Here is a 72089-nt window from a genome sequence, read left to right as displayed (position 1 = left end):
TCTGCAATGCCACTAGCAATCTGTTTTTGACCAGGCAATAGTTGCGATAACTGAGAACGCAAGTCTGCCACCTCCAGAGTGAAAGACACATCAGGGCTAGAACGCGTTGCCCGCTTCCTAGAGAGGGGCTTGTTTCTAGACGAGTTAGATGATGCTGATATTTTAGGAGGAACATGATTTTTTGAACATCCCCACCCTGGATAAGACGACGGAAGCAGAAGACAGAATTCGAGCGAAGATCAATCAAACACAAACTCTGTAGTAAGGAAATAAGCAGGAAGCAACGATCATCAGACCGAACGCGGCGAGCGTTTTGCACGAAGAACTGCACGAAGAAAAAGCTCCGATTAGACATCTTGCTGAGATGCTGCCGTCCTGCCCATTGAAGCGGTATGCCAACGTGGTCCAATTTACAGCTCGAAGAACAGCTGTCATATGCCACGGGCCGATGGTGATTTGACGGAGCAGACACATTGGAAGCCGTCAGATGACCAAGCGAGCACACCAGATATATCACCAAAAAGGGTGACATGGTAGTCAGTTTCAAATTATTTTAAAGGAAAGAAACGGTACAGTATAACTCATTCCTGAGGCCATGCAGACGCCAATGGCGTCGACGCATCAAAAGCAAGGTGTCATGGCATGAGATGAAGGAGCACTGATCCATGGTACACGAGGTACGCCTCAGTTCGCAGGTCGAGTCAACGTTTCGACAGGTGGACGTGTAAACCATCGTCTTCCTCTCGTTCTACATGGCATATGATGGTGATACGTTGACAGCATTCCAAATGTGGCATTGGCAAGACGATCAAATTAGGAACGCCATATGTGACGGGTGCGGAGCCTAATTTGTCATGAAGTCAGTCATATTGTTTGATGACCTATCGCAGTGCACTGGGAAATAAGGTGTACCTATTGCTGAAACCGATGAACCCAGGACCTATAGCGACCAAGCCTGTATACATTTTTTTTCGTAACCTATACTCTGCAAAATGATTAGGTGACGATCAATATTAGACAATACTATCTCTTAATGCATGACCTGAGCAAGTCGATACCATGACCAGTGATTAGGGATGTAGAGGGTCGAATGCGAAATGCAAATGGGCATAACAACACCACGGGGTGGTTCAAACGACTTTAGGAATGATCACACGCTAAAGCAATGAAAACGGGACTTCAGTTCAGGTTAACGGGTCTCCAGAGAGAGGCGTTTCTTTCAAACCGATTTAGAGAGCCCTAGGAAGAGACGCAGTGCTCATTTCTTATAGCAACTAGAGACCAAGTGTCTATTTCGGGCAAACAGCAATTGGGTAGAATTGAATAAGAGTATAGACAGCACAGATGAGATTAAAGAACTAGGAGCCTGTCTAGACGGATGCCAAATTATTTGCAGATTGAACAGCACCTCCTAATGTAAACTAGGAGCTGTCTCGAAGCGCGGACGCATAGAACCCTCCATAACAATCACCACCGCGAGATCTTGAGTTCCAAGCATGCGCCACGGTATAAGTGCATAAACTCCCAATATTGTGAGATGAATCAACTATCTCGTTCTTCAAAAGCAATTTTGATGCGATTGAATTAGAAGTTTTATACAAAAGAGAATGTTGCCGCCAGTAAAATACGCTTATTTCCAAGAGGAAGATGACGTCACGAAAATGTTCAATCCTTGTCTGGTTAGATGAAGGGGCATATCTAATTCGGAAATGAGAACTGCTCGTGTCAATGCACCCTTATTGTTTTCAGGTTGCTGTGTCTGCGCATTTTTCTGGAACACAAGAGCGGTTGAAGTGTGTCGTCACGTGTAGGATATACATGTAATGTTCTGGAAGTGTAAGAATTAAATAATGACGCAAAAACATACGTAAACACTTCAAAAGGTTTTTGTTTAATCGATTATCAACAATCACGTGATTATATGTCGTACTGAATTTTTCTGTTCGCCGTTGAATTCAACGCGCCAATTTGCCGCCCGATGGCAGTTTTTTCGAATCGGAAGCAGTGAGATATTTTTTCAGAGGATTCTTTATATTGAGAAGTTCTTTTCTTCCCTTCTTTACCTTATTTGGTTCTTGAGTCTGTCAAGGTGCATACTTCCCCTTGCCTTTCCCGAAGAAAAAAAAAATTGCATTCAAAGTCTAGACGCGTGTTATCAAAGTACGGCTTCTACAGGAGAGCCAGATTTCGAAATTGGCACTGCTCTATCTCACATCCAGAACTAGAAAGCCGAACCTATTCACCAACGCATGTCTCCTTGATTTAATTTGCTTTGGTGCCAAATGCCCCAAAGCGCCTCAGACAATGAGAGATATCGCAGCGGAGGGCTCCAGAACTTTCCACTACGTAGACATTATTTGTTTGCTCTGTCGTTGCATAGCACAAGAACGTCTTTGCATTTCACCCCCATCACGACCGCTGCAGCATCCTTCGAACCTATGTATTCCGATTCAGTAGATGAATGCATTACCAATAAGCCACGGCTGTAGCAGCATCTGGCTTCTAGGTCTTTAACGTTGCCATAATATTCATGAACTTTATTCTTAAATGACGGTTTAAATCATCAAGGGACAGAAAATACGAATAAGCATTTCCACTTCTCATCTAACGATTCAAAAATCCCACAAGAGGATGGATATCTGGTCAGAAAATTACAATACTTGAAATGTATTCCTTTAGTGCCATATATTTAAAAGAGAGCCACATGCAGCGTGACTTAAGCAATTTAGTCAAAGCATTTGCACCAAATATCGCTTTGTAACATGAGCTTTCCGAATTCTTTCCTATATGTTTTTTTTTGTTATGTCTAAATAATGCTTCGTCTTGGGTCTTTCCGTTTTCATATGATGTTCTGCTTGGCAGTTTTTCGCGAATGTTCCTTTGTTGTTTTCCTATTTTGTTTCTGATTGTCTTTCTCGTAATCGATTGTTAGCCTCTGCTGGTATTTGCTCAACTCCGGAAATCTCTTGACAAGTACTTAGCTGCAGCTGTGTTGGTTATCATGTCGCTTTGGAATGCTTGTTCCCTTCCCAAAAACGCCTGCCAACATGGAACCTACTCCTGATTCTGCAGCTCGTCATGTACCTCGCATTGTACTTTTCCTTGCCGCTAGTGCCGTCACCTTTCTCTGTCAGGTTTAGTTTATATCACTGCAAAAAGCATGGAAATACAGAACGGTGTCTTGTAGCTGAATATTTAATGGTTGGTTGGTTTGTGGGGTTTAACGTCCCAAAGCAACTCAGGCTATGAGAGACGCCGTAGTGGAGGACTCCGGTAATTTCGACCACCTGGGGTTCTTTAACGTGCACTGACATCGCACAGCACACGGGCGCCTTGCTTTTCGCCTCCACCGAAAAGCTGCCGCCGAGGCCGGGATTCGATCCCGCGTCCTTGGGAACAGTAGTCGAGCGCCGTAACCACTGCGCCACCCCGGCGGGGGATATTTAATGAACGAGACTATACAGTTCTACTGTCTAGACATGCCCATGCGGGAACAAGCATAAAAAAATTACAAACAGTAACGTGTTGTCACCAATGATGTAGATTCTGAAAGGACGCTTCTCATTAAACCAACTGAGAAAAACTAGTTTCCCGCAAAGAATCTCAGTATGTAACTCATCCTCCCTCACAATTGTTTGAACGAGAAGCTGCCTTCCTCTAGCAGCATTATCACTAACGACACGTTCCTGTTAGCGATATTTCGTGCTTTCCCATCCTTGCTTTCCCACATGAGCATATCTAGAAAGTTTAAACGTACTTATTTCTGTCACTTAAGATTTCAGTTGGGAGACATCGCTGTGTCGGTCTGTTATTCTCGGTTGTTCTTGTTTTTCGCGCTAGTTTCTGACTTAATAAAACCATCCCAACGAGCCCAGTTCTCCGTGCTCATTGACTTCTCTTTTAGGTTTCGGCAACGCAGGTTTTATATTCATAAAAATTAATCCCCAAGGAACTATTCTTCATTCCGTGCCATGCTCATCTCTTCCGTCGCTCGATTAATTTTGCTCGTGGAAAATAAAAGCCCATACAAACCCTGCCAGCTACGATGATGCGGCCGAAAGGCAAGGAGGAAGTCACCTTGTCGAAACGTCAGCTTGACAACTGAGGTCTGGGGAAGCGCAAAAAATATTATAGTCTGTTTCCTTTAGAGGTTTTTCTATCAATTGCGCTCTTGGATTGTACCCTCATGCGTCTCATGGTGTTTAAAACATGGTGCACCTCAGAAAGGACGTTTCACAGTTTCTCAATTTGTTCCAGGATATTTTTGGTCGCTCTGGGCCAAAACGCGGCATTATAAGTACCCTGTTTTTGCTTTTAAAATGTTCTCTTCCATATTTTACAAGTGCGCGTGGCCACCTTTACTCCCCCAGTCACTATGGCGTCCGAAAACGTCGCATTTGTTTGTAAACACGATGTTAGTCATATGCCAAGCGCGCTCTGGGTTTAGTGCATATAAGTCCAAAGTACTGTAATAACGCTGACAAGAAGGAAATGTTCAGACCCACTGGTTATAGCGTTTAGGTACAAATGAACAGAGTGTAAAAGAAAAATTTGTCTTCCCCCGGAAAATGTAATTAACGATGAAATAATAAAAAACAGCGCATATATAACTTTTCTGGAAAGAAGAAGGTTTTGAGGCGGTTGAAACAACTTAGGCTTGAGAGTATATATACTCCGGTAGCACAGGATGTGGGGCCCCAGTAGGTCCGATGTAGGCAAGTGGGGCTGGGGCAACCATCATAAAACCTGCATCGGTCCCCGATGTTGCAAAAGTGGGCAAGCCCCATTTGGGCTTGTCCCTGTTCCTCCTGCATGGGTCCCATAGCGGCATTGTTCGGGCTAATGCAGATCACATTCCTGCATCCAGACCACAAGGATCCCTTGTCGGATATGTGAGGGCAATTCAACCTAAATGTGGGCTTTTTATGGGAAAGCCCTCAGAGAAACGAAATAAGGCCGCCCCCATTAAATCTTTGTGGGACCACCATGGGCCGTAGTGGGGCAAGAAAACGGACATACCCATATGCTGCCCCAATCGGCCCCTTGTAGGTTACTTGAGGGCAGGTGAAATATGAATAAGAGCTCAATTTGGGCAAGCCCTCGTGAAGCCCAAATCAGTCAGCCTTATCTAAACCGCTTTAGGTTCCACATAGGCTCTAATGGGGCTGGAAGGCGGGAGGGCCTGCATGATACCAAAATCGGTCCCTTGTGGGACATTTGAAGGCACGTGCAACAGCAAGTGGGCTTTAGGTTCAAAACCAACACCCAGCCCAATTGGGGCTGCCCACACAAAACCGCTGTAGGTCCCACATCGGCCGCAATGGGGCTAGAAGGCGTGCGTGCAATTCCGCAATCATCCTTTCCAACCTTTATTTGTATTACATGTTGCCCTAAATTACTATTATAGATGATTAGTATAACAGTTATTGCCATATTTAGTCGATTAGAAATTTACATGGCTTTAGTTCTCGCTGCTCATGCAAATTGCGCTACAAATGCTAAAACAAACCGATTGCTAACTGTTCCCCCTTATCTGGTTGCTGTGGACAGCCTCCAATTCTAAGCACAATATTACTGTTCAGAACACACATCTCCGTAGCCTGAACAAGATGTACATGAAGTCATTTAGGCTAGATGAATGTTATGAATTATTCTAAAATTTAATATTGTGGCTGCTTAGAAAGTGCAGACTCGTATAAAATCATTACATAATTATGTGCATAAATATTGATTGGGAAAATTTTGACTAGGGATTTCCATCAATTTCCTGCGTCGAACCCTCATGAGAATAATGTGGGCAAGCCGAAGTGCGGCTTGCGCTATAGTACCAGCACCGGTCCTAAGTGATAATCTGAGGGGCTAACCGAAATAAAAAAAAATATTCATCCAGAGCGGCTGCCCAAACCTGTCCAAAGTAGGACCATCGGGGGGAGTTGGCGGGATGTGCCCTTTTGGCAATGCCGGAAAAATGTGGGTAGCCTCGCAAGGGCTGCCTGCATCGGTCCCTAGTGGGGCCCATCGGGGCTTTGTCGACAGCCCCCTTCAGGCCTATGTCGGCCCCTCTTGGAGCACCCACATTGAGCCCACCGGGGCTGTCCTGCATTGCCTACATCGGACCCACCGGGGCCCACCATTCATAGCCCACTTTGTGCAACCTGGGTAAATATATATATATATATATATATATATATATATATATATATATATAAAGAGAGAGCGAGAGAGAGAAAAAAGACTAGAAAAATAGAACAGTTAACTAGGCGATGCCCAGTAGGCTACCCTACGCGTGGGGAAGGGAACAATGGAAAAAAATGAAAGTAAGAGCGGCAAGGAAAGGAGTCTGTCACATGCCTAAAGATCTATAGTTCAATAACCGTATGAGCTAGCAATTCAACGAGGAAAGAGAAGCCGGATGAATGTTTTGGTTAAGTAAAACTATTTCAAACCTTTTACCTTTCTCTGTTACTGTTTTTTTACTAAAACCAATCGAATAAAATACCCCTTTTTTCACCAGTCTGGCCGCTCCATCAATAGTATGGCCAGCCATTTATTGTGGAGAAAAAAGCTCCGGTTTCTTTTATGCGACCAACGTTCTTTAAAAATGAAAGACTCATATCAGCTAATTAGTCAAGTCAACTCTGTGTTTGTTTTCTCATCACCGTGCCTATGAAATTTCTTCGGCCATCCGTACTCATCACAAGAAGACTGCCTAAATCACAATGATCAAAATAAATTCACTTGTACTGATCTAAACCCTCATATGCGGCTTCAAATCCAAGCTATCCGGTTTAAACGGTTCGACTATTGTTGCAAAGAGCGCGTTTGTTATCTTCGTCGCTACTTCTCTGCGCTGTTCCTTTTTGTGTGGGATTAGTATAACAACAAGAATCCAATTTAAAGACGCTCAACTTGTGACTGTTGAGAGGCCACAGGATGAGGATAATGGAACTAGAGACTTAGAGGCTGGCCTCCCACATAAAGCAGCTAGATGCGACTAGTGTGACTAATTGACGCCTGCATGGTCGAATCCAATATTCACATGTTTTCCGGTACTGCGACACCAGCAGTTCGTGTCTAGGCAATCCCCCGCTGGGTGACGGATCATTAGGGTTTCCTCCAACGACACGTCGACTCGTATGGGACTTTTCAGACTACTAACCCCCAGAAGTAACCTTGTCCACCCCTGCTAGTCGCCAGATGTCATTTGTTGAACTACGGCCCCTATCTATATTAGCACAGCACTGGCTATATGTATAAATATGTGCAAGGCGCGCAGAAATTTTGTATATTGATATATTGTGATGCATAAAGACACACGTGAACCACCACTCAAAATAAAGATGCATAAAAGGATTTTATCCTGCTCATTTGTGGACGTTATACTCCTTAATCGGTTGCATCAAGCAATAGATGTATTGTAGTTAGGGTGCAACTAGAGAACGTCTGAAATGATTCCGGTCATGCCTGGGTATTAAATTATAGGTAGAAAGTGCAAATTGATTCACCTAGGATTCAAAACAATATGTCGACAATGATGAAATGCCTCATTAGAGGGAAATTTTCTGCTTCATTTACTGTGCAATAAACAACTATAGTTAGGAAAAAATATATAATTCAAATTAGGAAAGATAAAAGTAACATATCGGGTGTCAAAGGCGCTATGGCTGCTCTCAAATCGCATATCTCGTACATCTACATTTCGCAAATTTGAATAAAATTTATAGAACTAAGCAAACATTTGACAGCCAGAACAATGTTTTCGCAAAGGCCACTCGCTCAGCGTCCAGGCTGCCTTTTCTTCCGCCGTTCAATCTTGGCTGCGCCGAAGATTAGCAAGATCTGCACTGGGCTTGCGGAGTAAACAGATTTGAACAGGCGACATTTGTCTTTTCCGCAATCAACCTCGTCGGTAGCACGTGATCATGACTAACGCAAATGGTGTGTCCTGTCGCAGCAGCCGATAGCGGGCAGCTGACGAGATGGTGGGTGTGTGGAGCCGGGGCCTATCGGCTATCCCCCTGAGGGCACGTGACGAAGGCGCGGTCCCGAGATACGGCAATCAGGAATACAAGGCTGGACATGATGACCGCTATAAGATTCGAAAGCACGACGCTGAGCAGAAACGTCTCTCTGCCGAGGAAGCCAGCGGGTGTTGCTGTTCAGAGCAGTGGACCTCTAAGAAAAAGGTGAGCCTCAACGCAATGAACATCATTTCACTTGGAAACGTGCACTCAGTACTGGCTGCAAAGCGCTATATAAAGATTTTTTATTATGGGTTCAGTGCATTGTACAGCGAGGGGTACTGCACTCTGAACAATAGTTGTAAGAAAAATATTTAAACATGTCTCATGCTTTCAAAGCTTATTAGGTTCTCTTGTTTTGGCGTGCCGAATTGTCTCGTAACTGACAGCTAACAAAACTGCATCCAACGTTTTCAGTTTCACAGGCAGATCTCTATGACAACAACATTTTCGTGAGATTACAACATAGCTTACACCACTTTAGATTGCCATATTCTTTTATATTGACCTACCGTAAAAATTATGAAATCGTGTTTTGTACCTTGTAAACTTTCACACATATAACGTCTCAACCCTTAGAAGAGTTTATGCGAGCCGCAACCACACACAAAGCCCGAATAGCTTTCGTTTGAATAAGAACATCATCCGGCTGAGCTAATTACTTTCGCTACAAAATACAATCAATTTAACAACGAAAACAGAAGTGCGGCCTGTTTACCAAAACCGTGACTACTTGAGCAAATACATTCTTGGCAGGACCACAACGTGCATTGGCTGAACATTGAAACTGCCGGCATATCTATCTGTTTTGCTTAGATAAACAGCTCCTTTGTTTCTAGACAAATGTGTCCCGGAGAAATTCGAGGTATAGGCAGTACCACTGATTTCTGTATTGGTATCATAAGCAGTTTGTTAACGAGCAATGACTGCTTACGCATAGTTGATAAATACAGGCGCAGGTCCCAAAGCCAAAAACTGAAGAAGGGAGCTCCTTTTATAAGCATGCAAAAAATGATGGCATACAAATAACAGCGGATACAAGTAAACCTATTACGCAATGTAAATATAAAACTCGCTGAAATACAAGACAGCGTGAATATAATCGCAACATTACCGAAAATAATATTACATATATCAAAAAAGCTTTTTAAAGTTGTATCATAAAACGTAGACTCTCGTGCCGCGAGTTTGCCTGTGAGGCATAGTGTCCACTCAGTCCTGTTCAACATTTCAGGGATAAGTTGAATTAATATTGTAGGACAGGAGTATTTACAAAGCGTCCTATGAAAACATTGTTCAGTACGTCTCTTGAAACGTGAAATCTACCATTTTTATTTCGTCAATTATCCCAATCTTCCTTTAATAGGTATGTAAAGGCCCATGAAAGAATCGTTATCAATATCGCATGCTCCTTTCCGTTATTCTTACTCTTGTCGTATGCTGACTAAAGCTTCATACTGCAAGAAAACTCCATCTGCCGTAGAAAAAGTGATAAGCTTACATCGATGAAACACTAAGAGACATGCTTCGCTTCCGCGCAGACTGCCGCATATGTCCTAAAGTAAGTGCAGTCGCTATCTAAGAGCTAAATTCCCGCAGCTCCTATGACGACAGAAAGTAAGAAAATTCCCATAAAGAAAGCTGTTAGGCAAGGAGACAAGATCTCCCGAGTATTATACACAGCTTGCTTAGAGGAAGTGTTCAGACTTCAAATGGGAGCAGTTAGGGATAAGGGTAGATGGAGAATATCTCAATAATTTGCGATTTGATGATGACATTGCCTTGCTAAGTAACTCGGGGGATCAACTGTAAATAATGATTGATGACCTAGACAGGGAAACTAGAAAGGTAGGCTTAGAAATCAATATGCACAAGACTGAGGTAATGTTCAACAGCCTCGGGACGGAACAGCAGTTTACGTTAGGTAGCGAAGCACTGGAAGTAGTAGGCGAATATGTCTACATGGGACAGGTAGTCACTGCAGATTCGGACCATGAAAAAGAAATAACAAGAAGAATAAGATTGAGATGGAGCGCATTTGGTAAACACTCGCAGATTATGACCAGCAGCTTACCGGCATCGCTCAAGAGGAAAGTATGCAATATTTGGCTCTTACCTTTACTCACCTGTGGGGCTGAAACGTGGAGGCTAACCAAGAGAGTTCTACTTAAGTTTAGGACAACTCAGACGGCTATGGAACAAAAAATGGTAGGGGTTACATTAAGAGATAGGAAGCGTGCAGAGTGGGTCAGAGAAATAACTCACGTTACTGACATTCTAGTGGAAATTAAGAAGAAGAAATGGGCATAGGCAGCACATGTAGTCCGAAGAGAGGATGACCGATGATCGCTGAGGGTAACAAACTGGAATGCAAGGGAAGGAAAGCGTAGCAGGGGGCGGCAGAAAGTTAGGTGGGCCGACGAGGTTAAGAAGTTCGCAGGGGTAAGGTGGATGCAGTTAGATCAGAGCCGGGTTAATTGGAGAAATATGAAAGAGGCCTACGCCCTGCAGAGGGTATAGTCTGGCTGATTATGATGATGATATGACGATTTCCCTTGCACATTCTCCAGTTTCCTTTCATTTGCAGTGGAGCAGGTTGTGCTCAAAAAACTTTCCGCGCTCACTGTCAGTTGAAAACGAGTCACAAACGTATGCGCGTTTGGATGTTGAACGGAAAGGCTCGGCACATTTACCATCCGAGTGTGGCGAAGCACTATTGATTACTGCTCTGTATTTGGATTCAACACAGCCTCAGAGTTCTTCGCTGCGATTTGTAACGTTGATGGCTAATTTAATTTAAACCAAATAAAAAATTATCTTGGAGAAAACAGCAAAAGTAACTGGGAACCTGTTTAAATTTATCTCATTCTGAAGTATCACAAGCGGCTGTTTAAACCATTTATTAAGTATATAAACAGAGGATGTAGCAACAACCAAATGAGTAAAATTGATGCTTAGGAAGGGATTCAATTGTTTTAGTTGTTCATTAACCATATATAAAGGCTCAGGTAGCATTTACTGGTTTCTTTTATGTTTTAGCAGTGAAACTCTTTATGCATTGAGTAAGGATCCTCCGGAGCTATTTCGGTGTATACACGGACTTTTTTAGAACGATTTCTTTAGTATATTATCAGCAGCCATGAATAAGATGTAAGAATTGTTGGGCAGAGCTGGGTACTACTCTTCAGTCCAGGCTTGCTAAACACACGTGAGTCGGAGAGAACAGCAATCAAAACATGGCGCTTTAATGCGCACGTGAATGATACAGAGAGAGCTCTGGAAAACCGTGTATCGTTCTGTGGACTACCATAGCAGATGCGTTGGCGTCAATGCAAAAAGCAAAAATGAGGACTTCGCACTACTTTTATTTCCCTTCCCACGTGCCGCAAAAAAGCGATGTGGTGGCCTAAAAAACTTCACGCTGGCGATAGGCGCTGCTTGCGCTTTGATTCGTCTCACATTGCCGGTGCAGAAACGAATGTGAATTCTCAGCGAGGTGCTGACGAAGGATACCTATATCTACAGTAGGTGGAACATCGCACCACCCCGACAATGCTGTCGTGCTCGTTCCATGTAAGACCCTTTGAGACGCGAAAGTCGCAGTTGTCGCTATAGGTAAAAAGTGTGCCGACGTTTTGAGTGCCTCAAATTTCAAAGGATATTAATATTAACTTAGTGCAACCGTACTCTGAGAGCTTAGGTGAATTCCTTAGCGCTTTTTAGTGCAGAACAAAAACTTTCAGGACGCCATGGACTGTAACTCTTTGAAGCTCGCCGACATATTTTCTAATTTATACCGGATGAGAACCGAACATAGCACCTAAATCATGCCCATTTGATTCAGCCGTACGACGAATGTACCCAAGAGTACTCCCGTGTACCAAAGTATCCGTGTATTTGTATCCTTTCTTCATTGCAGTAATAAATAAAAAAGTAATACTCAAGAAATCGACAAAAACAAGAGTTGTCTTTTATTTTATACATATACATCGCTAAGCTTATAAAGCAAAACATCGTTTTTTTCTCCCTTCCTATAGGATAGCGTTCTATTGTTCTTTCTTATTTTTAGCCCCAGGGTAATATCTGTAATTAATGGTACATTTGCAGCGAATGCAATACCATATTATCGACGTTTACTACCCGAAGAACTAATCAATGTTCATTAAGTTTTTCTTTTCAATTAATACTGCTTTTTTATCGACATAACATCGAGAGCCCATCAGCGTATTGTGCAACCCGCAGTCGTTGCCCCGATTCATGAATTGCGCGATGCCTGTACTTCACTTTGAACTATGTCAATGGGACATTTTCATTCGCAGCAAACCGCAAGAACTAGGATGCGGCACGCGCTGCTAATGACGTTGATGGTAGGCCTGGCATCCTGTAACCAGACCTGGCATCGGCCGCGGAGCGTTTCCGAAGATTACTGGAAGGAGCGCTTCCACAAAGCAGCCATCAAGCTGCGCAAGATGGCCAAGGTAAACTTCAAAGAGATCACAATTTATCTGTCCTAATTTTTGCTATTGTAATCCAGTGCAAAATGGATGCCAAGAAGCGTCTGATAAGGCGTTGTGCAGGCATTGCTGCATGATTACCTACTCCACTTCGCAGAATTCGTCGTATTTAGCAATAAAAAAATCACGTTTCCGCCTGGTACCGTAATAGATAGTAGGTGAAGCGGGATTGCAAAGTTTAAAGCCATTCTAAACCTCGTGTTTAATATCGTGGGACAATACCTTATGTATCGTTCCCGTGAACGTGTAAACCACATGATAAACATCCACAAGATGAATAGAAGGCATAATCACGCTCGAATAACGCACGCTGTTTCTTTCAAATCTTTAAAAATGACGGCCTCTTGGCGTACCGTGTCTAAGAGTAGAGACGTCTTCAGCTGGTTAACGCTTAAGTTCTAGCACTTGCTATTTGTAGTGTTACAAAACTGTGCAGGGGTTTTGCAGTGCTGCCTCATGTTGAGTTTCCATCAGGTGCACAAAATGCAGCCCAGGGAGCAATGTGGTATCGGTCACAAAGGAGCCTTTGGGTGTCCCATAAAATCTACGCTGTAACTACACCCGAAACTAAGGCATTGAGCAGCGCAAGCAAAGCACCAAATTGCGTGTGTTGTCAGTGAAAGCAGCTACTTCGCGGTAGGAATAATGATCTAAAAAAAAGGGCCGACGTCACGATACCCTCATTGTGGGCGCTCTACTAGGCGAAGCAGGGGAAACGTCTCTAAGATTTTCAGAAATCGGTGGAGCGAAGAACAAAAGTTGAAAGCTAAAACACAAACAATTAATTCTGGTGTCCCGCGACTGCGGTTCTTCAAAGCAAATTTAAAACATTTCAACTGTGGTTGTTTTCAGAAGTAGCGTCTCGCTTTTTCTACGTTTAATTTGGTTGCAGTAGGAATAAGGAGCTTACCTACTACCCCTTTAGAAGGCCGTTTGGGGATAATGTAATCAATAAATAAGCAGGTGAATTTGACGTGCCTAGGTATGTTTAGTATACCTCGTGCCTCTATGAGATAAACAAACTCAATGTAGGGAGATATACTCTACGTAATATTCTGAAGGAGAAATTTGTTCTACAGTGAAAAATAACCAAACACATTGTAGTGAACCGGAGAAGTAATATCGAGCTCAAATTTTGTGCCCGAAATCAGGTTGATTACCAGCCTCAAGAAAAACGAATTTCTCTGTAGATATCTCAGCCCGATGAGATCGTTTCAGCGTTGTGAAGCATGCTTGACGTGTCGTTTTTGTTTTCAAGGCAAGCCGGCCAACAAAGGTTTTTTCAGCGTCGTCTGAAAGGTTCAAAAGGCACAAAAAATTTGAAAAGTCTGTGAATATTTTGTTTACTTTCTCTGCGTAATTATTGAATAAATTTTATTTTTGGGGCAACCGAAACAAAGGGACTTAGTAAATGCCAGTTTTAAATTATTGCAATCAAAACACTTGACACTGAAGCACTTTAGGACAACCCTGTCTCCTTTACCTAGTGCGAGATCACGTTTTAACCGTATTAACACTAGCATAGTACTTTGCGTCACCTGTCTTTGAGAAGCAATAGAAAGGCAGCTGATACAGGGTTTGAGATGTTTGCACAGGGCAGCCTCCTTTAAAGATGGCATATGGGCCTGTGATCTTGTTGCGTTATCAACCTATAGACGCATCAGGAGCTTCCTTGCTTAGTTGCCAGCCACTTAGCGAAGCCTCAGGTACATGTCCAGGCTTTTAATTATCGTTCGCATGTAACGTCGCAATGGGGGGCCATAAAGATATTGACCTCTTTCAAAGGCCTGGAACTGCACTCAAACAGCACTGAAAAATTATTTTGAAGAAACATAATTTTTGAAAGCTTGAGCAACCTAAACGTTTACGAGATATATCCGTTGTATGGACATTATGTGGCAATATTGTGACATATATACCCTGCATCGCTGGACGTTAAAGAGGATAACGATCAGAAACAGTGACACAGAAGACGACAAAGTGGTAGCAACGTTTAGTGCTAGAAGACGGTTAACGCTGTTGTGATTCTGTGCTTTGTGTGCTGCGTCAACATGGACTAATCTTCGTGCACTAACCGTGCCACGTATCATCGTGGTGGAGGTGACCAAAGATCCCCGTGTGCACACATAAATCCATTTAAGCAGCCGAAAGCTGGATTTGCGCAGTGGCCGCCACCTACCTGGGATCACAACGTCAACAACGGCCACTATGACCACTGAGGCAGCTCCTACCACCGCAATAACATCGGCGCAACCACCCGTCCTCACAAAAATCCGCCACCCTCCGATCTTCAATGGCGAAGACAAGACAGACGTGGATGACTGGCTGGATGAATATGAGCGATGTAGCCGGAACAACCATTGGGACGCGACCATCATGCTGGCCAATCTGATATTCTATTTGGCGGGAACCGCTCGCACATGGTTTCAAAATCACGAGCATGAGCTGGTGACCTGGGAAATTTGCAAGCAAAAGCTTCACGACTTGTTCGGGAAACCCATTGGACGGGCTCTCGCAGCCAAAACTGAACTTTCGTCTCGCGCCCAATCCACCACGGAGTCCTACCTGGCCTACATCCAAGACGTGCTCTCGCTGTGTCGCAAGGCGAACAGCTCCATGCTGGAAAGTGAAAAGGTAGGGCACATCCTCAAGGGCATCGCAGATAAAGCGTTCAACATCCTCTTCTGCATGGATTGCTCTACCGTCAAGTCGGGGCTTCAAGTCTGCCGAAGATTCGAGCAGGCTAAACAACGACGCCTGGTGCATCGCTTTGAGCGCCTTCCGAACACGGCAGCCACATCATCCTGCGATGATCTGGCTCCTCTGCAACAGCCTTCTCAGTCCGCAACAATGACTCGGATCGTCAGGCGAAGACTCGAGGCATTAGATCCTGCACCATTCCCATCTCCAGTGCCTGACACCGTGCCCATGATACAGGCTGTTGTCCGACAGGAACTTGCCAACGTCGGTCTTTCCTCCAACGCCGTACCGCCCTCGTCACCATCGCATCCTGTTCCTGTAGTGGCTGCTACAACCACTAGCCAAGCTCCCCCACGTCGCTGCATTAATCGCAGTCCTGCAGAGTGGCGCACCTCAGATGACAGGCCAATTTGTTTTATTTGCTGTCGAGCAGGCCACACTTCCCGTTATTGCCGCAGTCGCGCCTTCCCCACACCTCGTTCTTATTACAACGCTGACCATCGGTACTACTACGGACCTCGACGCTTCCCTGCCCAACCTAAACAGCTCTGCCCTGCATATGATGGACCTGGACACTTCCCTGCTCACCCAGATGAACCTCACACCGAAGCCGTCTCAAGTGTCCGTAACCCCAGCCAATCTCCATCTCCACGGTCTCGTCGATCTCGTTCACCGCTGCCTCGTCGCAACTCCTCCCCATCATACGCCGGCGCCCACTCGGGAAACTAGCGAGTGCAGCGCCCGGGAGTGACGCTGCATTACCGACCCGGACTGTCAACTCGGAACTGACCCTCGCACCCAGACGTAACCTCATTGACATTTTTGTGGACGGAGTCTCAGTTTCTGCCCTTATTGACACTGGCGCCCACATTTCCGTCCTCAGTTCCTCGCTCCGTCAACGCCTCAACAAAGTCCTCACACCCGCTTCCTCATCTACCGTTCGTGTTGCTGATGGCAATGCAGCTACTGTGAATGGTATGTGTACTGCAAGAGTTACCATTGCCGACCGCCATATCCCTGTCCTATTTACAGTCCTCACCAGTTGTCCTCACGACTTTATATTAGGACTCGACTTTTTAACTGCGCATTCCGCGCTCATTGACTGTTCTTCTGGACTGCTTCATCTGGACCTGCGACTCTGTCCTGACCAACAGGCCTCTGATACTTCAACGCTCCGTCTCCGCTTCTCTACATTTACTCGTCTGCCACCAGAAGCTGCAGTGTATGTGCTCATGACGCCTTTCCCCTCCGTTCCTGATGGCGACTACGTTGTTTGCCCCATAACCGACGTGACACTGCAGCGTAGAATCGCTCTCCCTCATAACATCGTGCACGTAGAAAATAACAACGCTTATATTCCAGTCCTGAACTTCGGCCTTTTTGTGCACGTTCTTCCTGAGGGAATTACTCTCGCCGAACTGACCCCACTGTCTGACGTCACAGTTGGCGCTCTTTTGCCTGACCCTACTGCTAAAGTGTCGACACCACCTACACCGTCCCCATCTCCGGAGGCTCGCATATCAGGAATGGTTGCACATAATTTGCGCCCTGACCGTGCTACAGCACTTACGAGTCTTCTGAATTCGTACAGCGATATTTTCGATTTTGGTGACCGCCCCTTAGAACAAACGTCCCTCGTTACACATCGTATCGACACCGGAGACGCCCGCCCAATTCACAGAAGACCTTATCGAGTCGCTATTTCAGATCGACGCGTCATACAAGATGAAGTGGACAAGATGTTAGCAAAAAACATTATTGAGCCTTCGAGCAGTCCCTGGGCGTCGCTGTCGTGCTTGTTAAAAAGGACAATACCTGGAGGTTCTGCGTTGATTACCGACACCTCAACAAAATTACAAAGAAAGACGTTTACCCGCTCCCCAGGATAGATGATGCCCTCGACTGCTTGCACGGTGCCAGCTATTTCTCTTCCATTGATCTTCGTTCCGGTTATTGGCAGATCGCAGTCGACGACCGGGACCGGGAGAAGACCGCCTTCGTAACTCCCGATGGCCTGTATCAATTCAAGGTGATGCCTTTCGGCTTGTGTAATGCGCCCGCAACATTCGAGCGCATGATGGACTCTCTCCTGCGCGGCTTGAAATGGACGACGTGCTTGTGCTATCTCGATGACGTCATTGTATTTTCTTCTACATTCGAGAGCCATTTTCATCGCCTTGATGCCATTCTTGGCGTCTTCCGAAGAGCTGGCCTTCAGCTGAACTCGAAGAAATGTAGCTTCGGCCGACGTGAACTCAAGGTGCTCGGTCACGTGGTCGACGCCCGTGGCGTTCAACCCGATCCAGACAAATTACATGCTGTAAGGTAATTTCCTACACCCTGTTGTACCAGTGACGTGCGTAGCTTTCTTGGGCTTTGCCCCTATTTTCGGCGGTTTGTACCTAACTTTGCGGAGACGGCTCGTCCACTTGCCAATATTTTGAAGAACGACGCTGCATTTTGCTGGGACCACGAACAATCCGAAGCCTTTTCTGCGCTCATTGCAGCCCAACCCAACCCGCCCGTCCTGGCACACTTCAGTCTTTCGGGACCAACGGAGGTACGCACCGACGCCAGTGGTCACGGTATTGGTGCCATACTCGCCCAGCAGCAGATGGGTCGCACTCGCGTCATTGCTTATGCCAGTCGCCTCCTTTCTGCGGCTGAACGGAATTACTCGATCACAGAACGTGAGTGCTTAGCCTTCGTGTGGGCCATTACAAAGTTTCGCCCTTACTTGTTTGGCCGCCCGTTCTCCGTCATCACCGACCATCATGCCTTATGCTGGCTTTCTACGCTGAAGGACCCTACTGGTCGCCTGGGTCGTTGGGCCCTCCGCCTTCAGGAATACACTTTTTCCGTCGTCCACAAGTCTGGCAGGCTGCACGCTGACGCCGATTGCCTGTCCCGCAACCCGGTAGATCCCCCACCTGCGAGCGAGTGCGACGATGACACATATGTGTTGGCCATCTCTGACCTTTCAAACATTCGCCATGAACAGCGCCTAGATCCCAAGCTTTGCAGCATAATCAATCGCCTCAGCACCGACCACCTTGATGCTACCCTTGCTCTGTTTATGCTCAACAACGGCACTTTATACCGACGGAATATGCGACCAGATGGCGCTGAGCTTCTGCTCGTAGTCCCCGAACACCCGCGTACCACCGTTCTTCAACAGCTGCACGACGCACCCACAGCGGGTCATCTTGGCGTATCGCGTACGTACGATAGCGTCCGCCGCCGCTTCTTTTGGCCAGGCCTCTATCGCTCTGTTCGACGTTACGTTGCTTCTTGTAACCGGTGTCAGCGACGGAAGAAGCCCTCGGCTATGCCTGCTGGATCCCTGCAGCCGATCGACATCGCGATAGACCCGTTTTCCCGAGTTGGCCTTGACCTCCTCGGGCCTTTTCCACTTTCTGCGTCGGGGAATAAATGGATTGCCGTGGCCACGGATTATGCTATGCGCTACGCTGTAACCCGAGCGATACCCACCAGCTGTGCAACTGATGTGGCTGCGTTTCTTCTCCACGACGTCATTCTGCTCCATGGTACTCCACGCCAGCTGCTCACTGACCGTGGCCGTTGCTTTCTTGCTCGAGTAGTCGACGAAATTGTTCGGTACTGCTCCATTAAGCACTATTTTACCACCGCTTACCATCCACGAACGAACGGCCTCACCGAACGCCTCAACCGCACGCTCACGGACATGCTGTCTATGTATGTCTCGGATGATCACCGTGACTGGGATATTAATTGGCCGTTTGTAACGTTCGCGTACAATTCCTCTCGTCACGACACAATGGGCTACTCACCGTTTTATCTTCTATACGGCCGCGACCCTCTCCTTCCTTTTGACAGCGTATTGCCTCCCACCGCTAACGCCAGTTGCCATATTCGTGACGCCATCTCCCGAGCTGACGCAGCTCGTGTTATTGCTCGCCTACGACTGGCCTCCTCCCAAAATTTTCAAAAACGGCGCCATGATTTTCGCCACCGGGATGTCCACTACTCTCCCGGCTCTATCGTCTTGCTCTGGACTCCCGCTCGTAAAGTTAGGCTGTGTGAGAAGCTCTTGCCACGCTACGCAGGACCCTACCGTGTTTTATGGCCAGTCACCCCTGTGACATACGAAGTCGCCCCTGTACATCCGCCGCGACAGTCCTCTATGCCACGCACCGAGATTGTTCATGTCGCCAGAATGAAGCTGTACTACCCTTGCAGTAGTTCGTCCTAGTGCGCACCGGGACTGTGCTTTTCGTGGGGGGGGGGGGGGGGGGGGGGGTAATGTGACATATATACCCTGCATCGCTGGACGATAAAGAAGATAACGATCAGAAACAGTGACACAGAAGACGACAAAGTGGTAGAAACGTTTAGCACTAGAAGAAGGTTAACGCTGTTGTGATTCTGTGCTTTGTGTGCTGCGTCCACCTGGACTAACCTTCGTGCACTAACCTTGCCACGTATCAATATGATTAAGTCGAATTTAAAATTACCCCCCTAAATAGTGCTAATAGCTTAGGAGGTAGCACTACTTAATAGCGCGAAGTTGTAGAGGTATATTGTAGCGCAGCCTATAATACTGATTGATAGTTGTGTTAGTAGTTGTGATTCTAGCCACTTTTTTGATGTATCATTTGTCCACTATTGTGTAGGGTACGCCGTCTGATCTGTAAACCTATTTCACAAAACTGATGGCGGAAAGTCAGAAGAAGCGCGCCTGGTTTGCAAGCCCAATTCTTTTTGTGCCCACAATAGCACTTTTTTTCTTTCTGAAAAAGCCGTTCACACATTGGTTGAATGACGCCATGAATGGTCATTCGAAACCATGTTGATCTATTGGGAAATTTATTTCTTTCTCGCAGCTTTTGGGCCGATGTGTGTTTGCAAAATCTCGTGGTAAGCAATTTCTGTGATGTATTTAGAGATTGAACGTATATTTATTTAGAAGCGGTTGAACAAAAGTGTGCTGGCATTTGGGTTCACTGTCTTTTGAGTCCCTAGCGGAATTGCCAACTTCTACCGCAAAGAAGAGTGCTCGTTTTTCGGAAACGTTTATGGGCCTTAAAAACACTATTTACGACAACTAAATGTCGCTGTAATTTAATGTGTGCCTACTCAGTACGGCACGAGGCGGCCGCATAAGGCCCCTAAACTTTTGCGAAAAACCAGCACTCTTCGGTGCGGTAGATATAGACCGTCTGGTTAGCGACCCTAAGACAGTGAGCCGAAAATACAGTGCACTTTTTTTCAGCCGCTTCTGAATAAATATATGTTCACTCTCTAAAGACACAACTAAATTGCTCACCATAACATTTTGCTAGTACACGTTGGCCCAAAAGCTTCTAGAAATAAATTTACCGATAGATCAGTATGCTGTTCAATTAACTACTCATAACCTCATTCAAACAATATGTGAACTGCCTTCTCAGAAAGAAAAAATGGTATTGCAGGCAGAAAAAAAAATTGAACTTGCATAGCAGGTGCGCTTGTTCTGCCTAACTGTCCACCATAAGTTTTGTGTAGTAGTTTTACAGACCGTAGATGGCGTACGCTTACAAAATAGCAGACACATGTTAAATCGCAAAACTAGCTATAATAAAAACCAGTAACACTACTACTAATCAGCACTATAAGCTGCGCTACAATATGCCTCTACTTAAAGAAAATATTACTAGCGCTAACAAATAGGCAATCACAAATAGGCACACACAACCGGCGCTTACTCTAACTTGGTTTTCGAAACAACACCACATATAAACGTCTTCAACAAAAAAATGCTCCCATACCGTCGGCAGCATATGCATGGTAGTTTAGGCATTCCCTATATAGGGAAACTTCAAAACACGACTTTTACTACTAAATAGTAGTATGTATGTAGTAAAGATTGTATGTGGTGTTGTTTCGAAAAGAAGTTGAAGTGAGCGCCTTGCCTGTGTGCCTATTGGTTAGTGCCTATTTGTTAGCGCTGTTAATCTTTCCTTTTATGAGCGACGCACCAACTAGCCCAGTAATTAGTTTTCCCTTTACTACTTCACTTAAGGTAAATAACACTACATATTGCACTACTAGCATTAACTAGGGCTGCTAATCTTTAGTTTTAGTAATTATTATTGGCGCATAATGATATCTCATCAACATATAGGTTGCTTAAGCTGTCACTATGTCACTAATTGTTTTTCTTCAGAAGCATTTCACAATGCAATCTCACTGCAGTTAAGAGTGTGTGGACGATGTCAAAATTCTATATTGTCCGCTGCCAGAGAAATTGCCGACTCGGCCATACCACGTGAACTCGAGACATCACACGCGAGCTGCAATTCAAAACCTGGAATGTACGTGAGGCCCCGCTGAGTGCCTGGCAACTCAGCAAGGAAGCCCCTGATCAATCGAGAGGTTAATGAAGCTACAAGTTCACATGCCCTCATCGAGTGCTAGTTGTAGACATCACTTACCACGTCATTCTTTCAACAAAATACAACATTTCATCACGCGTACCACCGGAATTTTGTGGCAATTATGGACTCTATGCTATCTCAATGAAATCAACACGAAGCCTGTCGCTACACTTTGCTAATTTCACAGAGCTACTTCGTTACATTGAATCACACGTACGAAAATACGTACCATAATGTGTTGTGCGTATACTTTGTCAAACCACGCGATACTTCTACGCATCATACCATGCTCTACAATGCAGGAGCTGACTGCACTATCATCGTCCAGACAAATGCCGAGCTGCGGCATCTGCAGCTGGGCGGCGGGCAAAGTGCTAAAGGATATTCGGAGCGGTATGTCCGAAGATTTAATCGCCGATAACCTCAGCCATGAATGCAAGCTTGTCGGGATAGCCGGCACTGACCGTGTCTGCGACGGCCTCGTGAAGAATTTCAGGGTACGTCTCGAGCTCACTCATATTAATGCGCTGTCTCGTAGCTATATTATTTGAATTTAGAAAGCCTGGCTCCTCTTTGTTCCTTTTATTTTAACCGTTCTCCTTCCTTTGCTCACGGCGCAGTGCATCAAAATCTTCTGCACAAGAATGTGCTCCATACATGTCTCGTAGCTGTTCACCTACAGTACTGTCATACGAATAAGTGTTTAAGCTGCGTCGTGGGTGGGGTAATCTTTGGTATCCAGTTATAAGTGAAATCATTTCGACTAGAATTTACTACTTACGGCTGTTTGATAGGGCTTTCCTGCCAAGCCACTGATACCCATATGCATTAAATATGCGTGTTTGAGTAGTCGACCTTTGGCAGCTAGTTATTGCAATAAGCTCAGTAGTACAGCGATTTTATTATCTGAGACCGTGGCTTTACCACTGATGTGTAATGGTGTACTTAGTTGTTAAGTCACTGTGTTAGAAGAGATTTGAACAAGAGGCTGATATGTTTTGTGTCCGACGCCTTAAACATGCGCTCTCAACAGGAACAGCAAGAGTACTCATAACTGTGTGCAGGACGAGTTCTTCTATGTGATGAAGCGAACTACTCTAAGCGCCAGCCAGATCTGCAGCTCAGTGCTTGGAGAGGAGTGCGGAGATAAAGAGGCGTTCAATTGGACCATCACTCTGCCGCCACGCCGGAAGTCACAACAAAAGCCTAGAAAGCCCAAGGTATGCCGCCGACCACTATAATCAGCTGTCGTTCTGCGTACCCTGCGAGAGTAATTTCATCTCTCTTCGGTATCCCTTTTCCTCTAACCAGTAGCAGCCATAGCCGTTCTTCCTCGGATACAGCGGCGCTCGTGCCACAAGACTCTGCCTTGTTTAATATTTTCTGCTTCAGACAGAAACCTTCTGCTATATGCGGGCTCGAGCTTAACAAATGTATATAAAATTTACTGCGCTAAATATATTTCTGAGTTGCCAATCAGGAGATCAGGTAATTCGCAACTACCCTACTAAATCATGAAACCTTCCGACATTTTTCTCTCCTGTTAAAGCTTGGCAATCTGTGCGATAACACATACCTTAAATATCAGCTGGCTGCCACTCAGCTGAGGCTATGCGATTACCAGACTCAAAGCACGTTGGAGACATTTTAAAGCCTAACACCTGAAAAAATAATGTTACGACGAATGCATGCATCGCTTATCTGTATACATCCAGCACAAAAGAATTCGTTTCCTTTAACAGTGTCGATTGCCCTATGTGCAACGTCCCTGAAAGGAAAGGAGACACACGCACCATCGACAGTAACAGACTATGTCACATACATCTATTTTCTTTTTCAAAATATTAAGAACTGCATTCAACTAGCGACAATCCTCCGAAGTAATTCCTTCATGGCTTCTCAACAATAATGCAGCAAAGCGCTCTGGTCTTGCGCTTCCTGCACATCAGCGACACCCACGTGGACTTTCGGTACTCGGAGGGTAGCCGCGCTGACTGCCCTGAGCCACTCTGCTGCCGCGAGGAGCACGGCAAGGCCAACTGGATTGCCAACGTTCCCGCAGGCCGCTGGGGCTCCCTGGGCAAATGTGATCTTCCATCAAAAACTTTCGAGAACATGCTGCAGAATGTCCACAAACATCACAAGGCGAGTATGGAATTATCAGTTCAGGGGACAATGGTCTCCAGAAGTACGGAGACTGCACGAATGGGGCAAATGAGCGTTTGCTTTAAAATAAGAGTGGTGTATAACCACAAGAAACACAACTAAGTGTATCACTAACAGAGTACCAATATTGGGCCGATGACCCGACCGCCAGGGATGGGCATTCATACTATAACGGAATTACACCGCTTGGACAGCATCACGACGCTTACACCCGGCGTTTGCCGGCTACCTAATAAAGTTATACATACATACACCGTTTTTTTTCATTGCCACATTTTGTGAGCCACTAATGTTAATCCCACAGGTCATTATCGGCTTATCATGGGATCATAAAGTTGTCTACTAGTGTACTCGGGCATATTAGTCTTATTTCTGGAATTCTATTGCAAGCTCTTTCTCTGTACGTATTTGCTGATAATAAAAATGTCTCACAGCTGAACAATATTAGGCGCGCACTTTAAAGTTTACATGGGCTATTATGACTGGTACCAGTTTAATGCATATCCCCGCATTTTACTAGGGCAGCTATCCGCAAAATCAGTACGCATCTCTCTCGCCTGATTTCAGACGAAAATTTATCGGTCAACTTTGTCGTCGAGAGCGCATGAAAGCATCGAAATAATATATTGTTCCAGAGCGCAGTATCGAGACGTCGACGACGTGCTGGTGAGGTGCAGTGACAAAGACGACGCTCAGGCTGAGCTGGATTCGTTCTTTGGTGTGCGGTGTATGGTGGTGCGTCTAACAGTGAACTAGCGTTTACCGCTTTGTACATTTCTGGAAGTACGTAAGTCATCAAACCTGGATCTTCGTAGTGGCCGCCAGATTGGTACCATCACAATGCAATCCGACGCGACACCTTCTTCAGCGGCACCATCATCTCCCACCATTGTCATGACGCAGTCTCGTGATCCAGCCACCTTTTGTCGACGTCGAAGACTGGCTTGCTACGTACGAGCGGGTCAGCAAGCACAATCATTTGACGCGACCTTCATGCTCGCCAACGTAATCTTCTATCTGGCAGGTACGGCGCGCATCTGGTTTGAGACGCATGAAGACGACATCACATCGTGGGGTATGTGAAAGGAGAAGCTTCGAGACCTATTTGGCAAGCCGATCGGACGCAAGCTCGGCGCACAAAAAGACCTCGCATCCTGTGCCCAACGTTCCACGGAATCATACTTCTCTTATATTCAAGACATTCTAGCCCTATGCCGAAAACCTAACTGCGCCATGTCCGAATTAGACAAGGTGGGCCACATATTAAAGGGAATTGCAGACGATGTTTAGAATCTGCTGCTTTGCAAAGACTGTCCGACGGTCGACTCAGTCATCAAAGTTTGCCGGCAGTTTGAGCAAGCAAAACACCGCCGCATTACTCACCGCTTCGACCGCTTGCCAAACACAGCTGCTACGTCCTCGTGCGAAGATAGTCCAACATTGCAGCAGCCATATAATCTCTCCAACTTGACCAGGATTGTTCGCCGAGAGATAGACGAAATGACACTCGTTGGGTTATCTCCTCAGCCAGCATATCCTACTATAGCCTTAATCCAATATGTCGTTTGCCAGAAGTTCGCAAATGTGGGCCTAAGCACGAATCTGGGCTTCAACTGTGGCCAGCCTTCCCCACAGCCCTTGCTCCAACCTAATGTTCCAGTCGTAGCAGCTGCGGCTCCTACTACGCCCTTTCCGACGCGATACCGCTACTGCTACCGCAGCCCAGACGAATGGCGAACCTCGGATGACCAACACATATGCTTCAACTGCTCACGTGTCGGCCACATTTCTCGCCATTGCCGCAGCCGTTGGGTTCCGCCGCCTCGACCTCGCTACTATCCTGATCGCAGCGCCGACTATGTTTCACACTCAACCTATGTCCGTGATACGTGCTTTCGTGAATTTAAAGGTCCACAGAAACGGTCACCAAGAAGGGTAAACAACGCCATAATACTAATAGATATTGAACCATTCATCATTCTCCCGAAAAAAAAAAAAGCCGATCTAGCTTATGAAACACCAGAGATATCGGAGATTAAAAATGACAATTCCACTTTTCGCTCTCCACTCGTACGCGAAGGAAGTCATAAACAAATAAAGAATACAAGCAAGTTCAAAGCTCCGCCCAGAAATACGTCACTTCGACGAACTTCCGGTTGCCGCGCGCCTGCTCGCTCGCTGGCGTACTCGGGTCAACCCGTCCTTGCTCGCACACGCATGAGGAAATTGCCAATTCGCGCAGCCTAACCGCGGTTACCCAAAACCATGGTTAGCCCATGTTACACGGCGGACCGAACCACGATTACACCACTAACCGCGGTTATCGCAAACCGAGCTTGGCAACCTCGGTTTGCGTCGTTAGCCGAGGCTATGGCGGCGTCTGCTGACGGAGGCTACTCGTCGGCGCCCGAGTGCGCGAAACGGACGAGCGGGTCTGCTTCACAAAGTTATTCATTTGCCTACTATATCACGTTTAAAGATAGAATATGCGGTGTCTACTGTGCCGCCCGACGTCTTCGATTACGGCCGACAGCGCAGCGACTGCGTACTTGTCCTGCCTGCAGTATCGTTTGAATGGCTTGTTTCTAAGTAGAACGCCAAAACGTGCACAGCCTTAGCTGTAATGAAAGTACACGAGTTTGCAACGCTTGCATCACGGGATGCCGCGAGCAGGTTGAAGTAAGCTACACTTTACCGCGGAAGTGGGGCGCGCGAGCGCGGCGAACGACGGCGCCGTGCGTGACCGTCCCTCGTCGTCGCTATGCCTAAATTGTTTCACTTCGAAGCCGCTTCGGTCGGCTCTTTGGAACTGATCAACGCTGTCGTAAATCGTCTACTCATAAAACTGCCTTATTGTGAATCCGATCCTGCCGTAGTAAAAGACTCATAGGATTAGCTCTAGCGACGCATTAATTGCAGAGCTAGTACGAGCAGACCGGATCGGCCGAAATGCACCAGAGGCAGCTGGCTTGAGCAGGCACTTGCCTATATAACGGCTATCGCTCTTACCAGCAATTCGCTGCTGATCAGCGATCCTCACAAGGGCTTCCTACTTGATATTCGGCTCAGTACTCCAGACGTCAAACTTTTTAGCATGCTTTATTTCCGACATCGGCGCTAAAAAACGCACGTGGCCAACAAACCACACTGACTTTCTTCGCTGTACGACGCTTACGCCCACTTTCATGCGGAGCTCTCTATTGGCCTCGAGTTCGAGCAGAGTCGCCACCTTGCGGCTCAGCGGCGAAACCTACTCAGTGTGGATGCGTTTTCGCGTCGCGGGCCAGCCTGCAGTGATTTAAGCGCGTGCATGCGGCTTGTACAGGAGTGTTTTTGTTTGTTTCGCGGTTCCTGTGAGATTTTGCTTACCTATATGCCTCTGGCAAAATAAATATGAACACTCTATAACCCTACGCGTCATTAAAAAATATATATATACTTGTCCGTATCGAGCATGTCATGCTTTGATAAGGACATCATCCATCGCGGTCTTGTAGAGGTCTTCGGCGCTTGAGATCCTTTGACATGCAATGTCTCAAACGAAGTGGTACTGTCGTTACCGCCGTGTCAAAGCTATACAGTTCGCTGCCGTCAATAAAGGTTAATGCAAACGCTCAGAAATTGCATATTCCCGTTTCTCTTTGGAATACCGCAACTACTAAAACATATGCCACCGCAGACTGCTTCACATAGCAGAATGCAGTTTGAACAGGCCACTCTATGCCTGCTATGCTGTAGAGTTGTGTGAGTACTTTTTTTTTTGCTTTTAAACCTCTGTCGCGGTGTCCCAATGGTAAGGGCGCTCGACGGCTGATTTCGATAACGGGGAATTCAATCACAACCGTTTCGAAAGGCGCTCCTCTGCTGTGGGATTTGACTGCACAATAAACAATCCTACGTGGTAAATGTGGTGTTAATAATGAAAGAAAAAAAACGACACCAAAATCAGCCTCTGCAATCATCAGTCCCAGCCGATGCCGCTTTCATGCGTTAAACCCCGGCCAATATGCATTTCTTTTCTTTTTTTGTTGTTGTTGAAGGCTTCTGTGCATCCGTAAAAGTTTTAGTGACCACATTTTGCTTTAGAGAAATGCTCGAATGTTTGGGAAACATATTCCCTGCACCTAATTGTTACCATAAATATTACATAATACACCTAGATTAATGCACATTACTGGTAGCCTATTATAATCATTTTAATCCCTTTTTATCCAAGTGCTGCCTTCCGAGCAAACTCATCGTTTCTGACAAGGGCAGTAAAACAGCTTCAGGCGGGCTGAAATATCAGTGTTTAGTTGGGGAATAAATACATCTTTATAGTCGCATGATAAGATGACCTCCATTTCTTTTGGAGTAGTTTTATATCCAGCATCTGTTTTGGAAGCAACCCTAATATTTTACTTCGCATAACATTTAGTCACTGCTAAATAATTCCGGACGTGCAAGCTGGGTTTCGCAAGGGCAGAGGAACTAGAGACCAAATTGCCAACCTTCGCTGGATCATGGAAAAAGCAAGAGAGTTCCAGAAACCCATCTACTTCTGCTTTATTGATTATGCGAAAGCATTTGACTGCGTAGATCACAGCAGATTGTGGCAAGCTCTCCAAGAGATGGGAGTTCCAATTCAACTCATCAGTCTCCTCAGGAACTTGTATGAAGGGCAAGAGGCCACAGTCAGAACTGGGCATGGTCTTACTGATTGGTTTCCGATCGAGAAAGGAGTGAGGCAAGGCTGCATACTGTCGCCCTGCCTATTTAACCTATATGCAGAGTGCATCATGAGGAAGGCCGGTCTGGACGAGTCTTCAGCTGGAGTGAAGATTGCTGGAAAACGTATCAACAACCTTATATATGCGGATGATACCACTTTAATGGCAGAAATTGAAGTGGAACTCAAGAGACTTCTGATGCGCGCACAAGAAGAGAGTGAGAAGTTTGGGCTTAAACTGAACATTAAAAAGACAAAGATCATGGTGTCTTGCCCTATCAAGTCCTGGAGCATCAATGGACAAGAAGTGGAAGCTGTGACAGATTTTCTCTTCTTGGGCTCCAAGATTACCTCAGAAGGAGACTGCAGCCATGAAATTAGGAGACGCCTGCTTCTGGGAAAAAGAGCAATGGTTAGCCTTGACCGCCTAGTAAAGAGCAGAGACATTAGTCTGCCAACCAAGATCCGTATAACTCGTGCTATGGTCTTTCCAGTTGTGATGTATGGATGCGAGAGTTGGACTGTGAAAAAGGCTGACCGCCGAAGAATTGACGCATTTGAATTGTGGTGCTGGCGAAGACTCTTGAGAGTTCCTTGGACTGCCAGAAGATCAAATCAGTCGATATTGTCGACCATAAAACCTGAATGCTCATTGGAGGGTGAAATTCTAAAGTTAAAGCTCAGCTACTTTGGTCATCTGATGAGAAGAGAGGAGTCGCTGGAGAAAGATTTGATGTTGGGAAAGGTTGAGGGTCGGCGGAAAAGGGGTAGGCAGCGAACGCGGTGGTTAGATGGCATCCTCGGGGCACTGCAGATGAAGTTATGTGATGTTAGGAAGATAGTGAGAGACCGGTAAGCGTGGCGTGACATGATCCATAGGGTCACGAAGAGTCGGACACGACTGAACGACTGAACTGAACTGAAATAATTAGTGACAAAGAAATTTTCAGCCTGTAAAATTGCTTCCCAGAACATGAGAATGCCCATGCGCAGTTTATAACGATGTCTTCGCAGCAGGTAATTCGTAGCTTGCACTTTAACGTTACTGAAAATTAATCGCTGATTATTGTAAATTCTGTCAAGTGTGTAAAAGTTCTCTCACACGGTGAAATGTATTGGCATTGCAAAACAAAATAATTACACTACTAATTTACTGTTTTATATTAACATTACACACATCAGAAATGCCGTATACTTTCTTCGATTTCAGGAAATCATTTACAGTTAGTAGCGAATGCAGTAGTACACTATCACATTCTTTGACAGTGGCCGCAAAAAGCATCTCGGCAAATTCAATCCACTCAGCGCTGTACACGTGAACAATCAGCTTTCCTGTGCGGCGAGTGTCCTGTATAGTGTCGGCGTGATCTCATTTTTGGGGAATACTTGTGCGTGGTTGTCTGGGTCAGAGTTGATTTGAACTCAGTCTAAAGCAACTCGTCATGCAGTGCGTTGCCAGTGCTGCACTTAACCTGCTTAATCCTCGAGTCAAGATTGATATAATGAACCAGGCTTTCTCGATTCAATCTAGAGTACTGCAGGTATCTGCGTGGGCTTGACACTAAATTCGCCGGTCTTACTCGCATGAGACACGCGCAAACTGTTTAAAAGTCGATAAGAAAAACAAAGCTGTCATTAGGCAGGCCAAAGCATTAGGCGCGTGAGCGCGGTACAGCGCAAGAAACGTGCAAAGTAAATCTAGAAGTCTGGTGGTTGCGTGCTTTGTTTTCCTAAACTCCGCTCTTCTTCTGCTGCATTGGCGGAATCCTTGGATCGGTTTCTGCGATATTGCAGAAATACTGCAGAAGACACGTTTTCATTGTCAACAAACCCGCCGTTAACTCGGACGCAGACCTACGCAGCGTGTGTTTCTGCGAGCGCCGCCGGCTGCCGATCCACACTACCGGAGTGACGGTGGCGCCACCTCTACACCTCTAGGTCGATCTCGCGGCGAATTTCCTCCGAAGTTTCTGAAGTGCTCCGAAGTTTCTGAAGCGCCTTCATTCTCCCGGTATTGAGATCAAGACGGCACTCTTTTCTGTGCTGATAATGACACCTTTGGACACCTTGTTCCTTATTGCTTATTCATCCTACAAATCGTGCTGCCACTCTTCTCGTGTCCTGGGGAGAGAGGGGTAATTCGAAAAGTGCATAATGACAACTTTGACCTTTGACTACACCATTTAGAGTGCAAAAGCGCTATTTCACACTCATTTTAAATATTTAGCTTGCATCTTCCAAGCTTCACCGAAAACAAATATTGGGGCGGGGCGATTTCCAAAGGCGGGTTTTTCAGAGCCCGCTAGCAGCAAGGAAAGTCGCAGCTATCGCGACAGCCGATTACGCCACGGGATAACCTGCAACTTAGCACCATGTTGTGTGCTGTACGCTGGCGTCTTCATAAACCTCTTCTCAAATGAAATTGTATGTGTAACGTTAATAGATAGGAAGCGTTCAGAGTGGGTCAGGGACATACTTCGAGTTACTGATATTCTAGCCATAATTAAGAATAAGAAATGGGTATGGGCAGGGCATGTAGTTCGAAGAAAGGATAATCAATGGTCTCTAAGAGTAACCAGTTGGATTCCGAGCGAAGGTAAGCGTAGCAGTGGCCGGCAGAAGATTAGGTGGGTGAATGAGATTAAGAATATCGCAGGGGTCAAGGATGCAGCTAGCACAGGGCCAGGTTAATCGGAAGAAAATTGGAGAAGCATGCGCCCTCCAGTGAATATAGTCAGGCTGATGATGATGATGTTAAAAGTAATCGCCGTTCAAACTAAGGTTTACCTACTTTGAAGTCCTACTAATTTTCGCACCAATTGGGCGACTGTATCTACATATTTTTTCTAAAAGGACACACAATGCTTTTCAATTAAGGAAACGACGGAATAGGTGAAAAGCATTTAGGTTTAGTCAGTTTGGCCAGAGGCTCAGAACGGTTCGAGAAAAAAACATAATCAAGCTGAAAAGAAATTGGGGTAATTCGATTTTCAAAAGGGAATCCAAACTTGGATCTTCGTATTTTGAGACAAACATGCTAACCATAAGCCAAAGGCTTATCAATAATGGCTTAGGGCGAGACGGACGAGGACAAGGGAGGAAAACAGGACAAGCGTTAACTTACAAATGAAATTGAAAGCGAAAAAAAAAGACTGTATGAGTTCAAGAAATCCATCTCCATCAAGGTGCTTAGCTATGCACTTCTTTCGATCAAATGGAATAGACAAAGAGCGCAATGCATTTATAAGTTTGGACTTCAACACGTAGGTCATGTTCAGTGAGATAAATCATTGCTATGTGGGTTTAGAAAATTGGATTTATGGAGGCAAGGATTACGAAATTACCTTGTGTTCAGCCGGTCGCAATATGTGCATGAAAAAAAAAAACTTTTTAAATGCAGCTAGGCATTATTTGTGTTTAGCATTTTAAAATCATAACTTTGAATACACTTAATGTTTTGCTGAATTTTAGGAAGAAATAAAATATGACCTGTGTATTTTTTTGAGCTTACAGTGCACGTTGTACTCACGTGTTGCGTCTTGTTTACTGATGCTTGTGCTGCGATGCAGATAGACTACGTGATATGGACCGGAGACATGGTCCCCCACGACGTGTGGAACACATCTCGTGAAAGCAACTTGGCCATAACAAAGTACACGGCTGATGCGATCGCCAAGTTTCTACCAGGAGTGCCTGTCTTTCCCACAGTAGGGAACCACGAGGGACACCCAGCGAATTGGTGAGCATGGGCAAGCGCAGGACTCTGTGTGTAATAGACTAACCTATATTTAAAACAGACTCTACTCGCGAACTAAAGACAAGTTGTGCATTCTGCCTTTAGCGGGGCTACTGCGTCCCTTATTCAGGTTCAAGATTATGACGCCCGAATAATAAACTGAACCAGCTCTATGGCGGGTCGCGAAACAGGAGAAAGCATGATCCTGATGGCAATTTGTGTCAAAGCCAGGAAAAGGCGCAATAGCGAGGGCCCCTGTCGGACGCCTTGAACAATACGGTCACTGTCGCAAGTCTTTGTGCACTTTTTCTAATATGCGTATAGTCAAGGCGTAAAGGCGCGGACACAAGTAAACGGAGCACGCTTGATCATTCACCATAATAGGCTGTATACTACTCTACTTGATAGATCTACAGTAACGTATGACCTGCGAACACGAAAAAAACTTGTACCTATTACTCGAACCAACTATAGAAAACAGAAATTAACTTTTCAGGTGCCATCCCTAATCAACAACACACCAAATGTGGAATTTTCATTGGCACCTAGGGTATTTAAAAAGAACGTAAGACAATATTTAAATGAATATCCCCTATTATTGCAATGGTGGTAGTAACTGTATTTTTCTCATATACAATCTTTTTTGTGTAAATAATTTTTGCTTTTAGTGTAAATATTTATGTTATTGACAGCGTGATCTGTTGATTTGTATATCCAATGAATACTGCATGTATTCATATCTTTTACATATCGTATGTAAGTGTTGCATAATGTTTTTATTTTATTTTATATACACTAGAGGTGTGTGCTGTTGTCTGTTTTGGGAGCCAAGGCCCAGTCAGGCTTGTCGCCTTTTGCCTTGGCTTCCCCTTTCTTGTAAAAGAAAGAAATAAACTTTAACTCCAACTCCAACTCCAAATAAAAACCACACCTTATGCATGGGGATAAGAAAACAATATTTGTCCAATGAACGGGTGCTGCCGTCTACGGCTGGTTCGCACATACCACGACTGCCAGTTTATATTATATAACACGTGAAAAAACTTGGGAACGAAATTGCGCGTTCCGTGTACTTTTATCTGCACAGGTACATACGTCTCAAGTAATTTAGATCCTGGTGTGCACCACAGTAGTTAGAATGAGCGGCAACTAACTAAAAAAAATGTATATCAATCAGACAGGCTGAACATATAGCGTCCTTAGGCACTGCTCCGCAACTTCTCATGAACGGATTGGACTTGTTGAAACACATCAAAAAGAAAATCTCTGGACTTCACTATGTCATGGAAGTCGTTTAAGCAAGCTAAAGTTTGGAAATCAAATATTCACATGTTTGCAGCTTTAATAAAAATGTTTGCTCTAAAATTAATTTCTAAACCGGATCAATATTCCAAGCATTTCTTTTTAGTTTTGCTGGCAAGAATAAAAAGACAAAATGTATCATTTTAGTTTTTGATCTCAAGTAGCTGGGGCGAAACTGGGCGGTGCGGGGCGCCGTGGCGACTTGCTCTATTTATTTTTCCTGCGCACCGACATGCGCTGGGTTAGAAGCGGAGAAGAGGATCGTCATTTCCGATCGCGCATATTCTTGGTGCTAATGAAGCAGTGAGCATGAACATTTTTGCGTTACAGAGAGGACAGATGTGATGCCTATTGCTCGTGCCCGTTTTCTGCTTTAAAAACAGCTTTTCATGTACCCTCTAAATAGAGAAAGTCAGATATTCCAGAGCGGCATATTTTTTCTACAGCAAAATCGTATTTTCTGTCTCATGACGATATGTCGGCGTTTTAGGGCTGACGCACGGGTCACGCTCACACCGGAAGAGCTTGGGTCTGTGTTGAGCATTATGTTGTAGCATTTTCCGCTCAGTTGTTAAAAAACTGCACGGCTCGCTTCAGATATTTGAAATCTCATACTGCGGCTCATCCAGTAACGTTCAGTGTTCACAAGAAAGTATAACTATAACTAACAAAGTAGTAATATAAACTCGTATATGCTCACTGCAATTTGTATACTCGCGATTCTGATTGCCCAAAAGACTTTGCGCGTGGTAATGGCGGAAATGTAATCTTAGTGGGCGGTTACGACACCCCACAGTGTGTAATTGAAGCACAGTAATGATGATGTATAATTTTATTATTTTTGGCTATTATGTTTTTGTAATAGTTGCGTGTTATACTGAACTGATCTATTTCCTTCATATGCAAGAAATACCGATTTAAAAACGAGATAAAGCAATAAAAATTAAATATCTGCGTTATGAGGTGCTCTATTGTCAACATGTAAACGTTATACTTTTGCTTCTATTAGTACTGCAAAGACCATCTGCTATAGCAATATTCATTACCGGATATAATTTATACTGCAAGATGTTTTCTCCGCGACATTTCTCAGAATTTATGATTTTCGAATTCAGCAACAATACCTCTCGCCCGCGCACTGTATGATGGCGATTTTTTCGCTACCATGCAGTCTCCGCAACTGTTTCGTTCACTAATCTCCTTATGGGAGCACGAGACGGCGCAGAAAAGGACACTTACATGACCAGTGCATTCTTGTGGTCTCAGAAGCAAGAATAACATTATGATCCAAGAGAAGGGAGAATGACATTATTATCACAAGCGTGCATTTTCCCTTAATTCTCGTGATGTGACCTGCACTTACGGTCACATCGATGCTGCCCAGTCCACAAAACTCCCAGTACCAAATCACAGTGTCGACCATAGCTAGTTTTTTCTCACGATCAAGCTAACTATAACATAAAAACGCTACACATGCTCATGTTGGCGCCAGAAACAATGAATTCTGCTTTCCGTCACAGTACTGTCTTGTGGACAGCTTCTTTTCTTCCTACAACGGTACGTGTTAATAAAGTAACATCCACCCACCATAAACGCGCTTCATACCATATTGTAGCGTGTGCAACAACAGCCGCTAGGCGGCTGCTCATCGAGAGTCTCGTGCACGGACTCGAAGAAGTGCCCCGTGGCGTTCGAGAAGAAGCTGAAGTTAGCTGCCGTCTCTCGGTGCTCCGACCCTGATCTTCTGCGCCTGCTAGCTCAACCCCCCATTAAAACCCAACCTTCTGGTTACGGGCCTAAACGGCTACGTGACATTGGTGGAGGTGAGGCCTTGAACTACATGTCTCGGGCCTCTCGCAGCCGCTCATCGAGTCCCAACCGGCTTCCGCTCGTATCTACACCCGTTCATCGCTGCAGCCGTCGCCTCTAGGGTCTGGCGCCGGAACTCGCTCCTCTACCTGAACCTACGCCAGCTGACCAGCATTTAGAGACTTCTGAAATGGCCCAGGCAAGTCAGCATCAGTTGCTGCTTCAGCAGCCTCGTACGCCCCCCAGTTTCCATGGCGGTACTGGGGAAGATGTCGACGACTGGATCGACCAGTTCGAGCGAGTGGCGCAATTTAATCAGTGGAACCCGGCTCAGAAGCTGCGCAATGTGTATTTCGCGCTTGAAGACTGTGCTAAAACGTGGTATGAGAATCGGGAGGCCAGTCTTCAAAACTGGGATTCCTTTCGCCAGCAGCTGCGGGAAACCTTTGCCAACCACGACCGCCGTGATCGCGCACGCCGCCTCCTAGAAGCTCGTGTCCAACTACCTAACGAAAGTGTGGCCATGTTCGCCGAGGACGTGACGCGTCTTTGCCGACGGGCTGATCCCGACATGACGGAATCAGTGAAGTTGCGCCACCTGATGCAGGGCGTAAAAGAACCCCTCTTCGCTGGTCTGGTTCGGAGTCCACCTCAAACCGTCGCGGACTTCATCAATGAAGCTACCCTCATTGAGCGAGCCCTGCAGCAAAGATACCGGCGCACGTAGTCTGCCTGTGGTCAGCCCTTCAGCAGTGTGGCCACATTGAACAGGTGCACTGACGATCACTCTCTGCGTGAGCTGATCCGCGAGGTAGTTCGCGAGGAGCTCCTCAAGTTCAATCTTGGATCGCCTAACCCGACTGCCATGGCTGTCAACGAAGCCGTGCGGGAAGAAATACGTCAGACATTGTCACCGCCTGAGTCACTGTCGGAGCCACGTTCTATGAACTACGCAGCGGCTCTTCGTCGGCCTGCAGTGCCTCCTGCGCAACAGCTTCGTTTAGAAGCACAGCCGCCGCCCACTTTGCAGCCACCGTTCTACCAACCGTCCTACCAGCCGCCATCCCAGCAGAGCCTCGTCATGCAGCCGTCCGCTCCTCAGCCACTGTTCTACCAGCCGCCATCCCAGCAGAGCCCCGTCATGCAGCAACCGGTTCGGAAGGCAGACGTCTGGCGCACTCCTCGCCAACGGCCGCTGTGCTACCACTGCGGAGAACCCGGCCACTTGTACCGTCGTTGTCCATACCGGGAACTCGGTCTTCGGGGTTTTGCTCGTGATTCCCCGCGTCCCCGGGTCGGCGAACGCCCTCCAGAAATCGAAGAGTATCTGGCAACCCGTGCAACCTCTTCGAGCGACAGTACACAGTCTTCTCCCGTGCGCTACTCGTCACCCGGCCGCCGTGAGTTTAATCATGTGCCGAGGCGCCGGTCGCCAAGCCCACACAGGGGAAACTGAAGGCGGCGACCTCAGGGGGGCAGGTTGCTGACCAACGGAATCGATGTCCCGAAGACCCTCCCGTGACGACTGAGCCCGATGCTGTGACTACGATGCCTCCGCCGCCCCATGAACCCGAAACTCCCAGTCAACCTCAAGCCGATCACGTTGTTAGCGCCGACCTTTCCGTTCTCGTCGACGGACACCCAGTAACCGCTTTGGTAGATACCGGAGCAGACTTTTCAATAAGCAAGAATTTCGCAGATCGGCTCTCCAAGGTTAAAACTGAATGGCTGGGGGCGCAAATTCGTACTGCTGGCGGTCACCTTATGACGCCGATCGGACGATGCACTGCCCGAGTAACCATCGCCGATTCAGCCTTTGTAGCCGTTTTTGTTATCCTGCCACACTGCTGCAAGGACGTCATACTCGGCATGGACTTTTTACGTGAGCATGGGGCCATTATTAATGTTCCTCGCCGTACTGTCACGTTTTCGACGCCTGCAACGACGACCGCTGACTCCGAACGACGCCACGCACCTTTACGCATCGTTGACGCGGACGTATCTATGCCGCCACGTTCGTCTGCTCTCGTCACAGTCAGGTGCGACGACCAGTCCTGTGCTGCCGGCGTTGCCGAACAGAACACAGAGCTTCTGTTACAGATGAACCATTAGTCAGATGAACTATACCGCGTTGCACGCGGTATAGTTCATCTGACTAATGGTCTAGCTCACGTGCTGATTACGAACTTCGGGAACGAACGGCAACGCATCGCTAAAGGCACCACGGTAGCCTACTTTGAAGGTGTCGCAGAAGCAGCCCACGACTGCTTTGTTCTTGAGACCAACGCGTCTGCCAGCCAAACGCCCAACTTCGACCCTGATGTGAATCCCGCTCTATCATCGGCAGAGAAGGACAGACTCGTCGGGCTACTCTTTCAGTTTCAAGACTGCTTCTCATCCACCTCCGCGGTTAAACAGACGCCCTTGACCAAGCACCGCATAATAACCGACGACCGCACCCGACCAGTCCGACAGAACCCCTACCGAGTGTCACCGCGGGAACGCGAAGTCATTGCTCAACAGGTAGACGAGATGTTAAATGACGGTGTCATACAACCATCGAGGAGTCCCTGGGCTTCTCCTGTTGTCCTCGTTAAGAAGAAAGACGGAAGTTTAAGGTTCTGTGGGGACTACCGTAAGCTCAATCAAGTCACAAAGAAAGACGTCTACCCGCTGCCACGCATTGATGACTCATTAGACCGGTTGCGCCAAGCGCGCTACTTTTCATCGCTTGATCTTAAGAGCGGTTACTGGCAGATCGAAGTCGATGAACGTGATCGCGAGAAGACAGCGTTTGTCACGCCCGACAGACTTTATGAATTCAAAGTCCTACCTTTCGGATTGTGCTCCGCTCCAGCGACATTCCAGCGAATGATGGACGCAGTTCTATCTGGTCTTAAATGGCAGATGTGTCTAGTCTACCTGGACGACGTTGTTGTGTTTTCAGCAACGTTCGAGGAACACCTCCAACTTCTCTCCGCTGTGCTACGGGCTATCAGATCTGCCGGCCTCACGGTAAAACCACAAAAGTGTCACTTTGGCTATGAAGAGCTCCTGTTCTTTGGCCACGTCGTCAGCCATCGAGGAGTTCGTCCCGATCCCGCTAAAACAACAGCGGTCACCAAATTCCCTACTCCATGTAACAAGAAGACAGTTCGCCGTTTCTTGGGCCTCTGCGCCTATTACCGCAGGTTTATTGAAAACTTTTCACGCATTGCCGCTCCGTTGACACGTCTCACCCGGGATGATGTCACCTTCACCTGGACGGACGAAGAGCAAAAGGCATTCGACGAGTTACGGCACCGCTTGCAGACAACACCTGTGCTTGCCCATTTCGATGCGAATGCCGAGACTCTGGTCCACACAGATGCCAGCAACATGGGTCTAGGTGCTGTACTCGTCCAGTGGCAAGACGGTGCCGAGCAAGTTATCGCATACGCCAGCCGGACTTTGTCCCGTGCCGAATCGAACTATTCCACCACCGAAAAAGAATGTCTGGCTGTTGTATGGGCGGTGATGAAATTTCGACCCTATCTTTATGGCCGGCACTTTCTGGTTGTGAGTGACCATCATTCTTTGTGCTGGTTAACGAACTTGCGAGACCCCTCCGGACGCCTTGCACGATGGAGTTTACGGCTACAGGAGTTCGACATGACCATCGTGTATAAGTCTGGACGTCAGCACAACGACGCCGACTGCTTGTCCCGTTCACCTGTCGAGGCTGTGCGGGAAGACGAAGAACCAGACTTCCCCCTTATCGCAGCCGTCGACGCGCTCACTGTTTCGCAACAGCAACGTGACGACCCGGCTCTCGCACCACTTATCAATTTTCTGGAAGCGCGCTCTACAGAAGTTCCCCGTCTCTTCGCCAGAACGCATTCATCGTTTTGCATGCGAAACAATGTTTTATACAAGATCAACTTCGCATGACGAGCCCACCGCGGGTCACCTGGGGTACGCTCGAACTCTGGCCCGAATTAAAAAGAGTTATTACTGGCCAAACCTTGCGGCCGCAGTACGACATTACGTGAGGACATGCCATGATTGCCAGCGACGGAAAACACCGCCTGTGAGACCGGCCGGTTTACTGCATCCTGTTCAAGTGCCAAGATACCCATTCGAACAAGTTGGCATGGATCTGTTGGGTCCTTTTCCAATTTCTGATTCGGGAAACAGGTGGATAATTGTCGCTACAGATTACCTCACGTGTTACGCTGAAACGAAGGCTCTCCAGCGCGGTACAGCAATCGAAGCAGCGAAATTTTTCATCGAACGCATCGTCCTGAGGCACGGCGCCCCGACAGTTATAATAACGGACCAAGCCACTGCTTTCACTGCCAAGCTACTGGAATCTGTCATGCAACTAAGCGGCACTACCCATCGCAGGTCAACCGCCTACCATCCACAAACTAATGGCTTAACAGAACGTCTGAACAAAACTCTCGCCGACATGATGTCCATGTACGTGGATGTAAAACATCGGTCGTGGGATAACGTCCTGCCGTACGTCACGTTTGCGTACAACACGGCGCAGCAGGAAACAACGCAAATGACGCCGTTCTCCTTATTGTATGGCCGCGAAGTTTCGACAATGCTCGAAGCCATGTTGCCCCACGACGGCCGTGACCTCGAAGTTGGCGCCGAGGAGTTCACTCAACGCGCAGAAGAAGCGCGACAGCTGGCGAGGGCACGCATCCGGAACCAGCAAGGTCGAGACGCCCAGCGTTACGATCCCCGCCACCGTGTAGTGACTTTCGAACCGGGCGATAGAGTGTGGCTTTGGACTCCGATTCGACGTCGGGGACTATCGGAAAAACTTCTGAAGCAGTACTTTGGTCCATACAAAGTGCTCCGTCAGCTGAGCAACGTCACGTACGAAGTGCTTCCGGACGGCTTTTCTTCTACTCGTCGCCAGCAGAAATCCGAGGTTGTCCATGTCGTGCGCATGAAGCCGTACTTTTCGCGAGGAAATTAGCGCACCGCCTACCGCATGTTTCTTGCTTTATTTTTTTATCTCTGCTTTCGAATTCATCAAGTTGACATTTATTTTTTTTAGAGAGGGGGGGTAATGTAGCGTGTGCAACAACAGCCGCTAGGCGGCTGCTCATCGAGAGTCTCGTGCACGGACTCGAAGAAGTGCCCGTGGCGTTCGAGAAGAAGCTGAAGTTAGCTGCCGTCTCTCGGTGCTCCGACCCTGATCTTCTGCGCCTGCTAGCTCAACCCCCCATTAAAACCCAACCTTCTGGTTACGGGCCTAAACGGCTACGTGACAATATATTCAGCCACTGCGCATACTCCATACAGCTCGGTGTGATACGAAAATTTCCTCACTGCCACGACGTGCTTTACTATATTCCCTCGAGAGCTACAGAACAGCCCAGCAACACTAACCCAGCTGGATGCTAGTTGTAGTCGATCAATCGCATAAATATTAAGAAACTGTGGCACGAGCAAACAGCTAAATTATGCCCCGAACTTCGTGCTTCGCAGCTTCGCGCCGCCTGAACAAAAAGGCAAGATGTCGGCTTCGTGGATCTTTGGAGCCCTGGCCCAGCAATGGTCGCGCTGGCTACCCTCGTCGGCGACCGCTACAGTCCGCAGGTGAGCTTTTGCAGGAACCTTTGGAAACGTTCAGTTTCGTTAAGTGGTAATTTATGCGCTTATTTCTGGTTAATTATGAATACTTCCAATTCTGATGCAGTTAATCGCATTCTTTCTTTGGTTTTTCTTGTGGGGACCTGTGTCGGAAAAAGTTGAGAAAACGCGTACACGGTCTCGATACTATAAAAAGAGCTGAATAGAACATTGGAATCAAAAGGAGAGGGTTCTGGTAGGTGGGTAAATTACTTGGTGTTCTATAGCATCACAAAGGGACAAGACACAGGGGCTTGTATTTTCCCCTCTGTTTTTAGCGGTGTAGAAAATCAAACATTAAAAGCATTCTGCAACAATTCAACAAGATGCTATGAAAAATATTTTTGTTATATTTTCATGCGTGCATGGTGAGGGCGATGGCATCCTTATAATTTCGTTGAAGCAGTAAAGAAATAGAACATGGTCAATTGAAAACGTCAAAATTACGTGACAAAAAAACAGCAGTGTCCGTACGGATGCAACTGGCAAAGATCTGTTGTGAGCGGGTACCTCGGCGCTGGATTCAGTGTAAGCCCAGCCCATCAGTTCAAAGCCCATGGCAGTAAAGGTTTGCAACACAAGTGGTCACAAAACAGTAAAAAGTGATAACATGATTACCGGGAAACTTAAGTTCCGTCTGTTAGGGTTCGATGCGAAATCATTAATGGTTAATGTTTGCCGGCTACCCATGCGGATTCTTGTTCACGTACAGTACGGTCCACTGCCAACGCAAACGTCAAATGGCGGATCCCATACACTTTACAGAGGGCTCCTGCCGACAACTGGAAAGGATGAGCAGCCCTCTAATAAGGGAGTAATTACTCATTCACATCCATCCAAGAGCAGCCGTACGGCTACAAAGGAAAGGTATCAAGCTTTCTTAGAAACTTCGTAGTTAAAGAAAACTTCGTCCTGATCTGGGGATAGAACCCCGCACCGCCGTCTTTCCGGGCCAGTCTCTCTACCGACTGAGGTAACCAGGATGGCTAGCAGATCAGATGGTAGAGCGAGAGCGAATTGATCTATAACTCGAAGTGGGAATGGTGTTGGTCAAATATTTAGGGGAATCTCGCAAGATGGTGTAGCTTTTTGATCAGGGAGTAATTACTCATTGACTTCTAACCCAGCACAGCCTTACGGCTACAAAGGAAAGCTATACAACTTTCTCGGAAACTTCGTAGTTAAAGAAAAATTCCTCCTTAACCGGAGATTGAGTCCGGCATCACCGCCTTTTCGGGGCAGTTGCTCTACCGACTGAGCTGACCAGGACGGCTAGAAGGTCAGATGGCAGGGCGAGAGCGAATTGATCTATAACTCGAATGTGAATGTGAATGCTCAGAAAGAGCAGATGGTGATGCTTCCCCCGCATGCACTTTCTCCCATCGCTTCATGCCGGATCTTGCGGGAGCGCTTTAGACTGCTGCAACCAGACGGTCTCATGTTCTGTTTAACAGTAGATTGTGCTTTACATAAACTCCCCAACTCGTACTTCCACTATTTTGGAACCTGTGCCACTATTATGCTGCAAATAAAAATCAGCATGCAGTCTTGAGCAACCACATTTTATGGCAGAGCTCCCGAGGCAGTCGCTCTACCGACTGACCTGACAGTAACGGCTAGCAGATCAAATGGTAGAGCGAGAGCCAATTGATCTATAACTCGTATGTGAATGTGAATGTGAATGCTCAGAAAGAGCGACGGTGATGTTTCCCCCCTCCGCATGCACTTTCTCCCATCGCTTCACACCGGATCTTGCAGGCGCGCTTTAGAGTGCTGCAGCCAGACGGCCGCATGTTCTATTTAACAGTGGACCGTGGTGTACATGAACTCTCCTACTCGTACTTCCACTATTTTGAAACTTGTGTCGCTATTATGCTGCAAATACAAATCAGCATGCATTCTTGAGCTACCACATTTTATGGCAGAGCTCCCGAAGGAAATACGAAGCCCGGATTCGACGTTTCGATAGCGAACGTCGATAGCGGTATCGACGTTGCACTGTGGCCTAGGAGCAGCTGCTCTAACAAGAAATGCAAGGGTCCCAAGAAGCTGCTTTTCACGCCACCCTACCACCTCAAATTAAAGCTGGAGTTGGCAGAACCATCCAAATCGGCCATGTTATGGGATCCCGAGTAATCACGCACCCGACGACCAATTAGTTATTGTCATGGCCAAGTGCCGCCAGCTATAAGCATGCCGGAGATCTTTAGCTTACTGTGGCGCCGCAATATTTTCCGGCGAAGGGGGTCTGTGTTGCTTTTCGGTAAAATTGTAAAAAAAAAAATATTCAGCTAACACTGAGTGCAACCTAATGTGTATCACTTCATTGCCGTTATAGAGCGGGATTTTACTCTGCGCGACCTTTTCCGGGACTCAAGGTCATCTCCCTCAACACGAACTACTGTAGCAGCCTGAACTGGTAAGAAAGCTATCGTCGAAGTATTGTTCTTCAGCTTGGATACAATGAGATTAATGTTCGCACCCTTTTATATGAGAAAAGAGGAATATAGGCTACAACCAAATGAGGCATGCATAGCCATCGAACATCTCGCCGAAACGGCTGAAACATGCGTTATGCGTAAGGCGACATTTGATTCTAATATAGTGAGTAGTATTTTGCATGATACATTGTGGTTGCCGAAAATCCGGCCCTTTTTCGAATACAGAATGTGTCGCCGCGAGAATGATGCAAACAGGAGCAAAAGTGTCACAATAAACGATCACCTGTGCCTCTATGCTTAATGTATTTGTTAAGGAACAGGTTATTTGAGAAGAAGGGGGATTACATAATTCATACTTCTTAAAGCCCTAATAACTATAGGGTTTATTTTGTGGTCGTTAGGCCCATGAAGAGAGTGCGACTGACTGTTCTGCTAACATCTCTATGGTGGAAATACATGCAACAAGACGTGTTATTAATCTGGCTGCCTAACATGGCATTCAGTAATTATCTCTTTAGCTGTCCGCTAAAAGTTCCTGCCAACTTTAACTGACACTTACTCTCGGTCTGATTATTGAGTCGTAAGCGCAATCTTTTACGAAGACTGCATAATAGATGTTTCTTTTGCACGAAGATCCCATTTTTCAACCGAAAGTTGTATGCGAAAACATATTGTTCGCAAATTGTTTATTTCACCTATAACAATCAACATATCCGCACATCGTAGATCTAAGTCTCAACGTTTGTTGCTGCCGTCAAATACGTTCTGTGTTAGCTTGCTGTGGCAGCCATAACCCCTTGATGGTAACAAAACAATACTCTTTAAATGAATATCCTCTGACGCATTGAAAAATCTGACAAATCCTTTCAATACTTCGATAAAAGAATCTTCTTATTATTCCAGAGTCGTTTCATCCTTAAAACTACTATCCAATAAATCTTGGCTTGGGGAATATCCCTCATTATTCGCAAGGCCCATCATATTAGGCAACTGCAATAGCTTTATGATTTGTTTAAATACGTCCATAGCTTTTAGCAGGTCAGGAATTCAATGCTTACATTCCGCTTTTTTCTTTTTCTAGTTTTGATGCCTGTCCATGTGACCATTCAGAATAATAAGCTACGCCCCTTGAGACTCTTATAACAACCGATATCATAAGAAAGCATTGGAGATTAATGTCCCAAGTAAATAAATTTTACTCAGAGCAAGTTGCTTCACTTTGCTTCTTGATATAAAGACCAGCGCGAAGGCGAAATCGCAAGAATAAGAATACTATGAAAAATGACGTCCTAATAAGTGCTTTTTTGTAGTGTTCTGTTTTCCACTGTTTCGCACCTTCTTACCTACTTCAGCAATTACGCCAGGAAAGACTTACAGTCTCATTTATTTGAACCCAGGTGGCTTCTCATTAATGCAACCGACCCTGCACAGCAGCTAGAATGGTTGGTTAACGAGCTTGAAGAATCAGAGACCAAGAGAGAGAAGGTGAGTGCAAAGTACATCGGCTTACTGTCCTGTGAAATATCCGAAGGCTCTAAAGATTACTCAATTTGCACGCGTCGACCCTACATACACCTCAACTTTTAAATTTCCGATTTCAGGAGCAAAGACAGTGCCGTTCAATTCGAGTACAATACAATTATTTCTTATAAGGCAAAAGCCTTTTCGCTCATGCGCGCCGTATACAGAAAGAGCAATCAGTAATTGCTGTTTACACCAGCAGTCAAAGGAATTGTTCGTCTTCCACGGAAACCAAACCACTATCCCTAATACTTCCAGAAAAGCACGTAAACTTCTACTCCACGTCAAGCTGGCGACATAGATCGTAATTATCATTATTTGACGTAATGATAATAAAGGCGACGGTAACGACGCAGCAGTTAGTGCTAATGATAATGATTATGGTAACGATTACAAAACTGGTGTTTAAATTAAAATGGTTATGATGACAATAGCAATTATTCTTGTATAGCGTATAGATGATAGTAGAATCATATTTATGGTACTGATAACGATCATAGTAGCAATACCAGTAATGGCGAATTTAGTTGATAATTGTGATATAGCGATAGTGATAATGGTTAGGGTAGCGCTCGCAATGACAGTGCATTTAGTTGATAAAGTTGATGACAGTAGCGATTGAAATGATGGTATATTTAGTTGAGAATGACGATGATACTATTGATGTCAATGACAACGCAGCACTGAAACATTACTGTGAAGGTATTCTCGCCGTTTATATTTATCTTCCGCAGATTGAGGCGCCATCTGCGACCTTTTTTTAGAGAGCTCCATTCCGTTAGTTGAAGCTAGCCAGGGCATTTGAAGCGACATCCGTCTGCCTCTAAATCTATGGGTCAGCCGCAGCGCTGAGAAAAGGCTCCTGGAAATGTGTGCGTGTTTTTATTAGACAGTAAATGGTATTGTCTATAACTGCTTAATGAGCGTGCATCATTGAGCACCAATGAACAGAAGAAAGTTATGAGCAGTTTAGCATAGCTATAGCTATTTACCGTTTGTCATTGCTTTGGTTTGTTGTGCCATGTCCTTATTACTGTTCGTACTTTTCAAAGTCTATAGGGGGCGTGGTTGTATCACTGTCATGGCGTGCGTTGGGGTGATGGAGATTGACAGAAGCGCGCGTATGAGGAACCGTGCAGCGAGACGATATTTTTCACTGGCAGATTGAAGCGCTGAGGCCTGTTGTAAGGATTGAGCAACATTTAATTCCGGCCATGTAATAGGCGCTGGCATAAGAACTATGACGTACAGCGACCTTTCAGTTGAGTCGCTGTGCCTACAAAAAAGCGTGCGGAAAGCCCCACCACACGCCGTGACCATCGATATCTGCCGGAAAAAAATACCGTAAAGGAAAGTAACAATGGCGTAGTTTTTCTCCACGCACGTGCAACATTTCTGGTACCTTTACTTACATTGCGTACCCCGTCCAAGTGCAGTGCGTACGCTTACGCAAGAAATGCGGCAGGTGTAAACAAACAATCCAAATTGGGCAGTTTTAATAGTAATAATAATATCAATAATAATAATAATAATAATAATAATAATAATAATAATAATAATAATAATAATAATAATAATAATAATAATAATAATAATAATAATAATAATAATAATAATAATAATAATAATAATGTTTATTTGCATCAAGTAGAATGAACAAGATGACTGATTTACCGCGGTCGTATAAGTAGCGAATGCACGTGCAACATTTCAACATCTTTTCAACGGTCACACATGCGCTCCGAAGACATAGACGAACAAGAAACATGACGTGTTCGTCCGTGCCTTTATCGCTCCATTACGATCTATTGGAATAAAACACCTATCCTAAGCTGGAAGTACAGTTTTTAACTGTGCTTTGTTGGAATGCATACTAATAATTGACAGCGCGAATGGACATGGATGAGCACAGGCACAGAAGTATTAAGTAGTATTAGTTAACACCAATAAATATTATTATTATATAATTATTAGTTAACACGCTTTTCTTTGTGAAAGCATGTAACTGCATTGAAATATATATATATATATATATATATATATATATATATATATATATATATATATATATATATATATATATATATATATATATACCGGGTCTCCCAGCTAACATGAACCAAGGGTTACAAAATAATATATTTTAGGTGGGTCAATAAAACCAGTTGCATACAACTGGCAGTCGCCTTGCGCACTGCAGGAAATTTTTTGTTTTGCAATTACTTAATTAGCTAAATATGTTAATTTTTCTAATTTATGAAATATTCATCTTAGACCAGAAATGTGAATTGGAAAGTTGTAGGGCACCTTCAGAAACCCCCATTTCATTAATTGCGATAAAGAAAATCTCACGTGTATCTTTTTTTCCGGGCTCAGAAGAAAGCCCGCGAAATACAAATAATACCACGTGACTAGTGCATTTGAGCGCCGCGATTGTGGTGCTCTCAGTCGTGGTTTGAGCGAACGAAATTAGCTGCGGCCGTGTCTTCTTGGCCCCGTTAAAGCGGCAGGCCTATATGCCTGCGATGGCTTCTTCGCCCGCGTCAGACAGCCGGCCCACGTGACGGTGCGACGGTACAGTAGCAGCGAGAGCGGCGCGCCGACACCACCGACATTCTAACAAGGCCTCCTTCTCTCCCATCAGCGAACGTCACGACAAACGGATGAGCGATAAGATATCAGCCACTGAATCTGCGCATACAGGCTTGGGTAAAAGGGCGAGATGACATTATGTGACTCAAAAAAATTAGCGCTGCACCTTCATTTGCCGGTTCTTTATCGCCATCCGCATGTCGTGATGTAGGCTGCTGCGTTGCGCAGGCCTGGCCAAAATCGCGGTGGCGACGGGCGAGCTCGAGGTCGCTCGAACCATCGCCAACATTTCTGCCTGCCGCTGCAACGGGACCATCGGGTCACGGCCGCAGCTGATTTCGTTCGCTCAAACCACGACTGAGAGCACCACAATCGCGGCGCACAAATGCGCTAGTCACGTGGTATTATTTGTATTTCGCGGGCTTTCTTCTGAGCCCGGAAAAAAAGATACACGTGAGACTTCCTTTATCGCAATTAATGGAATGGGAGTTTCTGAAGGTGCTCTACAACTTTCCAATTCACATTTTTGGTATAAAGTTGATATTTATTAAATTAGAGAAATTAACATAATTAGCTAATTAAGACAGTTTCAAATTGGGCTAGTTGGTGGTTGTTATTCCTGTGCATTGTTGCGCTTACGTAGGAACTGGGACACAATTGCGCACATCTGTTCTGTGTCGTCTCCGATTGTGTCCCAGTTCCTACGTAAGCGCAACAATGCACAGGAATAGCTAATTAAGTACTTGCTAAACAAAAAATTGCCTGTAGTGCGCAAATAGGCTGGCAGTTGTATGCAATTGGTTTCACTTACCTACCTCAAATATATTATATTGTAACCCTTGGTTCAAGTTAGCTGGGACACCCGGTATATATATATATATATATATATATATATATATATATATATATATATATATATATATATATATATATATATATATATATATATATGTATGTATATATATATATATATAGGCATGATTTTAGCCAAAGCTTATTCAAGTTATTCTGCCTACCTTTGGAATAACGCAAAGTTAAACATCATTCATATTCTCAGTACTGATTTCATTACCTTCCATTAAATGTATTCACTTGCCGCCCTCCGAAAGCTTTCCTTATTGTCTTGCGTTGCATACTTCAGGAAAAATGGATTACCACAGAGCAAAAATCTTCATTGAAGGGCTCACTACATAGAAATTTGTAGTCAGTCGCTTTCTTCCCGGTTGGCAAATTCAGGATCCAAAGCGACTTCAGTGTTTTTATTCCTCTGGGAAGTAGTGCAAGTTTACTTGACCTAAAATTGGACGATTTGTGCACAGTGTAACATACACATACGATTGCTTTTCCCTTTTCGTGGCAGCATGTCCATCCCGCAAGCATTGTTGCCTGCAATGTGAATGTCGACCACCTGTGGGCCGCTTACGATAAAAGCCGCGTGATGGCGCCAGCCTCGCTGATAAGTTCGAATACGTCCACTCCGAAATTCAATGCCGTCTCGCCCGCTGTTACCATGCTTCAGCATTGTAACAATCCGACAATCCTAACTAGCGTTAGTTAGTCTCCATGCAAACTTAAGAGAGAAGATACCTCGACTTTAAATTTTCTCTTGCACTTACACCAAATATTCAAGTTCCAAAAAGAAAAAGAGACAGACCATTCAACAATATCGACCCAAACTCGAACTGTGCCTAGGTCTTATGTTTTTATATTTATTTCGATTTGATGGTTGGTTTTTATGAATAAATGAATTCATACAAATAACACTGATGTGGTTTACCACTGCCCAACCTAGAAGAAGCGAAACCTTTGTTAACTTGTTTAGGCTTCTTATTACAAATAATTATCATCACTCTCGCTAATATCATAATTATCAAACAATATGCCATCATTGTTATAGCTACTAGCTTAATTTTCATTATCACTAACTGCAGCACCATTTTCATTGCTACCATCATCATTATCACTAACTGCTTTATCATTATCATGGCTACTATCATCCTCACTCTATGAATGAGGACTGCGATCTGCTTTTCACGATCATAGCATTGAATATTGGTTTGCCCGCACTACTAGGGATCGAAGGGATTGTGATTCGGTTCCCGGTGGAGAAATTGTTTTTAAATGCCAGTATAGCCTTCGCTCGCAGCCACGCCTTATATCGAAAGTGAAATGTGAAAGCTAAAGCGACACCAAATTGTGGTGCACGATATTTGATACAGCTATGCTTTTTCATCTGACTCAATGAAGGTCAAATGTGAGCCATTGCTGACCCTGGCTAGAGGTGGGGTAGTGAAGCTTTCTCTTTAAAATCTGTGTCGCCTAGCAGTGCCGGCAGTATTGATGGCGAGCTATACATTTTAGGGCGACCAACGACCTTTAGAAGGGTATTCAGACAGTGCTGTACTCTGAATTTCTTGCCCATGGATGAAACTCGATGAAGACAACGATGCCTGAAGCAGCGCTGGAGACTGGCTGTTGAAAACGAGGGATGCTTGGACACAGCGACTGGTCTAACGCAATGGCCGGCAAAGATGATCTGTTCGCGTCGCTTTTTGATTAACGCAGGATGGTGGCCTTAAAGTGTAATAATTTATTTCCCCTAAAATACAGCGTTGCCACTAGCACTCAAGGACGGCCTGGAGATAGACCGTCAAAATTGATTAATACTATTTCTGTTACTAGCCATTAAAACAATAAATGCGGTTTCTCCTCGCTCGCATAACAGCGACAGAGAAATCGGATCATTGAGTATAAGTACTGTCATGCTGTGAACTTACTATAAATGTTCACAAACGGCTTCAGATGCAAACCTTGTGCTAGCCCAGAATTTCTGGCTTTCAGAGTACATTGAATACTCTAATACTATTTTTCACACGATATTATTTGCAGGTGCAGATCATCGCGCACATTGCCCCAGCCTCCTCCGACTGTTTGCACACTTGGAGTGATAATTATCACCGGATCCTGGAAAGGTGACTCAATCTGTGAAGGAGATATAGCTGCTCTTTCAATTATATATTCTGTTGCAGCCGGGATGGTGTGAGGTGCTAGTGCTAGTTACCTTTACATGTATTCGTGGGATCCATAGGATTAATTTATTCCTGGGCTAGAGAAAGGGGCTGCTTCACCTCCAGGGGAGAGGAGGGATCTAGAAAGTAGGAAGTCAGAGCGGTATTTGGCCTAGCGCTCTTGGGAGTCCGCCTCGGCGTCGGAAGGTGATTGGTTCGAATCCAGCAGCCAGAAATGTATAGCGGCAAATATCTACCGTGTTTGGTCTATGAAATGAGGTCTGAAAACTCTGATGCACTATGTTAGCAGCAAACTCAATTTCGGATACCTTATAGCTTGCAAATGTACATTTTGTTACCGTTTTTGACATGGAGTTTAAGTTGACGTTGATAGTTTCAGCCGAAGTGCTTCATTTCGTTTCTGCAAATTGTGTGTTAACATTTTTCTCAATAATTACTTACCATTATACTTACTGTTTGCATAAAAACCCACCCCTTGTGTAATGTCCCCACGGGGGACTTTTAAGGTTATAAACGGAACTGAACTGAACTGTTAAGGCGCTCAATCGCTGAGCCAGAAAACACGGGTTCTCTCCCAGCTATGGCGGTTTCATTCTAATGGAAACGGGGACGTCGGGACGTCGGTCACGGGGCGCAAGACACGGTAAGGGCCAGTGTAACGGGGCAAAAGTTTTTCACACAAGCCCACAGACACCACGGATTTAGGACCTGCCCTTCCAGTAATTGCTGCCACCTCAACCAACGCCGGTTTCTCACCCCGATATCGTTACCGCAACCCAAATGAATGGCGTACCCACGACAATCGCCCCATCTGTTTTACTTGTTCTCTGTTGAGGTCACCGATTTCACAACACTCAGCGTCGTCGTCTTCTCCGAGTCTGTTGCACTTCTTCATCCTCATCCCGAACAGCGAATACAGCTAAGTAACAATATATTTCATAGTTGATACACTTCAATTGACGATTCTAAGCAGACACACATGCAACCTGTTAGCGCTTTGAAAGACGTTTGCTTAAGAGTACTTGATCGTGCAGTCTTCTGGAGGATCGCGAAAATTACGGGGGCAGGTAATATCTGGCAGGCGACAAGACTGTGGGCTGACTGGGTTGTGAAATTTTACGATATTCCATAATACGGCCGAGCGGCTATATGCTGCCAAATCGTTCTACTCCTTTGATGTTATTAGTTGAGATCAATATTCAGCCTCTACAGTATGCTCGGACCCCAATAAGACGCGCTACCCCTGGGCTGCGCACACACGTTCACATAGCTTTAATAAAGAGAGGCTTTATGTTCATCCCGAATGGTCCTGCACGTTATGTGGCAGATTATCACTTCATGGTAATGACATGTGTGTGATATGAGAGGCAGGAATAAATGAGTAGTAGAAGTAAGTATCAAAATTCTTGTGTACGAACATAAATACTCAAAGCAAGCCAGCAGACAGGAGTCATAACGCTGTGATGTAAGACGCTAATTGTAGAACCTAAGTGGTCCACTAATTTTATTGGCACAGTAAGTTTTATTTCTCTTGCAGATGGCATTTGCGCAGAGAAGAAGCAATGGGAAAGTAAGCAGCAAAGCTAGAAGCTTATAACATTGGAGCCGAACATTAAGTAGCAGCTAGCGCCCAATCCGCACTCTTTGAAGGCGTCTGAGTAACTTTGTAAGAGATGCAGATCTTTAAAGTTTGAGAACGTTCACATCGCTATCAGTTATTGTGACAACGAGTAATTAGGAAGTTCTTATAATGTGCATACAATGCTAGAGTCGGAAGTGCGCATTGGAGAAGGTCGTCTAGGATTTTTTATCACGTGTGTATGTTCACTTCGACCTTTAGGATGTATTTAAGTTTAGTGCTACTTTATAAAAATGCCGAAATGCTCTCTTCAAGCTTTCTTAAAGGAGGTGAATTTACTATGCTTCAAGGTGTAGCCTCCTATGTCACCTTGACCTCATTGTGCCCAGATTTGAATCAACGGTGCAAGGTCAGTTCTTCGGTCACTCGCACGCGGACGAGCTGAAGGTGGCGTATGACTCCCGGCACAAGAAGCGGGCCATCGGCGTGTCCTACCTGGCGCCGAGCCTAACCACTTATGGTTCGGGTCACCCCGCCTTCCGCATCTTCACTGTAGATGGTGGCTACAAATCTGCTACTTGGGTGCGTACGATTGCTGGGCAGTGTTATAATCTGTTTACTCTCTCAAGAACTGTTTAGCTGGATCCGAAATCGAAAACAGAAACTACTACTGCAACTTCGGGAAATACATATAGGTTGCAGAATTATGATGCCGGTGGGTATGAATACTGCACCTTATACAAGACACAAACATTCAGTGACCCTGAGTGTCTGTGTTGCCATGTGCCTTCGCTCGTTTCAGTAGTCGTCTTTCTCAGATATGCACAAACTCAATTTTCCATAAAGACTAGGCCACATAATGAATTTTTTATAGTACGTTCTTTCTTTACCAGCTGTCGATATCTCACATTTCGTTAAATAGTGTAAGCTCTTCGCCTCCCTAAACAAAACCGCACTTGTATTGTTCTCTAGCATTTTGCTGCATTCTGCTTGCTGTAGTGATAAATTGTCCCTGTGTTGTTCTCTGCCTTATTTTGTGCATTATGCCGACTGTGGTAACAAATTTCCGAACTTAAGGCTATCATATTAATATCATCATATACCAGATCCACCTTTGAATAATTAAGGGGACCGATTTTTTGCAAGCTTGTAGCATTAAACGCCTGAAACCATCTTACTCAAGCGCCCGAGCACTGTCTGATATCAGTTCCATAGCATCAAGTTTTGATACGCTATCTTTGTCCTTGAATCTTATCTGGTCGACTAACAGACGATGGCGTATCACCGGTGTGCTTTACAAGCTACTTAATCTCTGAAAGGTGCTCAGTAAGTAACGATGGCCCCCTAAATTACCTCTAGCAAAAACGCTATCGTTCTGGATTGAAACGTTTCTGTCGTCAGCTTTGACCTCCTGCCGAAGTGCGTATTTTACTCATTTCATGGCATCACTGCAGTCGCTCCTGGACCATCACACATACATTCTGGACTTGTCCGTGGCGAATGCCCATCCCGACCAGCCACCTAAGTGGGAGCTTGAATACAGTGCACGCAGCGCGTACAACATGCCCAACCTGGAGCCTCAGCAGTGGGACAAAGTTCTCCGAAAAATGGAGCACGATGACGCACTTTTTAACAAGTTCTACAAGTAAGCACGACGAAACTCTCGCTGCTGAACAACTTGCTCGCCAGTCAGGAGAGACCTCATGCTGTGCCATCATGAACGATGTGAAAAATATTTGTTGGATTTTAAAAACCTTAGTTTGTCACGGTATTTTAAACCAGATATTTCTTCGTCATTACTCATAGTGGGCGACGTCACCTTATTCATTATCTTATATAATGACGGAAATCTCTTTCTTCGTTTTCTGTACCAAATACAGTATACATATCATATCGGCTGCAGAATAGACACTCTTGATATCCGCCTTCCATATCAAGTGTTGTTATAGGCGCGGCTTAGGTGTAATTTTGACCTGGCATCTCTTAGGAGCAGGTGAAAGTGGCGTGGAGATGAGTAAGCATCATTAATCCAGCAGTTATCAATCCACCATGGAGTCACGAAATATGAATATTTTTCTTCGCCTGCGTGCGCGCGTTATTAGTCCTTACCTGTTCATTTTCATGATGAGTTTAACTTTTTATTGCACTAGCGATTCCGCAGCTTCATTTCTTGACAGTGTTTTGTTCTGTGGCCCTGCAAAGTTTATTCCATCATTATCAAAAAGGGGCGACACCCAAGAGCACCTTAATTCCTCGCTAAACAGGCAGGAATCAGGGCAGTGAAGACATGTGGCACCCTGTACGGTGTGATTTTCACAGTAAAGGGACGCGTCCACAATCCTAGCTCAATCTTGAAAACAGCGTTTGAATATACCCAGCGTCCCAGCTAATTTCAGCCAAGGGTTAAAAAAATAAACACTTGCGATCGGCCAGAGAAACTACTTGTTTACAGGTGCCAGCCATCTGGTGTACCTTAAGATATTCCTTAGTTTCTTACTAATTGTAATAAGGATAATTTTCTAATTTACGAGTATTGCCTTTAGACTATAAATGTGCTTTGCAAAGTTAGAGAGCACCTTCTGAAACCCCCATTCCATTTATTACCGACAAAGAAAACCTCATGTGTACGGCTTTTCCAAGCTCTAAAGAAAGGCCGCGAAATACAAAAATATCACGTGACTGGCGCCTTCATGCGCCCCAGTTGTGCTGCTCTCAACCTATGTTTCAGAAAAGAATTCAACTGCAGCCTTCGCTCAACGACCTCGTTGCAACGGCAGGCCGATATTTCTACGGTGGTTTTTTTCGTGAGCTCGAAGCAGTCGGCGCACGTTACGGTACTAGTCGCAGCGAGCTCACAGCTTTGGCACCAACCATCGCCAACAATAAGCCTACCGCTGGGAAAGGGCGGGCGAGTCACGGCCGCAGCTAATTTTGTTGACTAAAATCAGGATTGAGAGTGCCACAGTCATGACGCACGAATGCGTTAGCCCATTGATATCTTTGTCGCATTTCGTGGCCTTTCTCAGAGCTTGGAAAAACGATACAGGTGGGAAGTTCTTCATCGGAAATAGATGTAATGGGGGATTTGAAATGTGCTGTTCAACTCAGCAAATCCATTGTTTAAACGGAGTGAATAAGAAAAAAGATCTTAATTAATATTTACTTAATAGAAAAACAAAACCTTCTTGTAGTGCGTCAGATGGCTGGCAGCTGTATACAATTTATTTCTTTGGCCCACCTCAAATGTTTCATTTTGTAACCCTTGCTGAAAGTTAGCTTGGGCAACATTTATGTTGCATTTACACTAAGCCGTGTAGTTCATATTTTTAGCAGGGAAATTTCGGACTTCGTTGGGCAATACCTGTTATAGTAAGCGTGTTAATAATGGTCATGCTAAGATTTGGCGCCGCTTCGCATATAAAGCAGAAATAGTCTTTTCAGGCAGATTTGTTATAACTTTGCCTCAGACGTCTTGGTATACAGACTCACTTTCCGTATGCCGGCTGGAGAAAATTATGCCCAGTTCTTATCTGATTATTGCTGCAAAGGTGCCTCCCTCCTATATTACCCCTGCATTGATAGATATGTGAAAATCAGTACCGCGTTCCCTAACGATAAACCACCAAAACTACTGGTGTTATCATAATGCCCAAACAGCGGAAACACAGAACTATGAACTCATTTGAATAGTCTTTAGGAGTTGGCCAGGCGTTACTATCACAATGAATCTCAACGCTACCGAAATGTATAGACTATTCCAAATGCGGTGCTTTTCTTTAAACAATAAGATACGTTTCGAAAAAAGCACATGATATTAGATAAAAGTGCCAATTGCCGCATCGCGATTAATGTTTCGTTGTTTTTGTAGTTTCAGTTGTTGTTTCTGCCATTTCGCATTGTTGCAGCTATTTTTTTTCCTTAGAACATCAAAGTTCTCATCAAAGTTGTCCCGAGCGTAGGAAAACATTCAGCTTTGGTTGACCCGCCGACCATGTGAAGACGCATTATTTGCTATTTATTTCGTAGTTCTTTTTTTTTTCAGAAATAGGCATGTCTAGCAGGTGATTTCGGGTGTACACTCGCATGCAAACACAAGGCAAGACAAAATGAATATACTCATCTTAAGACCGTGCTTGTACGGATCAAGAGCTGCGAGCTAAGCCACCACACCAATTTTTTTTCCCACGCAGGTTCTACCGCAAGGGCGCACCTGAAAAGAAGCGTTGTGGAGCATCTTGCCGGAAGAAGCTTCTATGCGAACAAATGACCGCGCGGTCGTCAGACCTTAAGTTATGCTGAACACTCTCCTGGAAGACAGCGTCGACTGGAGTTACCTAAACATCGCAACCCAATTGCATTACGGCTCAAACGATAGCTTTTGTGGGGGCCTCGGAAGCAATAGGACAATGTGTTTGGTTAACGTATTTCGAATCGCACAGTGCTAGGCCATGTTTCATCTGCTGCCCAGTTTAATTCTTTACATGACAAATATTCGCGTCAAAAATAGGTGAGAACCTTTGATGCAATGCGCTGAAAACGATAAAAAGCGAAAATATTTCAATAATTTATAACTTTGAGGTAAAGTATCGATTCATATTTGGTTTAAACATCGTCATTGTATCGCTTTTAATCAAAACTGACTTTTGGACGTCGCTTTGCACCTGTCCACAACTCTGTAGAAGGCTGATAGTTAATTGCAATCACAGATGTCAAGAGGCTGACAGGCTAAGCGACAAAACGCCTGAAATCGGCAGTCATTTGCGCCGAATCGGCTATTTGCAGCTAGGGCCTGGCAAGAGCAGCTAGCACAATGCTGACAAACACGAGTATACAGTGTACCTTGCTCTCTCATGCGCGTGTCTTCCACTATAAAACTGCCTACTTCTAGTAGGAAGAGCCATTTCTCGGCAGCAGTCCTTATTATTCCTCACCCTATGCTAGTTCGGCAATTGGAAAAGAGATCTGGATCTTTATCTGCAGTTGCAAAACTCTGTTTCGGTAACAAGTACATAGGTTGTACCAGAATAGTTTCGAACCTCGAACTGGCATTTACCATAAGATGTAATGCATGTCTGAAGAGTTTTTATGTCATATAGGGATGCCAATTTTATATACTGTTTACATTCGCAAAATCACCCTACCTAGGCTGGGCCTCTAGGAGCGAATGGTTCAACGTTTAATGCTGCGTAGGCTATAAAGGAAACATTTCGAGCAACGTTCGTGAAAGAGGAGCATCGATAATTGTAGTGCATACGACAGCTGCGATCTACGTAAGCTCGTTTGACAGATTGCTCGCTGCTAAATCGACTAGTTCAAGCAACAGGTGGGACGGCGGCATCTGTGTCCCAAATTTACTATGTAAAATATCATAGTGCAACATTATGGAAAAGGCATAAGAAACTGATTACATTCGGCATTTAATCTTTTTAGATATATTCTTTCCGTTAGCACGAAGCTTGAGTCCTGCGTGTACGGTGAAGTATGGCTGAAAATGCAGGTAATTTTTATTTTAAGCATATCACGCTTGCATAGCAGCTCCTCTCAAACATCAGACATATTAACGTTGTATTACATTTACAAGCAAACCAAACGAACACGTCCAGATGCAGGAGGAAAAATGTTAATAAACTTTTTCCTGTGCGATGAATGGCACAACGTTTGAGAATCGCACCATAGCAGTGCTGCTAAGCGGTTCTAAATCACACTCTCTGGATTTTTTGAATGGAATCTATCGCCATACACAAGAAAGGACCTGATCAATGGATTGGTAGTAAGATTGAATAATAACAGCTTGTGATTTGCTTATAAAGTTAATAGGAATTAGGTGCAATGTCGACGAAGTGCGCTTGCACATGTCGGGGATGGTGAGCACTACAGAACCCGGTGTTCATATACTCCCCTCCAGTTCGCACTTGGGACAATGACGTTTTATGGGGTTAAAAGCGAGCATAAGAAGATAGCACTTTTCTTATTACGCCTCATTCGTGAGGTATACACTGCACCAGCTCCGGAACATGGTTGAAATTTATTAGTGCCCTTCTTAAAAGTTCGAATTTCCCCTTCAACTTTATTACTGCGGTCATACACATTAGAATGCTTTTCGTCAGAGCAGCAGAAAAGTGTCATCGCTGTTATTAGACAGGCACAGGTGCGTTTTTTTTTTTTGCGCACTTGGCTTTTCACCGTTGTGAAATAAGTTATGCTTATTGTATTTACAAAAATACTGCTTAATTTAGAACGAAAAGATGCTGTAATATTTTTCTGTTCTTACAGTGCAGACGTGTACACCATTCCTTTTCACGACTTTCCAGTACAGCCAGCAATTGCCAGCAATTGCCTGTAAATAACTGAATAAATTTTTTTCCATGCAACATACAAGTTACTTTTCCGTTTTGCGACATCCAAGCCTAAACCTCGTCCGGACAAAAACGACTAAATGTGCGACAAGGTGCAGGTAAGCGAATCGAATAGTCAAACCCCACAACGCACTCCAGACCGCCTTGCCACTGGCAGCAATGGATGCTAATTTGCAGCAGCAACTTAATTAATTCAGTTTGCACTAATTCTGCGCATGCATCAGTGTCGTAAAGGCTCTACATCAGGTGTATAGGTGCCTGAAGACGCAGTGTTCCTTATGACGCCGGGAACAGAATGCAGAAAGCGGCTGCAGCCCAACTTAACTTAATAGGCTATAAAAGTTTTGGAATGTGAACCGAATAGCGCGGCAGCATTACAGTGGGTTTGCGCAGCCCTGAAGAACTTGTGTGGAAGTACCAGGTCTACTGCAAAAATCTCTTCTCATTTATTATGTGGTTATTCACGATATCTCTGACGTTGGCCTTACCAACAACAGAGATGTTGAATTTTCTCCACTTACGATATAGGCATTTTGAAGACAATAGAGAACACCAACGGTGTGACTGCCATATTGAGAACGGTAGGTTGTGCTGTCATGTAGTTTTGAAATCTGGCTTCGGGGAGAGCAGCTTTAGTTTTATTTAACAGCACGTACCTTTGCACCCCATTTTACATTACTATTCGCGCCATCTTTAAATACATATGTTTCATACAAACGTTTCGTACAGCTGACGAAATCCACTGTAATATAACAAATATATCATAACAATAAGACTGAACCAGCTCAATTCGTTAGACAAGAGAAAAGGTCATGTGCATTTTGTTTAAAGTACTACCAGCGCCCGTGTGCCTTATGTACGGATCAAGGTTAATTCTGCTGAGTCTAAATATTTGCCTAAAGTAAATTCCAACATAGTGGGCGTTTCATATAAATAGTTCATTTATTTCCTCCCCTTACCTGCGGGAAGTCTCATTTAGTCCGAAGCTTTTCAATTCTGTAGTCGTAGCTGCTGGTGATCTAAAATCCATCAGTTTAATCGCGTGCGTAGCCGTGAAAGTGTATGCCATGGGAACGACAGAAACAAAATAACATTAGAGGAACGCCTAGGCTTCGAATTAGGATAAGACACGAAGCGCTTTTACCACTGCCTTTTCATTGAACTATTTTTAAAGTAATTTTTGTTCAAATTGCTTCAATTACCGTAACACAGGTACACATCGAAAACAAACGTTATCAGGTCATAAGCACCCCAGTACGCACATTAGGTGCACCTCTTACACGCTTAGTAGCAACAATACCCTTCGTTGCCTCAATGAAGAAAACAATTATCCTAATCACCATATGCGTTGTGTGACCGCCTGGCACTAAGAGGATCTCGGCTGGAACTCCAGTGGCGAAGAATTTTAAAGCGAGGGGTTTACGTGAAAATACGGTCACCGGCGTGTAGACTCGGAGGTACCTCAAAAAAACTTCAGCTGTCCACAGAACCAAGTGCGAAATATACAAGAAGAGAAGTGTTGTTGTTCGCATTTATACTAGCTTTGAATTAGAATGTATTGAAGTCAAGTGATCATAAGAGCACAGAATCTATAAGGTGATGTTTTATGTGCCTAAAAATTTGTATATGCAAATCGAGTTTGTACGGAGGCAGGTTTAACGACTACCTCTGAGGGGTCGATCGCATATTTCTGCCTTCTATGCTAGTTACTGCGATCTTTAGCACAGCATGCTCGTGAATTTTAAAACAGGTGATGGATGTCGTAAACGTGTTTGGTTATGGGCATACTAAACCTGTGTGTGTTTTCTTTGCGTACGGAGTACATGGCACACTCACCATGTCCTGACAGGAAAACTATTGGAGCCAAGCTTGGGTGACGCTGCTAGACAGCACTGCTTATTGGCGTCTAAGGTCTACGCTATCGCCTAAGTGGCCAGGATAAAAGCTCCCACGATCAGAACGACGATGCGTTCCCGACAGAGCTACCATACCATTTTCGCTGCCGTACGCTTCCAACGCTTAATTCGCTAAAGTACAGTGGCGCCCTTTAGTGTGTTTCTACTTTTAAAGGTAAAACTGTTAACAGCTAAACAACTACTGGTCGTAATTTCAAAAGTGCAATAAATTCAATGACATCCAAAAACGCAGCGAATGAAAAAGACATCGGACTGAATGTTTTAAAAATCTACAGAGAGTCCTAATAACCTGAAATGTGATTTAGTCTCACGCTTCCCAGCGTACGTATATACGATAATGCGACCTGAACATTCTTTGCATACCCGGTATCTATACTAAAAAAGGAAGATAAAAGCATTCATGCCACGTTGAAAATTGAAATCCGATGTTAGACATTTATACTGTTCTTTCAGCATTCGTTTAAGAAACAAATAGCAAAATCTCAAAACTAGTATTACGAACATCAAATTTTCTCTGTACGGGCCAAATTTCATGTATGATGCCTTTAAACAGCACTCCTGTCATCTCTTTGAATTACAGTTGGCATTGCGCAGCAGCGTTTCAGGTGTTAAAGGGTTTTAAGCAGCAAGTTTGGCATAAGAGGAAGGGCAGTTGGGGCATAAAGGATGGCGGGGGAATTTGGTCAATTCCGCCGCGATCCTTCATGCTCCAATTGCCCTTCCCCTTATGGCAACCTTTCCAACTGCCTATTTTCCTGCCCGGTGGCATTGCAATCGGGCTTTTTTCCTCCCTCCCTCCCATACTATATGCACCTGGGTGAACTGGCTTGGCGGTGAGGGTGATGAAGAACAGCGCCTGCTCGTCCAGCAGACCATCGATGTAATAGGCGCCTACGTGTTGCATTCAATAAAGTCTTCTACTACTACTTACACTGCTACTAAGGAGCAACATTCATTTGCGCATGTACGAAACAATATAGATGCGAAAAAAGCGTCACTTGGTGTATCAGCTTGTAGAGAAAGTTCAATTCGCACTCTAGTTGGCGTAGTTTGTCAACTACGGCTTATACAAACTCAAATAAAGGAAGTAAATTCTCGATCAAATTCCGCAAAATGCATTCGTAGGGTCTTGAGGCTTCTGCTTGCTAGACCGCTGATTGAGTGTGCAGAGACCAGAGAAAAGACCAAGCAGGAGTCCTGCGATGATTCCAGCCACGTGGCCGGGTCCCCAGAGAAAGGGCATCATAATTCGAAGAAAGACAACTTCCACGGCAGCCCCCAAGATAGGGTGCAACGGCAGCTCGTAAAAGAGAAACGGGTAGCGCCACTTCGGCAGTCCGAGGCACCTTGCCACCGATTCTGGAGTGTTCCTGCTGATGTGCAGGGCACCTTGCGTAATATATACCTGAAAGAAAGGTTTTACACTGAAGCGCTGCAAACATACCCCCAGAAAATGTCTGCCTTACTAGACTGTCTGTCGCGACCGTCAGCCAGCTTCATAGACGTTTACTGAAATCAGGGACCAGAAAACAATGAACAGGCTACGTAGCTCTGAGGATGCAGGAGTAATACGAGATACTTATTTCCCGGTACACATTTATACACATTACACATTTATTACACAATAAATACATACAAATTACACAATACACATTTTTAAATTTTGGGGAGCACTGTTGCTCGTTTGAGAGACTACTGGGAGCAACAACGCGTACATTCCTGCTGCACTGTACATTGTGAAACCATTATTAAGTTAAGACCTGTACATGCACATGGACGTTTTTGAGAAGATATATGCTTTAGGTGCTTGACTTTTAACCCCTGAAATAGGCAAAGAAGGACCCAGTAGTGTCATAAAGGGACTTAAATAGATCGATGCCTCGTTCTGAAGAAAGCCCGTTGTTGCAAGTTTATTTCGAAATCCAGAGTTAGAAGCGTATACAGGGAGAGGTCCCATGGTACAAGACCGGATGTGCGGCCTCCCATGAAAATAGATTTCAATTAGCAACTGAATAGTCAATGCACAACATATAAGCAAAGCAGAGAACAAGTAGGTAGATACATAGTGTATTATGAGTTACCGAAATATTTCAATAGAAACAATATAATGTAAGAGCAGTCACAATAAACCACTTACCGATGCATCGATAAATAGGATGAATAGCATGAAAATTACACATTAAGAACAAAAAGCTTTAATTTGACCTAGCAAAATGAAAGCGTGTGAGTTTGCTTGATGTCTACGTTCAAGAATTTTCAAAATATGGAAGAAAAATAAAGGCATTGTTTCCCGTAGTGAAAGTGACCTTAGGTAGTAAAAAGTTATTACGCAGCGCAAAGCGTGTAACGCTGTTACTTATCATTGTGCCGGGAGTAAATATGCTTGGCAGGAGCTGATGATGAATAATAAAAAATAGCATACCAATATTGTAAAAATAAAAGGCAGATATCATGCTATCGTGCCGCTAGGTTGCTAAAGGCAGCGCTTAAGTGTCCCAATTTTCAGAGCGTTAGCTATGCCCTTCTTATGCACAAACCGCAAGGTTAATGAATGGCACGATTGCGATTTTGAACACGAGCGTTGCCCAGTGTACATTGTCGTTTTTATTACCGTTCCCAGGCACGAGTTCATTATGTTATTGCCGCCGCCGATCACGCCTTGTATAAAACTGCAACACACTTTTCTTCCTCCCCCTTGGTAAATGTCAACACACACTCACGCTGTGCAGAAAACATCATCGTCTTCATCAAATTCCAAATTCAAACAATCTCGCGCTTGCAGCGAACCCTCGTGTTTGTGAAGTTCTATCTACCCACTCAATCATTGCACCTAGTATTTAAATACGCCATATGCACAAGCATTCTCGCCAAAGGCCAAGGTTTGGTTTGATTTAGTGTATGAGGTTTGACGTCATAAGTCGACTCTGGCTATGGCAGACGCCGAAGACTTCCTTATTGTGCACTGATATCGATTAAAGTTTGACAAGACTAGAGTGTTCAACAAGCCCAATTGATTAGCCCCATTTTGGACCTGAATATCTTCAGATAAGGATCGGCTCTGTGGAAAAAATGATCGGTTGAATTAAAGCCTAGCGATAAAGTAGCGCAAAACAGACAAGACGCACGAGAAGACCGAACAACACATGCGCTATCTTCCAACAAATGTTTTTTCTCACATGCAGCACATTTATACGCCAAAGACAAGATATCACATGTGCTAATAGAATCATCGCCTGACAAAAGACAGCTCCTTATCCCACAAACAAATCAAGTGAGTGCTAACACATGTCTCTCCGGAACCACATGTGATATCTTGTCTTTGGCGTCAAACTGTGCTGCATGTGTGAAAAAAGAAATTTGTTGGAAGTTAGGGCTCGTGTTGTTCGGTCTTCTCGTGTGTCTTGTCTGTTTTACGCTACAATATCGCTATGTTCACGCATCAACAAGCCCAAAAAGCTACGCTTTTGAATTGAAGCTAATTGGAGAGCTTAGATAGCCCCAGCTAAAGGCTATATCTTCGCCAAAGTGCTGCTTTCTCAGAAATATTGAAACATTTTTTTAACACCTATGTGGACCAAGTTTGAACATGCGCTGGGTTCTACAAGTTTTTCGCCCTCTTTGCTGATGACAAGACAGGTGTTAAACTGCTGAGGACTGTTGTGAGCCGATGAGTAGCTATTGTGGCTCTGAAGGACAGCGCCGCAGTAAGCGTGGCATACTAAAAGATTTCTGTCACGAATAAAAGTACTGAAGTTTTATATGAAGGCGAATGCAAAATTTGTGGGAAATGTTAAAGTGTTGTAAATGTTGTAGCACACCATTGACATCATCCTGGTGGCCATGTTTCTTTCTTAGCTAGAAGGAAAAGATACAGCCCAAGTTCAGCAACACGAAGCACGCAGAATAGCTGAGGTAACTGCTCGTTGCCATCTCACAATTATAGCACCAATACTAAACCTTCTAGACAAAGCCACGATGATTTCATGAATATCTCGTGCCTCCTTTTACCGTACATGCCCACACATCCGTTACAACTGTTCGGAATTCTCTACCCCGGCTACCCTAGGCTACATTTTTACCGCTGCCTAGACACCTCCCTCCAAAGCGCAGTTCATGGTGCACACGAAAAACGATTAGGCGGCCGAATGTTTCAACGCAATGCTCGTAGCGATGTTTTATTAATTAGAGCTTCGCGCCAAAAATAACTTGTTCTAGAAAGCATTAGCGCATGAATCTAAAATTACTTCCTTGCAATGACTACAACTTCCATACTTTTTGCTGCCTAGGTTCGAACTGTTATTCTACCACATGGAGACAGGGAGATTTCACGTGAAACAGTTGTAGGCGCTATATACCGAAACAATAGCGCTGACTTCTCAAACAAGTACTTCATGTCGCCGGAACAAAAACAGCTTTCCTGATGACAATATTAATACACTTTTGACTAACAGACATATTCCTTGAAGGAAACATTAGGTGACAGCATAGAGCTGTATTAAAGTGCACTTACCGCAGTCAAATATTAGTATCTCTGAGAAGCGAGAAATTGTTAACATGACTTTCACTAAAAGGTGCACTCGATATATATGTGTTTAGATGAAAAAATATAGTGAGCAAGAAATACAGACAGACCTAGAGCACTTCTGCACATTGCTTTGATTTCGCTTTGGGGGTTTAGCTTTCCAAAGCGACTTTCTCTGTGAGAGCCGTCATAGCGGAGGGCTCCGGCAATTTCGACCACCTGGTGTTCTTCACCGTGCACTGACATCGCACAGCACACGGGCACCTTGATTTTCGCCTCCATCGAAACAATGCCGCGTGGTCGGGATTCAATCCTGAATTATTGGTAACGCAGTCGGGCAAGCTAACCGCTGCGCCACCACGGCGCGGACGTCTGCATTTTAAGCCATTTTGCGGCTTCATTGCTCTCTAGGCCGTAAGGTTATACGTAAAGCCTGTGTCTTCACTGTCGTCCCTGGGTCTAAAATTTCATTCACTAAGTTGGTGCTTCTATCAACATGTAAAGATACTGATGTGAAACAACATCTAAAAGTCACGGAAAAATTCCATGTTTAGTTGAAATCACGGTTAAGTGGCAGATTCATAGCTGCTATGAACACGTTGACTAGGTAATAGGCCATTCGTTGTATATTTGCCATGATATAACTGGAAATTCATCGCTCAATCCGTGGCTACATTTGCATATATTATTTGTATTTGTTAACGACAAAACATATTGCTTCCACCGCTGGTCAATACACGAATAATTGTATGGAGAAAATCAGTAACTATTTCTGTACGGACGACTAAAAAAGGGTAAGATAAAAGTTTGGTGCCTCTTGTCATGGAATACAAAAGAACAAAAAAGTTAGTTTCTTTGCCGAAAATTGTATTTCAAAAAGAAAAATTGGAGGGCGCTTAAGCTTCGCCTGTAAGAATGGAACGCGATAGCGTTATCGCGCCCCGTTCGCACCGTCTACTCATTTTCTTGTCGCGCTTTTGAGTGACACAAAGACGTAGTTCATATGATACCACACTCGTTAACTTGTCCAAAGCATGACAGTTTGGTAATTACGTGTTCTGAAACGTGATTCTGACATTATACAATTTTGTATTGTGCTCTGCGTACTGCAAATTTTCTTGCTCCCCTGTTTGTGTAGAGTTCGCGCGCATTCATAATCTCGCTCACTCACCACACATTCTACGTCCTTCCGGGACGTAGAAGCGCTGCCAGCCACCTTGCCGAAACGCGCGGGCCTCAAGTTGCAGTCGTAGTTCGTCGGCAACATCGTTCCCGATCTGAGCCAGCGCGATGAAGATCTCGGAGGCCATGCCCTGTCTATCTTATTCCGTGCGCCACACGCATGATGGCGCTACGTGCATGTCAAGCGAAGAGGAAGTACAGCGGAAAAGTAATTTGCCACTCGCTTAGCTGCGTGTTCTGTAATTTTGTAAATTACATGCTCATAATTATTATTATACGCCACAATACACTCTCTAAGGGACATTTCTGAGACAACACCGCAATCAGTAGACGAGCCGTTGTCCATTTAAAGGGCCACTGTCCAGGGAACGCCCTTTTAAGAAAAGGAGCCCAGTGTTTCGATCAGGTACCGGAGATAGTCTGTGCAACATTCTGCAGCGACACGCGCGCCGCAAAGCATCGAAAATACAATTCAAAGCTCCCTCATGCTCTCCTTTGAGAAGCCAGCTTCACCGCTTCCTGCTCTGGCCCGACGGGCCCCGATAATGACGTACGTACCGGGAACGACGTCAATTGGTCCGTCTCGCTGACTGACGGGAGAAGGATGGGTGTCTACCGCTCGCAGCGCGCTTTTCCCTCGCCACGGCCAGACTGAATCCAGCGGCGCGCGCTCCCTCGACCGTTTTTTTTTTTCGCGCTCGCGGAGAGCCACGCCCCACCTCCCGCCAAACGCGGAGGAGGAAGGGGAATTTGTATTGCGGAGGCTAGACGACCTCGGGCAGGAGAGTGAAAAACCTTTGCGAGGGAACGGAAGGAGAGAGGCACGATAGAATCGGGTGATTGCGGTGGCTGTAACTGCGTTATTAGTTCCTCTTTTCAAAAACATTTTGCGGCCTTGCGTTCCAGGGGCGAAGTCTCACAGTCACCGGGGGAAGAAAATATTTTAGACCGGAGGGTGGACAGTGGGCCTTTAAAGCCATCCAGCTGGCCTGGCGGAGTGGTTAGCGTGCTCGTCTCGCACCCCGGAGGCCCACGTTCGTTTCCCTAGGTCGGCGTTTTTTCCTACTCGTTTTTATTTATTAACTCTTCTGAGATGTTTCGCTCGCGGCCAACTCCGGACGACGTGGGACGGCGGCACAGGGCCCTTAACGCTATCGCGTTAAAATATAGCATCATTTTATCATGAAAACCTATAAACGTCCACCATACTTGCCGTGAATATACAACTCTGCGCATGGCTTTATTCCTAATTATTCATAAAATGTATTTTTTAGGGGTATTAGTAGCGTGAGACTTGTAGTTCTACGTTTTTGGATGATTGTTCAGACTATTCAGAGATAAACAACTTGATAATTGGAGCTGGCCTAAGGTAAGTGCCTTATAGCGCACGTTCTTGTCAAGATTCGCTGAGTGTTTTACATCTTAGAAGCGGTCGGCCGCGTGTTAATGGTACATTTAGTAAGAAAAGAATGCTTAGAGGCCAGATAAAGGTAATGAAGTGAAAGATACGTCGAGGGTGCTACGTTCCCATCGCTATATGGCTTCCGGCACAAAGCAATTTGATTTTAAAGTCGTGTTTATACCTAACTGTCTCGTCTGTAAGACTTGGCCAAATATACTATCGCTATAGGAAATGCGATTGTTCCTTGCAAAAAAAGCACATGCCTGGGCTTACTTTTAAGACCTAGGCCTAATGTAGCCCATGAATATATCTAAAATGGATTGATGGTGATCACTATGTCAATAGCGAAGCCCGCTGTGACAGGAATGTGCATACGTCGGTTCTAACCTTTAACGCGAGTAAGCCTGCCGTAAACCCTGTGAAGCACTTGTACGGCAACTCGAAAGTGTGGACACCGTCGAGGTAGGAGATGCCCAGCAGCGACCATGGCAGCAGAGTGCTCAAGCAGTAGACGAGTCCTGCGGCCAGCGTCAGCACTAGTGTCATGAATGCGAGCTTGATAGAGCCGAGTCCTCTCTCGTAGCGAAATCCGATGAACATCAATGAGCAGAAAACGTAGACCGCGTGGGGATCACTCGGAGCATGCAGTGGCGACAAGAGCAGCAATTTCAAGTGGCCCCTGCAAACGTAGCAAGAACACAAAAAACTGTTAGCAGCTGGTGATACAAAAGAGCGCACGAAAGGATTTCTTTCTATAACGTACACTTGCTAAAGAATTTCCCACCTGTCCTGGAGTCCGTCGTGCTGTTCAACCACTCATTTTCGCGGACTGTAACAAATTAGATATGGACTGACTATGAAGTTACCTATATAAAACGTCCATTTGCCTAGATTTGATCACTTATAACAAATTATATTTCTATCTATCGCATGCGCGCTACTCACATACGAGGACATGTGGTACACCTGTGCTGCAAGTTCTTGTCGTTTCGAACTTCTCTCATTAGATTAGCCTCTCTAGAACTTGTATTGCACAGGTTAAGTCATATTGACTTTTGGTTGGTTCTATTAAAAAACATTCTGCTATAAATCATCATATTTAAAATATTGACATTTATTAAGATAAGAGCGATGAACACAAAATAGTCAGTCGGCAAAAACAATCTGGCAAAAGCTCTTTTACAGTAGCTGCTGCAATACAGGGACCGGTCGCACGACGTACACATATTGATGTTTTACACAGCTGCGCACGGACAAACCTGACTATGATGACCTTCATTCTTACAGTTCCTGTCAAGTAGACTCAAAGTGGCCAAAAGGCGCATTGCATTAGGTTTCGTGTTTTCTAACAATTGCGTACAGTTTGCAAGCCCCATATAAAGGATACCTTAAAACTGATGTCTTAACCACAGAGGCGGCAAGCAGGCACTGATCAGGCGCTATGCCTGCAGATTACTCCTGAGCTTCTCTCCACCAGTCGATAACGGACAAGTTCATGTTTCTGACCACACACAGCCTTACGATAGAACGAAAAGGAAACGTTAGGCAGGGATCTGTGCACCTTTTGAAGACCAGGTCAGAGCTTAAGCAAGGCGCACGAATAAATGCTTCCCAATTATCCGGTACTGCTCCTGTTCGAAGCGCCACGATCAGCGCCGAGAGCAGCGTCGCCACGAAGGTCGGCGTAAAACGTGACGACGACACAGAGAGGCCGTAGACGTATCCAAAGCCTACGAGTACGCCAGCCAAGTGACCCAGCAGTGAACTGCTGGGAACCCCGATGTGGATTAGAAAAAGCTCGAGCCAGACAACCCATGCAGGAAAGGGTGTGACATGAAACCACTGCACGTTCTTCAGAACCTGAGTGGCAGAGAAGAGCGAAGATATGCATTAGAGGCTTAATTCCTATGGGGCGAAAAGAGTGTATTCTTGAACTCATATTGCAAATAGTGCTTTGTTGTATTTAGCCCAACGAAAAAAGCGTTTGACAGGACAAGGACATCGAGGTCAGACAGAACTACAGCTTTCAAATGAATGCAATCGTGCAACAAAAAACGTCGCATCACAAAACAACACCAAGCATTCGCGTCCATTAAAAACTTTAACGCCCATCTCTGCTAATCTAACGAACCATTAAAAGAAAAAGGAAAAAGATCACTGACAGCTCATCAAAAGTGGTGTACACTCATGTACACCTTGAGTAGGCACTAGGTTTAAACTTTACTCGCTGGATTAGCCGCTTTAGGACTTGTATACTACGCACTTTAAGTTATACTGACTTAACGTACTTGAGTATGCACCCCTTTCCATGAGCTGTCCTCTTCTTATTTGAATCGAAAAAAGAAATCCCCTGCGCTAAAGATGTGCAAATGTGCGCGGAATCCGTGCGCTGATGCGTCACTTGTCAATCATTCCGAGACGTTATCAGAAAAGTAAAAACTCTGCCTCCACTGGAAATCAAACTTCCATCCCTCGGCCCCGCATCCGAGCGCGTTAACCAACTGCGCCACGCCCGGTATGGAGAAAGTCACGTCTTAATTCTCCTTGGCTACCTTGAGCATAATAGTAGCGATGAGAATGACATTGCAATTAGCATTAACGACAATTATGACGGTTACTCCTAATGAGAGCAAACGTGATGCACCCTATCTAGCAGCCAATGTCGCTAATCAATTGGCTAGGTAATAGCGAGAAACACAAAACTAGTTTGCACTTCAAATGGCACGTGTCAGGATTTCTCTTTATTTCTAGAACATATTGCTGTTTTTTGGCCACATGGCGTTCATGTAAAAAAAAAAAAAAAAAAAAACTTTCGCACTTACTGAGCGAATGGGCGATGTACAATTGCGATCTGAAAATAACATTTTCTGCAATTCGGTCATCAAATGAAGAACTTAGCTGAAGATTAACTTTAATGCATGAACATAATTATCAACGCGAAAAACATTGCGCGCTTTTGGTACATTAGCAAATGGTGCGAAATACGGTATACTTTTTGTACGTTAACAAACAGCGCGAAATACGGTATGTAGCATGAAGGGCACTTCAAACCAGTTAGAGTTCTTTCTTTTCCCTCCCGCAGCTTAACGAAGCCTCACAACAAATCCGGTCATCACCACAGTCGACTAGGAACTGCAGGACAAAGCGTGCCTAGTTTTCAAAATTAATTCCAATCCTTACTTTCCCAACGATGCAAACAAGCATAATAGCATGTCGTTGCCCATTCGTTCCAACTACTGGAACACTGCACGGATATTAGAGGCGAAAACATTGAACGAAACCCATAGCTTCACAGCGCCAGCCATAAAGGAGCGTTGAGCAACTGATGCCTGTGGAGAATGCCCTCCCTCGTGAGCACAGCGCTCTGAAGGCGCCAAATCAGATGCTGCAAATGATACTCGCTTTTTATTATCCCTAGAACGAAAGTGAAAGCGCTTACGCAAAACAGGTTACACTCGCCGCCGGAGAGTAGCGGCCAGCGACGGTTATGGTAGCGCTGCATCTAGGCATCGCGCCTGGTCCGCCGGCTGGCGGGGCTGTTTGGTTAAGTTTGGCCAATACGCCACTTGGCAAGCAGCTCTGCCCCCAGACGAGTGGCAGGCGAAGAGGTTTCAGAACTAAGCTGGTCTTCTCTTGCTGACGTGTATTTATGGCTAGCGTAATAGAACACCTCCGACCGAAAGACAACACGATCCTCATCCTCACGACGTCCTCCTCTCTTCTACCCCGCTCTTTTATTGCGAAACCAATAATACGACAGTCAAGCGAGACATCAGGTGGTGGAAGATACGCCGTGAAGAGGCACCGCTACGGTCTCCTCCTAAAAAAATCCGCCTGCCATGACATTTCAATTCACGTCACCCCTTAGCCACGGGCAAGAGCTGCTATCTCGGGTCGCTCCTGTCATATGGGAGGGTGATACCAGAATCAAAGTGCCAGAACCGTTCGCCTTCTTGTTATCGCTAAGACACACAGGCACGGCCATACGGCTTAGTTGAAGCGTGACTTTACCTTTATAGGATGAGCTTAAGTGTCCCCAGTAATGTGACACCTTACACTGATAGGAAATGATAGGTGAATAATGTAGCAGGCAAAAGAAGCTTGCGTTGTTGCATTCGCAATTCAACTGGGGTTAACCGCAACTAATTTTTTTAGCCCTCAGTACACCTCCGAGTTTTCTAAGACAAGGCTCTCTAGGTAAGGTTCCTCACCTTGAGCGCGAAGACCACACCGGAGAAACCAATGGAGCACACACTCTCGAAGTAGTCATTCTGCAATAGGCAACCAAAGAAAGATGAAAGCAGCAGGTGGACGGCCCCCACCTCGATGATGAAGAGGATTAAGACGCGGCCGAATTTCATGCTGCCCATCTCCTTCTCTAGAAGGATTCCCTTCCAGACGAAGGACAGCATGTTGAAGTACAGGTGCATACTGTCGGCGTGCTCTAGCTGGCTCACGATGACCCGCCTCCACTGCCTTCGCCACAGGACGCTATCTACACTCATGCACACATCCCAGGGAGACTTCCACGTGACGGGCGTCAGCCTGCAGTAGATGGCCA

At 45.1% G+C, this 72089-nt stretch overlaps 1 protein-coding gene across 1 annotated transcript; it reads left to right on the top strand.

The window, feature by feature from the left end:
- The first annotated feature begins 21965 nt into the window (after positions 1 to 21965).
- On the top strand, positions 21966 to 56622 carry LOC146180480 (sphingomyelin phosphodiesterase-like). Its single transcript, XM_084577793.1, has 11 exons — positions 21966 to 22130; positions 22698 to 22853; positions 23548 to 23778; positions 32077 to 32246; positions 40845 to 40955; positions 43327 to 43407; positions 44827 to 44914; positions 50432 to 50514; positions 52540 to 52732; positions 53605 to 53795; positions 56341 to 56622. The coding sequence occupies exons 1-11, from the start codon at positions 21966 to 21968 to the stop codon at positions 56447 to 56449; spliced, it is 1578 nt and encodes a 525-aa protein (XP_084433919.1). The 3' UTR covers positions 56450 to 56622.
- Positions 56623 to 72089: the final 15467 nt, after the last annotated feature.

This window comes from Amblyomma maculatum, chromosome 8, assembly GCF_055883805.1.
Source record: "Amblyomma maculatum isolate TAMU_Amacu chromosome 8, ASM5588380v1, whole genome shotgun sequence".
Lineage (NCBI taxonomy): Eukaryota > Metazoa > Arthropoda > Arachnida > Ixodida > Ixodidae > Amblyomma > Amblyomma maculatum.
Note: the sequence above shows the minus strand (reverse complement) of the source record. Positions and strands in the feature narration are given on the sequence as shown.

Excerpts from the sequence above, each read along its gene's own strand:
- LOC146180480 (XM_084577793.1), top strand. The coding sequence starts at position 21,966 with ATGCCGAGCTGCGGCATCTGCAGCTGGGCGGCGGGCAAAGTGCTAAAG. Across the intron at positions 22,131-22,697 it reads GCCTCGTGAAGAATTTCAGG|GACGAGTTCTTCTATGTGAT; the intron begins GTACGTCTCGAG and ends AACTGTGTGCAG. Across the intron at positions 50,515-52,539 it reads TATCACCGGATCCTGGAAAG|ATTTGAATCAACGGTGCAAG; the intron begins GTGACTCAATCT and ends CATTGTGCCCAG.